The sequence below is a fragment of the Sycon ciliatum genome, chromosome 1 (genome assembly GCF_964019385.1).
Source record: "Sycon ciliatum chromosome 1, ocSycCili1.1, whole genome shotgun sequence".
Classification (NCBI taxonomy): Eukaryota; Metazoa; Porifera; class Calcarea; order Leucosolenida; family Sycettidae; genus Sycon; species Sycon ciliatum.
In genome coordinates, this window is record NC_088643.1 from 41736568 (window position 1) to 41796429 (window position 59862).

Below are 59862 nucleotides of genomic sequence, written 5' to 3' on the forward strand. Positions count from 1 at the left end.
GGCAGTTTCTCCTGTTGCAGGAGAGGTTGAGCAGCGATTGTGATGGGCTGGCTGAGAAAGCGTCGTGCCTTCTCGAAATACAGCGGCTTTGCCACTCGGCTGAACATGAAACGTCGCTACTCATGGATTATATTCTTGTTATGAAAGAGCTAGTAGAACCATGGTGAGTTGATGCTTGCGCTAGAAGTTATCATATATACTGCTTTTTATGGATGTCGACACATTTGGAATCAATTCATAAAAACATCTTGCCTTACCCACTACAGCTCCCTGATATTCTATATCAGGGAGTTGTAGTGGGGAAGGCAAGACGTTTAGAAGCAATGGACCAGCGCTGTCTGTGTTCTTTTCACCTCTCCAAACTTCATGTACATACTGAGAACCAATAATCCAAGTAGAGGTAATTTTAAGTCACATTGCTGGAATTTGAGCCACTGGGGACCATCTCGTGACCAGAGCACTGCCCTAGAGACTCTACTCCGCTGTGGACTTTAAAGTCCAGTGGAATGACCGGGGGGGGGGGGGGGGGGGGTCAGTTCTAGGTCTATCTACAGTCAACTTTGTGAATAATGATGAATGACCCTCGACCGGGCACGCAAAACGTACTGGTGTTCATAAATTGTTCATGTTTGTCAGAGTTGAAAGCAAACAGTCAAATGAGCATTGGGCCTGAAATCGGTGTCATTCTCCAGGCTTACTGTATCTGTGGTATTGGAATGATCCAGACACCATGGTCGTGCTGCTTGCCACTTGTACGGTAACCCCTTTTTAAGTTAGGTTCTTTTGGCTCGGTATTCCAGTCTCTCATGCACACTGTATAATGTGTTGGCCATAAGCGAGGGTCCCTAGTTCGAGTACTTGCAGTCACGGGCAGTCAATTTTTCTTCAGGCCCCCCTCCCATTTTCAACTCCCACAGACTTACCCGATGACGTATAATGTGTAATAATATCTTCAGGAAACTTCACTTCTCAACTCCAAACTCCAAAAACGGTCTCTTCACTGCGATTCAAATTCAAATTTACATTGAACACACTGAATTTTCGGGCCTGGCCCATCATCAGAGTAATGAATGACAAAATATCCAAAACATATCTTGTTCAAAACATCTTGTATGTACCAGGGAGTCGTAAAATACCGGTATTTTACGACTCCCTGGTATGTACAGTGCTTGGTCTGACTGTAGGTGTTGTATTGTACGGGGCTTGAAAGTGCTACGTCACAGCATAGCAACAATTTCAAAAATTCAAAAACTGGATCCACACGGATCCAGTTTTTGTATGGATCCATCCAAGCACATTTCAAGCGGTCTTACTCACAGCAAGGTGATATAGCCGGATATAGCCGGTGAAATTGACTGATTTGGCTAATGGGGGTGGGGTGACAGCTGGTGGCGAAGTACAAAATAAGTCACACCTGCATACGACATGAGTGGGTTGCTATGCACCCACATACTGAGGCAATAGCAAAGTCACACCTTAGTGGATCCAAAAGTAGAAATCTGATGTGAACTTACTACTCCCTGGCCGTTTTGGCGTCATCACTAACTTTCTAGCCCTATTGTCCTCTACATGTGAAACTTCAAGCCTGTTTGTGTCCGCAGGCGGATGTAGGTGTTATTCTACACATGTACTTCAAGTACATGTAATTCTGTCGCCACGACATGTAGCTGTGGGTAGACAATGTATCACTCTGTATTCGCATCTGTCCAATGAGATTAAATTGAAGCCCCCCCCCCCCCCCCCCCCTCCCAACCCAAACACACCTTACCCCTGAGACAAACACCACATACACTTACTTCATATTCTTCACCTAACACATTCACACCAATATGTTAGGTTTATCAGTCTCAGTGTCATTAGTTGTTGTCTTCCTACATGTAGTTCAATAAGAACCGATGCAATGAATATTTTGTCATTCATTACCCTGATGAAGGGCCAGGCCCAAAAATTTGGTGTAATGTAAATTTGAATTTGAATCGCAGTGAAGAGACTGTTTTTGGAATTTGGAATTGAGAAGTGAAGTTTCCTGAATGTGTAAATGGCTGCGTTGGAGTTTGCGGACAATTAGAAAAATGTAATAATATCATCAAGAGTATACGTAAGATAAGAGTCATGTGCTCTGGATAAGATGTCGTACACCGAGGGATAACCCCGCTGGTGCCAGGTGGCGGCCCACCGGCTTACTAATCCAGTAAGTCTATTCACGATTTCCCCAACTGCCTGTGTATAATGATTTGGGAACGGTTTTATTCACAACACCATGAAGTAAGAGTCAAAGGCTGCGTATATGAGTGATCACGGATGGAGACAGTCATGTGCAGATTTTATCATATAAATGTACATGTACATGTATAATCATAGTAATTATGCCTCTCATCATCATCATCAAATCACTCTACTCGACTCTAATCTTGGTCAAGTTGGGGCTTGGGCCCTTTTTGGGAATCAAGTGTAGATCTACATGGGCTACAGTACCTGACATGGAAACTGAAAAAAGGTTTTCGTGTACAGTCAACTTCGAGTATAACGACACTCGGTGGAGCATCAAAAAAGTCACGGTCCTTATTCGCGAAGTGTCGTTATACCCAACGTCTCGTCAAACATGTGTGTACTGCAGCTGGATGGGACTTTGCTCTGGGCATGGAAATTCTGTCGTTATATCCGCAGTTGTTATTAGCGAAGTCAACTGTACATGTCATCAAGAGTCCATAACCCCATGGACTCTTCATGACATGTACGTGCTCCTGCTCTAGTCTAGAATACAGTAAAACCTGGTGTTAGCGACCACCTGCTCTTAACCACCTTTTTTCCATGCATGGACAGTTCTACACAGACACTGTGGGACCTGGTTCTAAAGACCACCTGGCTTTAACGACCGCTTTTGCTTGCACCGTGAGGTGGTCGCTTAAACCAGGTTTTACTGTATCTTGCTTCGTTGTGGTGACGTCTCGGGCAGTCGCCATGGTCCCTTCAAGTAACAGTGCGACAATAGTGCATAAACAAAAGCTGAAAGTGTGCAGCCCCGGGGAAAAATGTCACACGGCGGAGTTTTTTGTTTAGGTCATGGTGACTCATTCAGCTTTGCTGCATCGAGCATGGTTCACATATCGGGTCATGATTTTACCGTATCGGTATCACCAAGGCAATGTCTGTTGCACATACATGTAATTCCTGCTTGTCGTAGAATCTACCAAAGGTGAAAAGCGCTCCTGATTTCTTTGCTATCACCTTAGTGATACGGCGATTTAGCACTGAACCTACGGGTTTTCTATGACTGATGATGACCTAAAGCGATAATATTATCATGACATTCTAGCAAACAAAACAGAAACTCGCCATTTATGGCCATGGCGATGCATCGCTCAGTGGGAGCAATTTTCTGGAGAAGTCGTGTTGTGCCAAAAGAGGTGCGGAGCTAGGTACACTCTCACTGAGGCTGCGTTTACACGACAACGATTGAAAACGATTTGCGTTTACACGACAACGAAGTAATACCTAAACGGAACGAAATCGTTGCGTTTACTACTATCGTTTACACGGCAACGCCCGAAAACGATATCTAAACGGAACGAAAGGGAAACGCACTTCAAAGTGTTTTGAAACGTTTTCAAAACGTTTTCAAAACATTTTCGTTCTCGTGTTAACAGTGAAAACGTTTGGAAACGGAGCGCGGTCATGGAAACCATTCCGCGTGGGACTATATTTCGTGGGAAATACCGGGCCGACCTTTGCGACCACCGCCACGTACCAACTCCAACTAACGTGTTACTTCCCGCCCTTGCGCCAAGCCAGCACGTGCTAACTCCAGCCTGATCGCCCGTTTTCCGTTTTCGTGTAAACGGTTCAAAACGATTTGCCATTCTCGTGTAAATGGTTTGAAAAGGATTCGAGGCCAGCCCGTTTTCGTTCCGTTTCGTCTCCGTGTAAACGCAGCCTGAGGCCTCATTTACACGACAACGATTGAAAACGTTTTTCAATCTTTTTCGAAACTTTTTGCTGTTTACACAAAAACGATACCGGTAAGCGTGTACACTGCAACACATTTTTCGGCACGCAATGGTCACGTGCAATAAGTTGAGAACGAAACGAAACGAAAACGATTGAAAAACACTTTGAAGGCTGTTTTCGTTTGAAACGTTTTTGAAACGTTTTTCAGCGTTGTCGTGTACTGTAAATATACAAAATTTCGGCGCTGCAAAATTTCGGCACTTCACGATTTTTGACATTTCGACGGCGATTTATTTTCGGCGTGGGGTAGAGGGCATGGTATAGTGCGACAGATGTTGTGAAGAATTTCATCGGCGTTTTAATTTAGGCGTTTTGGGTCGGTGCCAAATATAGCCGAAATTAAATAGCTGCCGAAAATTTGTATATTTACAGTAAACGCTCTCATCAAAATCTGTGGAAGCGTATTCTTTTGAAAACGTTTTTGACAAAAACGTTTTTCAATCGTCCTGTAAACCATGGTAAACGAGGCCTGAGTCTCAGTCATTCACTTGTACCAAAAGTTGTAGCGACTAGCGTTGACTGTGCAGAGTCTGCAGACTCATTATCATTACAGGTACATGTATGTACGTGCACAGGCATAGACTTTTTTTTTTTTTCACTGAGCCTCTTGTACGGGCAAAGAGGCAGAGGCATAGACTAGACAGTGTCAGTCTGCTGCGTCGTATGATGATGACTCGAATCCTGGTGCTAGTACCGGCATCACGTGTGTTCGGAGTCGGAGGTTCAGTGTAACCTTGATGTCACTACTAGTACTACCAAGAGTACATAACGTCATGTACTCTTGCTACTACTACAGTACTAGTACTAGTAGTAGACACTGCAAGCTCGAACTGGAAGCAAGTAGTACTACAGGACATTGTACTACTACACAATTGACGATTATACAAGGAACTCTGTTCTGATGTATAATCATAATTGCATGAAGAGGTGAAGCGAAATGTAACACTGTAGTGGCCCTACATTTTTACTGCATAAATAACCAGTTTTCAAAGCTTTTTTTTTTTTTTTCTTTTTTTCTTTCGTTCCTACACCATAACACGCATGCTCGGCCAGTCCTTCCTCGGCCTTGTTTGAACGTGTCAATGGCCAAGATAAAGCCCATGGGCACTCCCCGGTGCATAAGTAAATGGGATGGGCGGGAGGGACTACAGTGTTACATTTCGCTTCACCTCTTCATGCAATTATGATTATACATCAGAACAGAGTTCCTTGTATAATCGTCAATTGCACATCAGAGGCTCCGCTCCATGTAACACTGTAGATTTCAACGCTCAAATCAGAGGTGAAGCGAACACCACAAGACCGGGGAGAGGGACCAACACAGGCCATGAAAACCCCCAACCGGGCATGCAGCACACCACCAAATCAGTAAGGAACAGGGTAAATCGGTGCCACGGAAACTTGCCGCAGAAAGTGACAAAAGGCCTGTCCAGAACAAGGACACAGGCGTAATGGCAAAAGGAAGAATAAATGAGGAAAGCCGTGTACTATACACATGCACAGATAGAACGGCATTGAGAAAGCCAGGCACAGACAGCAATCGGATTACTGAGGTAGACACAAAGTCACAGACTCAGAACCTGGCCAGGCCAACATTGGTAGCGCTACGGCGCAAACACGGAGCGGCAGAACTGCTGATGTGCCGATGGGGAAGAGCCGCTGGTCTCACCCTCCCACGGCTTGAAATAGAAGCGCTGGAACACGGATGCGCAACTCCAGTCAGCACATTTCATGATGTCCACTGTCGACATACCTTTACGCTTCGCAGCAGACGTAGAAGCGGCACGAGTGGAATGGGCACCAAACAATGATGTATCCACACCAGCCTTGGACATAACCTGCTTGATCCAACGAGCAATCGTTGCAGAGGTGACAGGGTGGTGCGGACGCTTCGTGCTGAGGAACAGATGTGCAGAAGATGCCTGCCGCAGGTCGGCGGTCCGACGCAAGTACTCCCTGAAGCACTCCACAACACAGAGTGCAGGAGTCACAGGAAAGGCAGCAAAGGTGACAGGTCGGGCTGGTTCCGAACCAGGGCGATGCTGCTTAGGGGGTGTGAGATAGTCAAACACCACGCCCTCGGCAGAGAAACGATGAGAGTTGAGGCTTAGCCGGTGGAGGTCCGAAGAGCGCCGCGCAGCAGTCAAGGCCATCAGAATGGCCAACTTGCCAGACAAGACAGGGAGAGACAGGTCCGTGTTGGCAGGCAGTTTAGAGAGCCAAGAAGTGACAATACCCACATCCCAAGTATGTGAGTACCGCGGCTGCGGCGGACGCTCTAGGCAGATACCACGGAGCAAACGCACCACCAACGGGTGCTGGCCAATGGGTGCACCATCCAGCTCAGGCAGGGTAGCAGACATCGCTGACCGATAGACATTCAGGGTACTGTAGCTGCGGCCGTCCTCAAAGGAATCGGCCAGGAACTGGAGCACCATAGCTAAAGATGGGCGAACGGGATCCACTGACCGTTGACTGCACCAGCCCAGCCACTGCTCCCATGCCGATGCGTAAGCGGCATTGGTTGATGACCGCCAAGAGGAGGAGAGGAGTCGCACGACCTGTGGAGAAAGTCCTGCTGCATTGAAGCGCTGCTGGAGATAGGCCATGCGGCGAGGCGCAGGTGGCGGGATAGTACCAGTGGGTGTGGATGGCCCGAGGGTGAGAGTAGCAGGCAGTCGAATGTGGGCAGAAGCATGGGGAAATCGACCAACAGCTGCAGCAAAGTCGCGTACCATGGCTGCGTATCCCATACTGGTGCGACCAGTATCATCCGGCAAGTATGGAGTGAGGCCACACGATGAAGCACCCTGTCCAGTAGGCAGAATGGTGGGAAGGCATACACCGCGTCCTGATGAGGGAGACTCCAATTCTGAGAGAACGCATCTAGAGCGAGAGCCTCCGGATCCGGCCTCCAAGCATAGAAGGCGGGAAGTTGCGTGTTCAGTCGAGATGCGAACAGATCTAGCACCAAGGTCCAAGGAGCTGCCCTCTGAATCCTGCGAAACAGAGCAGGGTCCAGGCGCCAGTCGCCGGACTCGGAGAGGGAGCCCCGAGAAGGATGGTCCGCTGGGTTCTCCTCGCTCGGCACATATTCCGCCTGGAGGCGGATATCGTGTTGGACCGCCCATCTCCAGAGGTCGCAAGCGATCTGGGACAGGAGACGGGAATGCGTGCCGCCTAAGCGGTTGATGTAGCTGACGGCTGTCGTGTTGTCGATCAACAACTTGATGTGCAGAGGACGGTACGAGGCCCGGTGATGAAAGGCTTTCACCGCGAATGAGGCAGCGATCAATTCCAGAGCATTGATGTGGAGATTGGCCTCGGTAGGGGACCATTGACCCCCAGTACTCGTTGTGCCGCACACCGCTCCCCAGCCGAGCAGGGACGCATCGGAGAATATGGTGAGCTGAGCGGGAGGTTTGAGAATCGAGCGACCGTTCCAAGTTTCTAGATCTGCTGCCCACCACGTCAGCTCCGTCCTGGCTTCCGGCGTCAGGCGTACCGTGGCAAGGTAGCTCTGATGGCGACGAAGGGCTGCAATCTTCAACTGCTGAAGGTGGCGGAATTGCAGTGGAGCCAGAAACATGCCTGGGGAGCACGCAACCATCCTGCCCAGGAGTGAGGCCAATGCGCGGATGGACAGGTAGGGCTGGGACAGGGCTCGGTGGCACTCCTGCTGGAGTTTCCGCGCCTTGTCGATCGGCACAGACATCGTCATGGCCACAGAGTTCAACTGAAATCCTAGGAACTCGAGCTGTTGCGTAGGCTCGGGAATGGACTTCTTCCGATTGATTACGAAACCCAGAGATTCTAGGAGTTGAATGGCCTGCTGCGTCTGCAGCACGGCGGCCGGCCGTGACTCGGCAATCAGGAGAAGGTCGTCGAGATACAGGATGAGACGAATGCCCTGACGACGAAGAACACTGATCGGGACCTTCATCAGCTTCGTGAATACCCGGGGGGCGCTGGACAGGCCGAATGGTAGGCACTGAAACTCGTAGAGTTGGCCCTCCCAACTGAAGCGCAGGAGCCGGCGGTGTTGGGGATGGATCGGCACGGTGAAGTACGCGTCCTTGAGGTCTAGCTTTGTGAGCCAATTGCCCTCTCGGACGGATAGGGGAACAAGGTGGAGACCCTCCATCTGGAAGTGCTCGTACCGCACGTGCTCGTTCAGGTGGCGGAGGTCGATGACTGGACGTTCGGCGGTGGTACCCTTCTTGGGTACGGTGAATAACCGGCTCACGAACTGGCCGGGAGATGGGCTCACCGGTCGAATTGCACCCTTGGATAGGAGATCCTCTATCTCCTGGTGGACGATGGCGCATTTTTCGGGAGGGAACCACATCTCTGTCGGAGCGGACCGCTGGCAAGGAACGGTGTGGAGGTCTAAGCAGTACCCTGAGACGGTCTTCAACACCCACGCATCCTGCGTTAGGTCTCGCCAGGCTGCCGCAAAATGCTCCAATCGGCCCGCTACCTGGGGGGTAGGGGCTTCCGTGAGGCAGCCAGGCACGGGGGAGGTCGTCAACGACCTCGAGGGCGCCCGCGAAAGGGCTGGCCCCGGCCGTTTTTTGCTGGCTGGCGGAAATGCTCCTCAGGCCGGCGGGTGACATGACCCCGTCCTGCCCTGTCGTAAGGGCGGAACCGCCCTGGATCTGACCGGTACATGATACGACCAGAAAAACGGTCAGGACGGGCAGGCTGCGACCGGTCCTGTGCGGTCCCCGGGCGCCGCCCAGAAGGCCGTGGCTGGAATACGTCCATTTCCTGGCACTTCCGTTTATACTCCCGGGAAAATCCATCACCGAAGAGGAGATCACCGGAAGGACGCAAGCCCTGCAGCAGGCTCTTCGGGCATCTCTTTGGCAGCGCTGCCATGAGGCGCTGACGGCGTGTCTCCGACAATACATTCGAGGCGTCGCCCGTCATGACGATCGCCATCTGGACCAGCTCGGTCAGTTCGTGGACCGGCCGGCCCTGCTCAATAGCAGCCCAGAGCGCGGCCAGGGGACGGAAAACGTCCGTAACCTTTTGTTGGATGTTGGCCAGCATTCTATCCGCTCTCTTGGCATTGGCCAGGCCCTGGACATCCGACAAGAACGGGTCCACGCGTGGACATCGCGTTTCCTCCACGTCCGGTCGGGGACACAGTTTCCGCACCCGTCGACGCTCAGCGAAGGACAGGGAACCACGGCAGTGCTCCCGTAGGTACGAGGCCATGTGCGAGGGGGGAGACCATACAGAGTCGTCCACTAACCCCTTAGGATCGAAGCCCGCGCCGCTACCACGGCGATGCTCTTGGGCAGCCGAGTCGTCGGATGACGGACATGTGCCACTAGGACTGTCGGAGTCACTATCGTCAGATTCTGACGTACCAGAGCTAGAACTAGTGCCAGAACTATCTCGGTGCCTGGTGAAACGGTGCGACTCGCGCCGTCTGGGTGACCCATGGCCATGTCGTCCCCGGGCACTCAGGCGGGACTCGTGCGTAGCACCCGAGCGTGACCCTGACCGACGTCGCGACATCTGTCCGCAGATTGAGATCTAGATCTAGATCTACGTGTACGTGTAGCACCCGCCGATCTATGGCGAGTACGTGTACGTCGTTCACATGAAGCAGAACGATAACGAGGGGGAGATCGTGAGTGGGGTGGAGATCTGTCCCGTGAGCATGATCTAGATCTATCTGTACGTAAATCACGTGACCCAGATACGTCAGTGCCGTCACCCCTAATATGGCCCCGGCCGCCATTGCTGGAATGGCGGTCCGTGGAAAAACCGAGGCTTGCCGAACGACGTTCGGCCAATGAGACAAAACGAAAAGGCTCCCCGCCGTCTACCCGAGAGTCATCCTGGTTCCCTTCCCTGTTGGAAGAGTTCCGAGCCTCCTCCATTTCTTGACCGCCAGAGGCTGCGGTGGTGCCACGACCAGTTTCTAATCCGCCCGTGGGTGCGGAATTTGAGGAAATTTGTATACCGTTCCCCGAAACGGTGTCTCCTATTTGTTTTCCGCGGGAGTGGGCGGATGCCGCGATGGCAGATTGTACCTCTGGCTGCGCCAGGGTATGCAGCAAATCCAAAACAGCGTCCATCGTGGAGATATTTTGGAAAAACTCGAAGAGGCATGCAATGCAAACTACGCAGAAAATGCAGTAAAAACAAGGCCGAGGAAGGACTGGCCGAGCATGCGTGTTATGGTGTAGGAACGAAAGAAAAAAAGAAAAAAAAAAAAAAAGCTTTGAAAACTGGTTATTTATGCAGTAAAAATGTAGGGCCACTACAGTGTTACATGGAGCGGAGCCTCTGATGTGCAATTGTAGTATTAGCTTAGTAAAGACGGTAAAATAGTGAAGTACTACAAGATGATCAGCAGAAGCCAAGCCAGGCCCAAACTGGGCCAAAGCCAAAGGCAAAGGCACACTCGACCTGCATATCACCATGACATTGACATTGACACCATGAATCCGCATGATGACGAAAAAGTTGCGAGGAAGGACATAAAAAAAAAATAATTAATAACATTTTGATAGCCGCGTAGAATACAGTACAGTCGACAGTAGCCCAGTTTTTGATTTGGAGAGAGAAACCAAGTACTACAGTCTACACCGGTAAAGTTTCTTTTCAAGGATGTTGGAAGAGGACAAAGTAAGGGGTCTGTCCCTCGTGGACGTCGGTGTGGACTACACCAAGGTGGAGCCAGTCCAACACAAGCGAACGTTGGCTTTCATCAATCATTTTGCCATACATACCGTGCATTTCCTGAACCGTTTTTCCAGTTCTTGTGAGGAGAAACTGTCAGCGGTAGAGGAGAGAATACGGCGCATGGAGGTCACAGTGAATATTCTGGACACGAAGCTCAGTTCTATTGCAGGTCTGGAATCCGTTACAGGCGAGCAGTACCAACCGCCCGCTTGCCTTGTAGCGGCTGGTAGTGCAACAGGCGCTCAGGCTGGCACGAGCTCTGCGCCTTCAGCACCCTCCACGCCAGCAACCAGCGCTAACAGCAAAACGACAACAGATGGGTCTAGTAGTGTAGCGTCGGCTAGCAAAGCATCTGACACAGCGGCACGAGCACCAGCCAGTAGTAGTACTGCACCACAAGCTGCTCCAAGTCGAGACAGTGACAGTGATAGCGACTTTGATGATGACTCCTCAACTGCAACTGGTGCGACAGGCGCTGCTGTTTCGGCTACACCGATCAGCAAGGACCCGAGGTATATGAAGTATTTCAATTTGATCAAGATTGGAGTTCCTGTAGCTGCATTCCGTGCTAAGATGGTTGCAGAAGGCCTTAATCCTGATCTCATGGAAGATCCGGATGCGCCTGCTCCACCGGCTGGTGGGGCTGGGGGCGGTGGGGCACCGAAGGCTGTTGATAGCGACGATGATGACGAGGATGATGACGATGATGATGACGACGACGATGATGACGACGACGAGTATGATTGAACACTATTATTTTCCGTCAAGCGGTGAAAACTCCTATTCTATTGCGCTAAAGAAAGCAAGGCTGGTCCTTGCTAGCTTCTCCTACAGTAGTGGAATGCATCCTGCTAGGAGATGAGCTGCTCGTACATTCAAGCTGGTGGATCTTGGTCAGTACACTGTTATTTTGAATTTTCATTTATATGATACGAATAGTCAATCTCTGATAAAATGAATGGTTAGGTGTAGTACAAAGCGTGATTACGATACTTCTGCGGATGGTTGTCTGGTGTAAATAAAGCGGAACATTACATCCACACAACGGTCCCTTACACTATAGCCATGCTGACGCATCAGTTTCATTGACCAATGCCCTACATAGTGCGCTGCTGCCATGTTTGCCTCCGGCATGATTGTGGGAGTAAGAAGGATTGGGTTCCTACGCTACTACTAGGGTGTGCACAAATACGGTAGTGTTCAACAGTTGCCACGGTTACATGGGTAATCATGGTGCACTGTAATATACACATTTAATTTGATTACTATTGTTATTATTATGATGGTCAAGTAAAGCCAATTTAGTAACCGAACGTTTTCGTTTACTAGACAGGATTTGTGGCTCTTAGCAAGAACATGCACTGCCAATCGCCTTCTTAGGTTACTGAGCGCGACTTGCTCGGTAGTTCTTCGCATTTGCAGTGCATGGTCTTGCTAAATAGTTGGCTTTATTGGACTATGTAATTATTGTCAGAAAAAGGGAGAGGGTAAACCTTGAAAAACGACTATGTCACTATCCTAGCGAAGTTCAAGACCGTATGTCCCCGCAAGGAGCAACCGGCCCTAAGAACCGTCTGGCAGTATGCTAGAGCAGACTGGGGAAGGATGCGCGCACATCTTAGCCGCACTGACTGGCCAACTGTCCTATCAACTGACCCTGACGCTGCTTGTGAAGCCCTCACAGGAATTGTGCGTGATTCCATGTCTCAGTTTAGTCCCTCCAAGACAATTAAAGTAATGGCCACTGACCTGGTTTGGTGGACACCTGCCTGCCAGCAAGCTGTACACCTAAAGCAACAAGCCTGGAGAGTTTGGAGGCAAGACCCTGATAGCTTACAACAGAAAGGAACCTTCCTGGCATCTGTCACACATTGAGTGCATGTTCTGCAGCAGGCCCAACAGCAATTCAAGCAGCGAGCTTCTAGAAAGCTGTCATCTGGCTCCTTGCAAGACAAGCAATGGTGGACATATATTGCGCGAGCTGCTGGTGTTACCCGCCAAAGCGATATACCTGTTTTGGTTGACAGATCTGGACACGAGCATACCACTGAGAGGGGGAAAGCCGAGTGCTTTGCCCAATACTTTGCCCAAAGTGCAGCCTTGGCTCCAACAATTTCTCTGACCAGCTCCCTTCTATACAACTTCATGACTTGGCACATCAGATCACAGCCATCCACTTTCGTCCAGCCAATGTCCGTCGTCAACAACTAGCGGCGCTGAATCCGCACAAGGCCACTGGCCCCGACGGCATATCAGCTAGAGTCCTCAAGGAATGCCTCAGGAAGCTGGCAGAGCCTGCTGCTCGCTTGTTCTCTTGCTGCTTTAGAGCAGGGGTCCAGCCAGCTTCCTGGAAACTAGCCCACGTGTCCCCCACACACAATAAGTCCTCCAAGTCAATTGTCTAGAATTATCGAAGATTTCTTGCCGTTCGACTTCTACTTCCTGCTCCGACCGTCTTTGTTTGTATGTGCACGGTTCCTCCACCACTCACGGCGCTAGCGTGAGTGGGCCTGTCTTGGTGCTTGGCCAATGCTGAGACCCTATGGTCGGTCAAGCTGCCCCTGCCTCTCCCCCACTCCTGCCATTCCATATCTCATCGCTGCCTTGCTGCTTTGTGCCATCAAATGGTGTGTGTTTTTTTGTAAAAAAATATAATAAAAAATGCTACCACCGGGTACTACTACAGGTCTACTCTCCATATAACGTAATCTCTGGGATCACGCAAAAATCATGTTATATCGAGAGTTATGTTATGTAGAAAATACAAGATGTACCTCAAAATGAAGGGTATTACAAGGCAGGTATAACCGTGCAAACATATACGCACTGTACCACCGTCGACATCAGATACCATCAATGCCGCAGAATATATGCACAATAGGACTAAACTGGCTAGCTACGGCTACAGCTTGATCGTACCGCGCACGTGATTCTACGTTGTATCGAGAGTGCGCACGTCGGGGAGCGCGCCATAGGGTGCGTTATGCCGAGGTTTACGTTTTGTAGGACTAAACTGGCCTAAACTGCCTAGCTACAGCTACTGCTTGATCGTACCGTGCAGGTGAATTTACGTTGTATCGAGAGTGTGCACGTCGGGGACCGCGCCGTAGCGTGTGTTTTGTCGAGGTTTACGTTAAGTAGGATTATGTTGTGTAGAACAAAATTTGTATGGGAGTGATGCTGTTTCGGCGTGGGATTTGATTTTTTTACTTACTAGCGAGGTTTATGTACAAGTGAGAGTTGTTATATCGAGAGCAGACCTGTAGTATTAGGACGAGTGTAGATCTACGAGTGGTGCTCAAAATCACACCTCGGCCACCTACCTGGCCCAGGCAGTATAGACTACGTAGAGTCTACGACAATGCAGGCCAGCCCCCAAATCCGTTGCAACTTTTGGTGCAGTCGCGTATGATCTCCACGACTCGACCAAAAATCTACCGAGAACCCGTGATTATTTTTCTCCTTTTGGGCTGGATCTTTTTGATCGAGGAAAGCCCTCCACTAGTTTGAGGACCCTGAGGACAGTCACGTCATGAAGGATAGACTCGTGCTACCGTACAGTACGGTAGGTGTTGAGAGGTGCTCCATATCCACGTGGTTACTTCTATCTTGTCGTCCGTTCAACTTATATTTGCCTGTACTGTCATGTGCTGTCATGTGCTGACATGTAATGTGATGGTGTAATAATCTTGTAATTCGGATGTTGAGCCAATAATAAATGTAGAAAGGAAAGAAATATAGATACGAGTTGAGAGTAACTCTCCATCACTGCAACCAGATACTATATACAGTCAGAAAGTGCAACAACTAGGCACAAAACTGACAGAGAACTGAGACATTCGACGTCCTGACACCTAGCTTCAACACATCTCCGTAGCGCTAACCGACAGCCTTCCAACTTGGAAGGTTCAAGGTTATGGTAAGACCAAAGAGGGGAAGGCAAGCGCAACGAAAATGAGCACAAGCTACAGTCCCAACAGAACAAAGAATGTCGATTGTTACTGGACTATGATGAGACCAGTAAGATATTTGACAAAGCGGTCTAACTACAATTCGAAGCAGCAAAGCAGCACACCACCCAACTTGGGTGGGTCATAAATATCAAAGATAAGTAAAGAAGGGGAAGCTTCGTTTTCGCTTCCTTGCCATGGTAACCAACACGGCGCCCAGCAATTCTCATGAATTTTGTAATGCATGCGTGCTTTTAGAAGCTCGAGCGCTCGTACAGTGCTTTGTGCATTCAGAGTTTCGCTCAAAAGTGAAAATACAGGGCTTCTGCATGGGAAAGTACTGACCCCTGACATTTTTGGCTGCTTTTCGGACATAACCTTTTTCGGACCGGTTTTCGGAAGAGCCTTCAAAAATTGGACACTGTCCGAAAAATCGGCCGGTTTGGCAGCACTGCAGTTCACGGACCTGGCATGTGCATTGTGGAGAAGTTATTTTTCTCATGTGCATGCCGTAGCATTCACTTGTACACATGGGCATGACATGATGCTACCTTCTGCAGTCATAGACTGTACATCGGTAGGTATTTGGGCATTCGATATGTATCGGGCTAAAGCTTGACTTCAACAGAGTCAAAAGGACAAAGAGGTTTTTATTTCGGGTGTGTATTTGCGGACTTTCACGGTATTGTGTGAAAAGTCTGTGAATCCAGTGGGGTGTCTCAGCATCTGCCCACAAGCAAGTGGATCATGAAACAACACAAGTCTCGCTCACGCGCTGCCCAAGGGAGGGAGAGAGAGAGAGAGAGAGAGAGAGACCAACGGAGACCGAGAAGAGAGAGAGAGACCGAGGGAGACCGAGAAGAGAGAGAGAGAGAGAGAGAGATCGAGAAGAGAGACAGAGAGAGAGAGAGAGAGTTAGAGCTATATGAGCGATGAGTCCGGTCCTTAAAATGTTGGTGAACTAGTTGTGACGTGGACGACCGCGTGTTGTGATCCAGACAATAACATACCAACATACCATACCGTCATGATGTAAAGGCAATACGTTTCTCATGATTTGAAAGCATCTCTCATCGACATGTATCTCTGTTATTAGTACATTCTACATCATACATGTACCTCTGTCTCTGTCTCTCTGTGTGTCTCTCTCTGTCAGTCTCTGTGTCCCTTCCTCCCTCCCCCCCCCCCCCCTCTCTCTCTCCCTCCCTCCATCCCTCCCTCCCTCCATCCCTCCTCTCTCTCTCTCTCTCTCTCTCTCTCTCTCTCTCTCTCTCTCTCTCTCTCTCTCTCTCTCTCTCTCTCTCTCTCTCTCTCTCTCTCTCTCTCTCTCTCTCTCTCTCTCTCTCTCCTCTACCCCAAAGACTACAACTGGTGAAATTTTGATTTTAGCCTTAACTTCCCCTTTATTAGAGGAGGAAATAATATTAAACTCAGATGTTGAGCCAATAATAAAATTTAGATAAAGAAAAGGAACATAATAGGGCTTGAAAGTCAAAACGTCAAAACGGCCAGGGAGTAGTAAGTTGACATCAGATTTCTATTTTTGGATCCACTAAGGTGTGACTTTGCTATTGCCTAAGTATGTGGGTGCATAGCAACCCACTCATGTCGCATGCAGGTGTGACTTTTATTTCGCCACCAGTTGTAACCCCGCCCCCAGTAGCCAAATCAGTCAGTTTCACCATGCTGTGGGTAAGACCGCGTGAAATGTGCTTGGATCCATACAAAGACTGGATCCAAGTGGATCCAGTTTTTGAATTTTTGAAATTGTTGCTATGCTGTGACGTAGCACTTTCAAGCCCTATACTGTTCCTTGGTTACCATGGTTACGAGTTACATGTAAGAGTAACTGTGAAAATAATAATAATAATCCGGCAATCAATAAAATGAGTTCCCTTCGGGAACGCACACAATAATTTACTTTTTTTAATAGTAGTACATGTAGTATTTATTTAACATCGAACAACTCAACAGTGTTGACACACAAATTCAAAGAGCGCCGATGAGGCAAAAAGGAAAAAGAAAAGTTAAAAGATGAGGCTATATCGACAATGTGAAGACCCAGTAAAGGTAAAGAAAGATAATGAAGAACATACATGGAGTGTGACTTGCACCAAGGAAAAAGAAGTCAATACGGATATACAACGGTCACTCAAGGATATACAACGTTCACTACACATTGGTAACTCGGCCAAAAAGGAAGTTAAGAAAGCGGTTGACCTGCATTGGGTCCTTCGACAAGTTGTTGAATTTCGGCATGAAATGCTTAGTGTGTGAAGAACTGCGGAGTTCAGAGTGTAGTGCATTATTTAAAGAACAATGCAGCATGGTTAGAAAAGGAATTGACACCATCAGAAGTACGAAATCTGTTCACTGCAATGGATGGGGTGGTAAGGCATCCGACGAGGATATTATCACGGCGGCCGATTTGGATCCTCACCCAAGATAATTCCAGGAGGGGGTTTGTATAGTTCGTTTCTACAGAAGCACTCACTGTGTTCCTCACGTCTATGCATACACCTCCAACCTTTCAGGTTGCAGGTGGTTAGGCAGGAGCAGTTTGGTTTGCATGCTCTATCTCTTCGGAACAATGTCATGCAGTGTATTGATATCGCTGCGTTGGAGATACTGTTGTCGAGCCACGTTTCTGTACCTGCCAAGATGTCTAGTGTATGCTGCTCCATGACGGCATGAGCTCTTCAATAATATGTGTTTTATGCCTCAAACTACAAATATTAATATGTCCAATGCGAATTGCGAGTCCCTGTGGGTAGGAAGTGGGGGAGAAATTAACATTAACGGGTACTGGGTGAGACTGGTTGGAAGGGGAAAAGGGGCGAGCCTGCGGATTTAGAATGGGACATCTACTTGGAAGCTGGCTTCGTCACTTTGGGGCTGTCTGCAAACGCCACTTGCATACTGAGTGGCCGATGGCTTCGGGCCAGAAGGCATAATCAATAAAATTAAAAAAAGAAAGGACCATACCAGGGATGCCACACTTGGAGGGAGAAAAATCTGTCGTGGTGGTCCAGGGGTTTCCCCCGGCGGGGGTGCAGGGGGCAGGGCCACCGTGGTGATTTTTTTTAGAAAAATGGTTTGCTGTTGGGGCCCCAGAACACATTTTTAACTGTCCAGCACACGCACTACAACCATGTCAATTATGAATTAATGGTCAACTGGACTAAAACGCGCTCAAAATAAAATAATCGGTTGTCCCTCTTGGGGAACAAAATCGGTCGGTTTGTCGGACAGGCGATCAAAAATCTGACGATTTCCGAAAAATCGGAGCAAGTGGCAGCCCTGCCATACATTTACAAGTTATCCATTTTGTCCAAGCTTATAATCGTTAGTGTTGGACAACGTGTAAACTTGTGGTCCTCTCTTTTTTATAATTTTAATCCTTGGCTCTCCATCCGAGTTTAATCAATAAAACGATTAAAATCCATGGCGGGGGGGGGGGGGGGGGGGTCCTCTGGGAATTTTGACATAGATGTACATGACATTGTACTTCTCCTCAAAACGGGCCTGGGATTGCTTTTGTCCACGGTGACATTAGTTTCATGCACATTGTGCAAGTATCATAAAATCTATGCTACCAAGTGCATTCCACTCTTCCACTTCCCAAGTGCATTCCACTCCAGTGTACTTGTGGGGATCTCTGAATTCAAACAACGATTATTTGTTCATAACTGTTCACGTACAGCCTACAGTACGTTATCTCTATGCCTATGGGCTGCAGCGCGGAATGGGACATGTATATGTAAGCACAACATGCATTCATTGTGTCTCTTACGGCCTCGGAAACGACGGGACAAAACAATAACGCCACAAATAAGTGCAGTGTAAAGCGAGCTGAAGGGGTTTGTTTGAGAGACACCCCACATCTGAGGTGCCTGGGTAAAGGTCATTCATTTGAGGGAATAGACAATCCATTTTCCTAAATAATCAAAACAACACAAAACAATACAGAACAATACGGAACATTACAGAACAATATACTTTGTAGATTATTTGTGAGCGATCCGTCCTCGAAATGCTTTTTTATTTTTTAACGAAACCTCCAAAAGACTTACACATACACTGAGACAGTAACAGATGCGCACCGCTAGACAGCCTGGTTGGTAAGGTTGGAGCATGTATGTCATTGGCGGTGGAACTTGATCAGCCCTACTGCCAACGCTGAGCATCTGATCAGACCGGCATCATATTGAAGGGAGGGATATGCTGTCCTCGTCATAACCTTGCTTGGTTCCGTCATGCTCCAGCTCTCCTGAAAGTGGGTAAGCGGCGAATTCATTCTTTCGGACTATGATTCTTTGCTGCACGCATCCAGAGGTGGACAACAGAGAACATAAAGCGTGTTTTATAAGAGCTCAGTGGACAACAGAGAACATAAAGCGTGTTTTATAAGAGCTCAGATGATGAACCAAGGAATAAATTTGTAATGTGGAAATAACTTCAAAATGTGGCATTACATAAAGAGTAGTTTATAATGACTTTAGTTCGGATGCAGCATGCTAGCAAGATAGGCATGCCTATCACTGTCAGAGTCAGTGTGAATGGTCATGAAGAACTGTGTAAGAAAAGCTTGCATAGTGATACCAAGAGTAGATAAACAGGAGTGTGCAACTTCGGGATGGGTTGGCGTGCGGCGGAATTTTTTGTTGACGTAATCTTTCTACGACGCACGTGCTGCGAGTCTTTTGGAAAGTTTTGCCTCATGCACTTGGCCGGGCTTTACATTACAAGGTCGGTGCCTAGCACGTACTCTCACACCGTTCTGCGGCAAAATGCGCGTTTTTCTGAAAAGAAGGTGACGTCAACAAAAATTCCGCCGCCGGCAGGGGAATCTGCAGATTGTGCAAAAGAGATCTGGAGTTGCACACTCTTGTTTATCTAATACCGTAGAATCCTGCGGATAAGCCCACCCGCGTATAAGCCCATGCCCGCGCATAAGCCCAGGGTTTGTTCGAACATCGCAAAGCTTCATCGTACAAGCCTATGGGCTTATGTCATACCGAGAGTCCATAAATTATGGACTCTTGGCCATACCATGTACATGTACATGTACGTAGTCATGCACATTATAGTTATATTCGTACATTTCAGCACAATCATCGGTTGTTTTTGTTTGCACATTGGTTTTCAGCAATGTACTTCTCACTTCCTTGATACTTTTCAATAGCTTGGTGTCAGCGTACAAGCCCATGCCCGCGTATAAGCCCATGTTCTTGTATAAGCCCACCGAAATGTCCTTGTGAAACAGATAAGCCCATAAGCCCATGGGCTTATCCGCGGGATTCTACGGTATTGGTGATACTGCTTGCACGTATTTCACAGAATTTTTCCCTGGGGTCTAAACATTTACAGTAGTGCTATGATGCAAGTCCGACCTTTCAGTACTTTCCTGGGCCCACTTTCAGAGGGATGTGAATACACTTGGAACCACATGTATAGTCAACTTCGCTAATAACGACACAATTTCCATGCCCAGAGCAAAGTCCCATCAAACTGTAACACCTTCACTAGTTTGAGGAAAAGAGACAAACGGGAAAAGTCTGAAGAAAACATTTGACTGTCCACTGTAATATATAAATATTACAGTGAGACTTCGGGTATAAGGACACTATTCTGATGCCCCGCCGAGTGTCGTTATACGTGAAGTTGACTGTACACCCCTAGTGTCAATTACTTGATGCTTCAACCACAACTACCCGTAACCAACAACCTCACATCTGCAAAATTACTTCAGTCACAGAATAAGTACAGTAGCAGGACACCAGCATCATCACAAGCCGCACAACCCTGTTTATCCCAATCTCCACTATCTGGATGCTCAATTATTTGGAATGGCTGCTGCGGGTTGTGTATGGCGGTGTACAATCCGCATTGTTTAGACTAGCGAGGACTGTGTGAACTACAATGTATCCTGTACAGTGTGAAAAGACAGGATATGCACAAGCACACAAAGGCTGGGTTTTACTCTTTGAAACAGGCCCAATACTTGACAGATAATCCTTTACGAACCTCTACGGATTCTAACTCAGTCAAATCAAGCTGAAGTACAGCAATAGAAAATATCTAGGTCAGTGCACTGCTGCTGTCTAGCTCTGGATATACATGTACATAATTGTACAGTGTCCTGGCTATCATCTTCAATCTCAATTTCGGGGGGGGGGGGGGTGGAGAGGGGCAGTTGATGCAGTTACCCCATTACCCATTTTTGCATTTCCCTAAAATGTCTTGCCATGCAAATGCAACGTAAGGGGCTCTCCCAGCCGAGCGAACGCTTTATGAACCCCCTCTTCGCGAATATCAACTGCATTTTTTGTTGAATGGCCTGAAAGAAGCCCGTAAAAATCGACAAATTAGTACGGGCGCCACTTCACAGGGGGGGGGGGGAGGCTCAATCAGAGTAGGGGGGGGGGGGGGGGGGGGCGCTGCCCCCTACCTCCTTTGGATAGAACCCTGTAACAATATAATGAAACAAAATGTACGTATCATCTTCGTCTAACTGAAGACCATCACCAGAAACTTAGAGATGTCGCATACAGATGCATGTACAGAATGACTGCACACATTAGCGTATTCATTGCGATTCTTAATGTACTTAGCAGTAGGGAGCGACAGATGGTTTAAGAATGAAGTTAAGATGGCATATCTCGACGCAGTTCATACAACCAGTCAGGAAGATGCTTCTCATACCGTGTCGAACGTTTTCGTTTCCTGCTTTTCAAGGATTGTATGCGGGAATGGCTCAAAATCTGGATGTCGTGGATAAATTTTTACTACCTCCTCCTAAGTGTTGTTATCTCTTTATTTTTCACCATAGAAGTTGTAGTCCTGTTCCTTTTTGAGCTTCAAGCACAGTGCTGCTAAAAGAAATCCGATTGGGTGAATCGGTTTGAGCCCCGCGCCAGTTTGAGCCCCGCACCAGTTTGAGCCCCGCACCAGTTTGAGCCCCGCACCAGTTTGAGCCCCGCACCAGTTCGCATCCCAGTATTCGCAGGTCTATGGCTGTACAGCGCCCGGCCAGGCATTCACTCACTTGATCGGATTTTCATTTGAGGAGAGCGGTACTTCTTCTTGAAATGCACAGTGTGTACTAGATGCACATTTACCATGTGTCTTGCTCCGCGGTTACTTTATATGTTTGTACATCAGGTTCAATGATTCTTACCGCCCTATCCAGCCGGTTTATTGCCATAGGAATATCTCCTTTGTCTGCCCATGAGAGAGCTCTTTTAAGGGCCTTAGCTGATGTGATGCGGTTATAGTGATCGTTAACTTGCAGGTTGGGTTGGAGACCAGCTTGAAGTTGCTTGACTCTGCGTACTTCCAGGGACGCTTCCTTCATCTCCAGCATACTTGTGATGACATTGAAGCAGGTCAGCTTAGCCTTGAGAATAGTAAACTCATCAAGCTCATTGGGTACATCAGGCTGATCCAAGCAGAACACACAGTCGCGGCATTCTTCTGACTGGATATCTGCCAGTGGCAATGTAATAGCAACACCACTACCACTTGATTGGGTACTTCGGCCCGCATAAGCTGCGATTATGTTACAATTGTTCTCAGCCGAGACTTCCAGGGATATATAACGCACAACTGTGCTAAGCAATCCACCCAAGCAGTCGGCAAATGACTCTGGAATCTTCTCCGAAGAGTCAATGTAGTAGTACATTCCATTACCAGCCTTACTCACTGCTTGCAACAACTCGGCATTGTTATCAGCACCAAAGCTAAAGGTGTAAATACTTGCAGCCACAATGTCACTAAGTTCAGTAGAATTAGCTATTGTAGAGGCTACTACAGGTGTTGTTGCTGGTGCCGACGCTACCTGTGGAGATGGTTGTAGTGGTGGATTTAATGCTGCTGGTGATAGAGTTGGCAGTTGTGATGGGCAGTGTTGTGGTGATGGTGGAGATGGAAGTGGTACTGTCGGTTCTGGTGATGGTGGAGATGGAGGTGGTACTGTCTGTTCTGGTGTTGGAGCCGTGAAAATGTTATGAGCACGGTAGTTGCCAGAAGGATACAAGCCACGGCGGCCTCGCTGTGTTAAGCAAGACATTATTCCTTGCTCTGAGATGTAGCCCGCATCGACCTCACCATCCGTCATCAGAAGAATAGACGACACAGATTTCTTCTTCTTTTCGGCATTTGTCTCTCCACTGGAATTTTCTTTCTGCAGATTTTCAATTATGGCCAACCCTTCCACAAGTCCTCCACATATATTTGTGCCTATTTTTGTATGCAAGAGCTCAATGAGAGAGGTTGCTTCGGCTTTCCCGCTCGCATCCATCCTCCAGAGTGAACCAGTTGATGTCACTTCCTCGTCGTAAACCACGATCCCCAGCTTGTCGTGTTCATTCACTATCAACATAACACATGAAGAGAAAGTCACATTAGATGAAGTCACACAGGAATTGAAGGTAGTCTCTGAATGATCAGGGCTGAGGCTGAAAAGTTTAAGCATACAATTTTAGGGGATACACATGTATAATAATTACTTCGAAATATAGCCTTCAAGGAGTTTCTGTCATAGCAGACCGGTGCACCAGCCCACAGAGGCATGCAGTATGTCATCGTGTACATACTGTTTTCTCTACCATTTTGTCTCAGTTTCCATTGACCGTGGTGGATTGTACCAAGTATTAGGTTCAACTGCTATGTTTGTGTGGAGACGAGCAACGCACAAGATACTGTGCATCATTCCAGGAGTTCTACTACTACTACTAGTACTACAGTCGTTGCCAAAAAATGCCGGCTAATGCCGATATCATGGATATAGTGGTATTTATTTATTTATGAAGTTGATTGTCGCAACTTCTAAGTTTTTAACTATTTATTAACTTTTTTATTCCAAGCAATACATGGCTGGGGTAGCCAATGACCAGGCCTTACGGGGTGTGTAGGATTTCACTTGCCACGGCTGCACTTGGTCTGGGACGCGTCACAAACACAGTATGTAGATCTACTATAATTGTAGTATAATGTCATGTAACAGTATGTTGACATAAATAATTATAAAAAATATGTATCTAATATTGACTGAGTACGAGGTCAATATAGGAAATAAAAGCCGAGTAAAAGACCGAGGCGAAGCCGAGGTCTTTTACGAGGTTTTAATTTAATTTTTAATTTCCTATACTGACCAAGTACGAAGTCAATATTAGATTTATCACGACAAACAGTCCGTATTTCAAATTCCAAAACGATAACCTCGTGAATCCCGGTTTTATGATTGCACAACCGTTGCACCACCACCTACTCATGCAGTGACAATGCTGCACTAGGCACTGTTCAACTGCGCGACTAGTCCTAAGCAGTCAATATAGCCCTAAGGAGTGAAATATGCAGGAATATTTGACTGCTTAGGTATGGCAAAAATCTATGTGAGTCAATACTAAGGGGCCGTCCGTAAATATCGATGTTTTTTTAGAGACGATATTGGTGCTTCCCTCCCTTGACCCCCCCCCCTCCCCCCAGAAGACGCACATGTACATCTAGATCATGGAATCAATATTTTTGGATGCTCATTTTTTTCCTTTTTTTGGCAATAATATGAACCCTGGCTGCTCTCTTGGGCCGCTTTCCATTTGCCAACCTCAGGAACGAACTCGCGGACACCGGCTTCATTGTCCTTTAGACTACTCCATTTTGCCTGCGCTTGTCGAACAACATCGGCACGGACTGCGCCATCACCATAACGTTCCACGAACGCATCAATGAACTCTTCGTATGAAGAGGGATTCGACTTTTTGTAAATTCCTGTATCGACTACACAACCCCCAAACAACGTCAACTGTTTCGTTTTCCGTTTCTTGGGCGGTGGTGAAGACGACATTTTCACAGCTAACCTGTCACTTTGCCATGGCCATGCGGTTCACAACTTCCTCAACTTCTCTCTCGACAATGGAATTCCGAACTTTTCCGTTTGAGAAATTTTTTTCCTTGAAATTAATCCTTGCTGGTTTTTTTCATCTAAATGTCCCGCTATTATCTGCAGAGGTGATTTCTTCCCTCGTCGATTTCTTTCCTGCTTTTATACCTCGATATTTAGGTACTTGTTTCCCTTCTTCCCATGCTTCATCTTCCACTCTCCTCTCCCCCATTTCCCCATTTTTCTTGCGATATTTATGTGGGAGACTTCCGTGATAAGCATCCATTTGCTTTTGGAGAATCCTTTTAAATAAATACAATACAATACAATACAAAGAACAAACTTCAGGCACGGCCAGTCAAAATTCACATTTTACATGAAAAGATGAGGGCGCTGGCGCGCTAGCGCTACCCGTGCAGTACAACTCATCGTACAAAAAGCGTTCAAAGTGCAACTCATCGTGTACTGGTGTAGCCAAAGCGGCTACGCTCGGGCTTGAATTTTTTAAAATCCTTGTTCAGACAGTGAAGACTGTAAACTCTTGTGGAGTTCGTCCGTGTTTGTTCGCACTGCCTCTACGTCTTGAAAAAGGTCTCCTGCAGGCATCGTTCGGCCGAATTTCCACAATCAATAGCTCATTCTTTTGCTCTTGGAATTCGCCATGGGCGAACAGCTTCCAATTTTTGATTTTGTTCTTGTGTCGCGAGTTTTAGCTCCGCGAACGGAAGCTGGTTTCACATTTCTTGTATAGCCATTTAGACGTCCGCGTGCAGGGATCGGTGAAACTTCAGATATTTACATCGATATTTTTCTGATGCTCGAAAAGACGCACATGGCTCAAACCCCCTCCCCCCCAGACGCACCAATATCGTCTCTAAAAAAACATCGATATTTACGGACGGCCCCTGTTATGTTATGACGTAATGCCGTACAACTTTAGCTCTACTGTGTATGCACGCACGCATATCTTTGAAGGTCTTCTCTGTCGTTTACAGATTGAATCTTGTCAGTTTTTCTACTTCGTATATTCTAACCAATAAACTACTTGTCTCTTGTCTACCGAACCTAACATGGCGCAGTGAACAGGATGAACCTAACATGGCGCAGTGAACTACTAGTAACCTGAGTACGGAATACTTGACAGCCTGTAGTTGTCCGTGAATTCTGTAGCCTTTTATCTTCAAACGATCGATCGTGTAGCAGAAGTGTCTTGTAGTTGTAGAATTTGTAGAATTGTCGTGATGGCGGAACCTGGAATTTCCCCAATCAGTGCTGAAATCGTATCCCTGCTCGCCTTGATGCAGCAGCAGATGAAAGCGGCTGAGGCACGCGAGACTCGCCTCACCACACTGGTCGAAAACGCAACGCGCGACAACCAGGCACCACCCAGCACTTCGACATCCTGCAGTCAGAAGCCGATTTCTGTCGAGCGACCGGTGTTGCTCAGCACTGCAACCATGGCCGATTTCACGGCATGGGAGGAGGCTTGGAGAGATTATGCTGTGTGCCAGCACCTCGCCAGCCAAAGTCGTGAGACTCGGGTGTCCGCTCTTCGCCAGGCGTTCGATGCCGACATTCGTCGTTTCATGCGCGAAGATGTGATTGTCATCTCCCACAGTGCCGATGCTCCGGAGATCATCATAGCAGTAAAAGCGTACATCCGACGCCAACGGAACCCCCTCCTAGATCGAATTGCGTTTTACGATAGAAAGCAGCAGCGCAATGAGTCATTTGACTCCTTCTTTACTGCAATGAGGGAGCTGTTTGCACAGTGCGATTTCCCTGATATGGAGCTGTGCAGTACGTGTACACCTCAGCTACGCAGTACTTGTCCCCAGAGCCTCCGCAAGGTGACGGACGACATGATGCGAGACCGCATCGTAGTTGGCATAGCCAACGACGACACGCGCCATAAGCTCCTGGCAGCTCCGTCCCTCACCTTGGAAACCGCGGCCAAGATCTGCAGGGCTGAAGAAGCCGCACAGCAGACCGGTGACGGCATGGTACCGGCATCCGTGAATGCCGCAACAAGGTCATCGTATCAACACAGCAAATCCGCTTTGGTTAGTAAGCCGAAATCTGCTGCAGCTGACAAGCCGGCGAAGTGCTCGCAGTGCGGACGATCCCAGCACACGAAGTCAATGTGTCCTGCCAAGGGCAAAGAGTGCCGTAAGTGTAAGGGCAGGGATCACTTCGCGGCAATGTGCCGCAAGACCATCGCATGCCTCACCATTCACGCAGTGCAGGCTGGTGACAAAGTGATGCTGTCAACACGTCTTGACGACAACGACCGGTCGTGCACGTTAGAGTGGTTGCCAGATACTGGCTCGGATGTTGATGCTATTGGTGCTAGTCATCTCCGCAGACTTGGTGGCAGTGTAGCTGATCTGGAACCTGACCCCGACCAGGTTGTCGCTGTGAACGGTCAGCCATTGACCAGCTTGGGAACTGTTCCCGCCAGGGTTGTCGCTCGTGATGTCACGCACACCACTCGTCTACATGTGTATGACGAACTCAGTAGCGCATTGCTGTCGCGCTCCTCGCTCAAGGCGTTAGGTTTCTTGCCGCCTAACTGGCCACAGATCGCTTCAGTGACACAAGGGACATCCCGTTCTGCAGAGCACAGCAACCCTACACCAGACCAGCGTGTACGTATCCGCCAGGACCTCCTCGACGAGTTCGCTGACGTATTTGCAGAGGACACGCTCCGACCCATGGACGGTCAGCCGATGCACATCCAACTCGCGCCTGACGCCCAGCCGTTCAAGTTGAACAATGCCCGTTGGTTACCTTACGCCTATCGTGACCAGGTGAAACTCCAGCTGGACAAGATGGTCGCAGATGGCATCATCGCACCGGTCTCAGAGCCAACGGAGTGGTGTCACCCCATCGTCATAGCCGAAAAGAAAGGCACTGCAGAAGTCCGGATGACGGTGGATTTCACTAAGCTTAACAAGCAAGTCGCCCGGCCCGCGCATCCCATGCGCGCACCTCGCGATGTTGTTTCTAACCTTGGTAATGCCCAGTATTTTACCAAGCTGGATGCTCGCCACGGCTACTGGCAGGTCCCCTTGGACGAGGAGTCCAGAAGCTTGACCACATTTATCACACAGTGGGGCAGATATCAGTACCTGCGGAACCCACAAGGTCTGATTTCTGCTGGCGACGAATTCAACCAGCGGACCGATGCAGCATTCGCTGGTATTGAGCAATTCTCCAAGGTCGTGGATGACTGCCTGGTCTTCACTGATTCCTTTGAGCAGCACCTGGAACGAACTCGTGAAGTTCTTCAACGCGCTCGTCGGTATGGTATCACCCTGTCAGCCAAGAAGTTTGCTTTCGCCGAGACCGAGATCAATTTCTGCGGCTACGTGATAAACAAGTCCGGCTGGAAGACAGACCAGGAAAAGACCCGCGCTATCACCGACTTCGAGATCCCTGCCAATCGCACTGACTTGCGATCATTCATGGGTCTCGTCAACCAGTGCAGTGATTTCAGCTCAACCATCGCCGAACACGCAGCGCCTCTCCGCGGTCTGCTGAAAGCCAAGAATGAGTTTCTCTGGCTACCCGAGCACACAGTCGCTATGGACGCTGTGAAGCAAGCACTTGTTGACCCACCGTTATTGGCCTTCTTCGACCCGTCAGCACAGACACGTCTCGAGTGTGACGCAGCTAGGACCAAGGGTCTCGGATTTGGCCTCTGGCAGTACCAGAATAATTCGTGGCGCCTCATTCAGTGCGGCAGCAGATTCATCACCGACACTGAATCCCGGTACGCAATGATCGAACTGGAGATGTTGGGTGTCGCCTGGGCCATCCGAAAATGCCACACCTATCTTGCTGGCATGTCGTTTCATGTAGTTGTTGACCATCAGCCCCTTGTTCCAATATTGAACACATACACACTGGACCAGGTTGAGAATCCTCGGCTCCAACGTCTGATGACCAAGGTACAACTCTATCAATTCGACGTCTCGTGGCGCAAGGGTTCTGAGCATGCCTTTGCTGACGCCTTGTCGCGTGCTCCAGTGCAGAACCCGGTTGCCGATGATCTCCTGGGAGAAGCCGACTCGCTATCTGGACAAGCCATCCGTGCATGCCTTCAGCAGGATGACTCCGGATCAGCACTATTTGGTCTTCCGTTCCACGAGCTCCGCGATGCCGCTCAGTCTGACGTTGATTACGTGCAGTTAGTCTCATATATTCGTGACGGCTTCCCTTCTGCCAGACGTCACATGCCACCTGCTCTCGCTCCGTATTGGAATGGCCGTGAGCACCTCACCCTGGATAACGGCATTGTCCTCCGTGGCTCTCGTCTTGTTGTGCCCCAGTCTCTACAACGCCGTGTACTGACTGACCTGCATTCGTCTCACCAGGGCCTGGAACGTACCAAGCGTCGTGCGCGTCAAGTGGTTTACTGGCCGAGGATGAGTGATGACATCACAGCCCTGATCCGTGCCTGCCCTGTCTGTCGTGAGCTCCAACGTTCGCAGCAGAAGGAGCCATTGATGCGCGAGCCACAGCCGACATTTCCATTCGAGTATGCCAGCGCAGATCTCTTCTCCTGTCAAGGCTGGCAGTTCCTGGTATATTCTGACCGTCTGTCCGGCTGGCCGTGTGTAGCTCGAATTGGCCGTACCGCTACCTCCCATGACATCATTTGTCACTTCCGCCGTTGGTTCGCAGATGTTGGCGTACCGCGCAAGATATTCACTGATGGAGGCCCGCAGTTTGCCGCTTCCCGTGTACGTGAGTTCTGTGAGCGTTGGGGTGTGGAACAGTGCTTTTCCACCCCACACTACCCTCAATCCAATGGCCACGCGGAATCAGCAGTGAAAGCAGTGAAACTGCTCATTGAGAAGACGACCCGGAATGGAGATCTGGATGTAGACTCCTTCCAACGCGGACTGTTGGAGTGGCGCAATACTCCCCGCCCTAATGGCAGCAGCCCCGCCCAAGTGTTGTTCGGTCAGTTCCTCCAGTCGTTTGTGTTCGCCCACCGTGCCAGCTTTGATCGACACTGGATTGCGTCTGCTGAAGCTGTGGACTCTGTAGATCCGAAAACACATTATGACAAATCGGCACGCTCTCTCCATTCTCTACGGATTGGCACCCATGTTGATGTTCAGCACCACCAGACCAAGCTGTGGTCCATGCGTGGCGTCATTGTAGCAATTGGCAGTTGGCGCGACTACTTCGTCAAGATGCCCAGTGGCCGTGTCCTCTGGCGTAATCGCCGCTTTCTCCGTCCGTATGTTCCCCCGTGTGTTGACTCCGCTAGTCATACCCCTTCCCCAACTTCATCAGTACGTGTACCTACTGACGCCGCTACCCAGCCTGTTCGTCGTAGCACTCGTATTCGCAAGACACCTGATCGTCTCACCATTACATCTACGTCTGGACAGTCATATGTGTGACAATGTTTGTCTGTAGCATTTGGTCTCATCTTGACATCATGCCTATGTCATTTCATCTCGTCTGTTATGACTTTATTTATTTATTTTTGTTGAGACAAAACCAGGTTTTATCTCAGAAGGGGCGTGAGAGTATAATAATTATGTTACTGTGTTTGTTATTTTGTGTCCGGTTGACACCCATGGAATTTTATCTTCGAAGGGGCGTGTTATGTTATGACGTAATGCCGTACAACTTTAGCTCTACTGTGTATGCACGCACGCATATCTTTGAAGGTCTTCTCTGTCGTTTACAGATTGAATCTTGTCAGTTTTTCTACTTCGTATATTCTAACCAATAAACTACTTGTCTCTTGTCTACCGAACCTAACAGCCCCTAAGGGAGTGATAACGACTATTATCACTCCCTAGCCCTTAGTATTGACTCCCATAGATTTTTGTCATACCTAAGCAGTCAAATATTCCTGCATATTTCACTCCTTAGCGGGCTTACTAGTAGGGCTATTGACAGCTTATATTCGACTTTTTTTTAGGGAATAAACCCGTGCTTTGGCTATCCCTTTCCCAAAGATACTCGCCACTTTCTTCGGAACATTTGGTTGTTTTGGAAGAAATCGCAAATTTCACAACTTTCTTCGTTTTCACGAACTAATTCGCAACTTTGAGCAGAGAAGCGCCGTGGAGGAGACCATTGAAATGTCGATGATGCTCCCCTTCAACAAGAAGCGCTGAAACATTGCATCAAATCATCATGACAAGTGTACTTCTCAAAGAACATGTGCATGATGTACATGTGCATCGTACATTTGTTGGTTGACAGTATGTTACAAGGCGGAGGAGCACTGTGTTCGGGAACAGGGGCTTTACTACAACCATCCACGGTTGGCAGAGCCCCGGCCTTGCTATCATTTGAACAGGCGTGCTGTCAACCAACAACATTTTTTCAACAAAACAAGGTTTAGGCCGAGTAAAAAAAATTACTAGATGATCGTCCTTTTTTTTGGAAAAATCGGGGAGGGCGGGAGGATTTTATTTTTATTTTTTTACTTTTTACCCTCTCATGCACACAGTGTACACAACAACATCAAGGTTTTTTTTCTCTTTTTTTCTTTTTTTTTCTTTTTTTCTTTTTCTTTCTTCAGCAGATCGATACTGACGTTGTGATATACTAGTAGTATGTGGTCCATATAGTAAAACTCACGATTTAAAAAATAAAATATTTCTTGGGGCGCTGACAAAAACTGGGGCGGACGGGGACGATCATCTAGCTTTTTTTTTTACTTGGCCTTATCCATGTACTAGTATATACATGTACTTGCATACTGTGGCAGCACTGAGCAATGACGCTATGAAGTATGATAATTATGGCATTAGTGCACAAGAACTCGCTCATTTTTGAGTTGCGATATCAGCAACTTTTGAGCTTTTTCTGAAAATATGGATGCGATTTCAGCAGCTTTCACTTGTTTTGGCACGGTTGCGAAAAGCATAAGACATACAAGTAGTTGCAAAATATGTTGGCATCTTTGGGAAAGAGCTAGCTTTGGCTAGTCGTGATAAATCTAACTTTGACTTCGTATTAGGTCAGTATGAAATAAAAACCTTGTAAAAGACCTCGGCTTCACCTCGGTCCTTTACTCGGCTTTTACTTCCTATATTGACCCGCGTACTCAGTCAACATGGTCAACGACGGGTTACGTATTACAGAATCCACTCACATTGTCGGATGACGAAGTGCATAGTTTCCTTCACCATGTCAAGTTTATCTCGCCTCCCCATGCCAGTACTTATATCAATCACGGCGACTAACTCCAGCGGTGCCCGAAACGTCCCACTGATTTTGTTGTCTTCATCCTCCTGGCACCGAGGCGCTTGAACGCTGACCACCACCCAAGTTTTCTCCTCGCCAGAGTACTGATGATACCATGGATACTGTCTGAATTCTGACTCGCAGACCAATCCGATTTCATTGGATGCCCGCCCAGCTGAGACGGTTGCCGTGGACGTCATTCTGTCAACAATACGAGGACTTGCGTTGCAGTAAGCTCGACGACGTAGAATGTAGCAAAACACAAACTGACTACTATTTTATTAGTACGAGAGAGTAGAATGAACTGATATTATTAGTCACTGCTACTTGTACTACTGGTTTCGCGCCCCCTTGTTGGACTGCTTGTGAGACTTACCACCTCTCCCCCGCCGCTAGGCGCTGCCTCTGTCACCATGCTATCTCAGGCGCTAGATGCGTTGGTGGCCTGGCACAAGCCAAACAAATTTTAAAAATATTTTTTGATTGGTGTATTACTCAACACCACCAACACAGTTCCCAAACTTTGCTAGTGCAGGACAATATTGGAAAACAGAAATAACAGCTAACGCCGCAAGTATGAGAATTCTTGAGATCATAGCCTGGTGAAATGTAGAGTGTTTTGAACTGGGCGGTATTGTAGAGAAGGAAAAATCATTACTATATTCAATAAAATTATAAAGGCCTTTGGCTTTGCCAACCTACGGGGCTGACAGCAGAAACTTCCGTGCGTGTGTATTTGTAAAAGTGGACCGCAAAGAGTGGACTCATGACACTCAAGTCTCAACTTTTGCGTTCTGTCCTCCTATGCAGCCTTTTGTCTTCTTCTAGCACCTCACACTTCACAGTTAGTTAGTCACACCAGATAGGACGGACAGAGCCTTAGGCTGTGTTTACATGAGAAATTTCAACCCGGCCGGGTCGAGTTCAGCCCGGGTTGAAAGTCTGTACGATAGACAAAAGAGGTGAGCGTTTACATGAAGACAGTTGACCCGGGTCAAATACTGATATGCCGCCAAAAGTCCACTTCTACAGTCCTCTATGGTCACGTGAATCCGTTCGCGCGAAATTTGCATGTGCAGTGCTGTTCAAACCTGGCGCGAGATACGCACAGAAGTACGTTTGTACGATTTTCTTGACCCGGGTTGGTTTCAACCCTCCCCTTGGGGGGAGGGTTGAAATCAACCCGGGGCGAAATTTCAACCCGGGTCAAGCGCAATGCGTCATGTAAACGCGCCATTCACTTTGTGCACATGGGGGGTTGAAATCTGACCCGGGTCGAACTCAACCCGGGTTGAAACGCCTCATGTAAACACAGCCTTACACTAAACAGATGAAGGGGGGGGGGGGGCTCCTTGCTGCGCCACCGGGTACTACAACCGTTTAGAACGAGGTCTGTCTCGTTGTCCAGGAAACGACCAATCAGCGACATTCCCGCCAAGGGCCTTATCAGAGTTTAAAGCCCGCTCAATCGTTATTTTACTACTCTTGATGACGCGTCGAGGGCCTTGGATTAGTTTAAAGCCCGCTGAATAATACTCTAAACTGGTGCGTACAACTCCCTGTATGCATTAATAGTACGGTGCAGATAATGAACTCTGCATAACGTGTACGGTGTACTACTAAAAGCTACGCAATTCAGAAGTGTGTACGGCTTTTGCCTCCCGTATTCTTTCATCTGTACGAATTTTCTTTGTCAACAGCTTGCGGAAACCTATAAAAAGCGAGGATCAAAGTCATTAGAGCTATCGACAAGGGGCTCTCAAAGCCCCTAAATAGCTCCACAAGCTACATACATGTATATGAATAAGAATGAAGCTCGCAATAAGAGCCCAGCATTTCATTTGCTTCCATTCTACTTTTAGTAGTCGTAAGTGGTGCTGAGTTACCATAACTTACCAGAAGAAAATATTCTTTCATACCACACCAAGTCTCTCTGCACACAAACCACAAAACTACCCCATATATTGGTACACAAGCATAATGGAAGTGAGATAATACATGTAACCTCGTTCTAAAATAGTTAGTGCATGGCAGGGAGGGTCTTATGGCTTGTTTGTGCCCTTCAGGTTAGCCCTCGGGCCTACGGCCCTCAGGCTAACCTTTCGGGCACTAACAAGCCATAAGGCCCTCCCTGCCATGCACTAACCTATAAATATGGTCCAGCGGATGATGCCTGCATTTTATTCGGCAATGGCCTATGGGACTATCCGAGCATCAGAGCATTATGGAGCATTAGAAAGGACAAAACGAGCATTTTGTGCGATTTGAGAGGCATTTGGACTTCCATAGTGGATAATATCGGGAAATCCCAGCTTTTTGGCAACAATCGGCTACACTCATGAGGTAGGAACGGATTTCACGCGGGCTGGATTCTGCGCTACTGCCCTCGTACTCGTGCAGGAACCTGTACATACTGGCTCATTTCTCGCCTGCTCTCACTTAGGCTTCAGACTCATTTCAGAGACACAGTAGATCAACGGTAGTTACGATAATGTGCATTCCCTTTTCCGTGCACTGGAATGATGTAGGATACATGCAGCAGGCTACTGGCACTGTGTAAAGTTGTGGTTAACAGCAGGAAGGGGTGTGCGAGTTTGCCGTCGCAGCATTTCTGCTATTTCTGCTCCTTTTTTGGTCGTTTTTTGAACAAGAACTCTCCAATTTTGAGTTGCGATGTTAGCAACTTTTGAGCTTTTCAGAAAATATGGATGCGATTTCAGCAACTTGCACTTGTTTTGGCACGGTTGTGAAAAGCATAAGTTGCGAAAAATAATGGCATCTTTGGAAAGGCTAGCAAATGCAAGGAGGAAACTGTTTTGTCGAAAACATAGAGAGTCATGGGGGCGAAGTGAATATCGAAAAGCGGAAGAGAAGTTTCTCGTTGTGCCTCAGGCTCTGAAGATAGCGTGACTAGGCTAGTAGCGATACTGAAGTAGACGCCGATCCTTTGATAAATTTGGACCAGGCTGAAAGAGCAGCTACAAGTAGAAAGAGATGCATGTTGTTCCGACGAACTGCCTTGCGGAGTCCAGCCGAACCAGCTCGAAAAGAAGTAGAATTTCTCATGGATTCAGCACCAAGTTGTTATGAGCACTCCGCAGCAGCGCGTATCTGAGTTTCCTAATGAAACACGTACAGTTGGATGTGGACTGGCGCCACTGTGCTCGCAAGTTGGGCCAAGACAGCAGTAGCAGTGACTGAGTCAAGTGCTATCAACAAAGAAGAGTATTCTTGTGTCAATGTTCAATGTTGCAACACCACTAGGAGAAGAAGATTATGAAAGTAAAGGAAGTAGAGCATCAAAATATTCTGGCCACATTTTTTTCACGCTCACCGCAAATGGAAGGGATCTGGATCCAAGACCAGCCTAATATCTGCTGTTTCAGATAAAAAGATTATTCACAGAACCAATGCAGTCACGGCCCGGGGGGGGGGGGGGGGGGGGGGGGAGGGTCGGACAGCGTGTCTGCAGGCAGGACAACCAGTTGCCATGATAAACCTCATCCCAATGATCCCTAACATAGTTTACACTTGTCACTCCATGGATAATGTCGGGATTGTATATGTATACGCTATTCAGCCATAGCCCTGCGTCAAAGCTGCAATGGAGAGGAACCACTGGCGAATGTCTTATAGTGCCACAAGTTCTGGTGGAGTAGTGTAATGGGTAGCCGAGTGGTAGGCGCGGTGTAATCAACAAGAGTTATCTTTTATTCTATTTCTTTCAGGTACACACCTGAGATATAATTATTAGTGAAAGAAGAAGCGGCAAGTAAATAACTTTCTCTCCGGTGCTCACCTAGAGGCTGATTTCTTCTTCTTCGAGTTAGCTTTCGTTGCTATCTAATCTAATCTAATTAAAACAGAAAAACGCAGCTGCTTTTATGCAGCAGACGCCGTACGCTTATATGCGGAGATACACTAAAATTAATATACATAAGGTCTTTCCGTATTAGTTCCGTACTGCTTCCGTATTGGTCGGGCAGGGATACTACACCCTCCCTTCCTACAGATAATCACGCCCTCGTGATTTTCAAAAAATTAGCGAAGAGTTACGAACACAGCGCCAACCGGAAGATGGCAAATTATATCGGAAATGATAACGTTTAGAGTAGACAGAAGAAATGAACTGATAACAAATCATAAAGTAGAAGCACACCAGGTTCACACGACCTCACGGGGTCAAAAGGGGAAATAACTGTTCTCCAAATAGGACCTGAAAATCCACAGCACTCTTGCTGCACAACGCTGGCACAACCCGCCAGGAACATCGCAGTTCAAAAACCGAACTGAATACACTATAACTATAAGGGGCGTTGTCACACACATTGTCCCACGTTAGCTGGGTAAACCGTGGCTCACCATGATCAGACGCCTACCAAACTAAACTGGATTCACACACTCGCATAAAGGAAGACTGAAAAGAACAGGGAGACTGAAGGAAGAAAGGAAAGAAAATGCCATACCTAGAATCAGCGTTAGTAACCACGGCGGCGGCTGAAGCTACGGCGGAGGGCAAGCCAGGTTTTATCTTCATCTTGGTTGAGCCGGTCACTCAGAGCGGCTAGCTCGGCGTCAGACAAATGACCTCCCTCCTCGTCCTGAATCGTGGTCTTCACATTGTCGATAGCATCGCTTTGCGCGACGTAAAGAGTGATGGTCTAGCCAGGAAGAGTGTTGATGAAAATCTGCATCCCACCACGGAGGTGAAGTACCAAAATAATGAAGAGTGGACTCCTGCTTCCGACTGCGTGCCGGCGAAAATCAAACGCTGTTGGTCTTGGGGAATACCCTCCTTGTCTTGGGCAGCAGCCTGCCTGTTGTCGTCCTTATCAGCTTCGCCATCACCACCGGTAGTATACATGTAGGTAGCGGGTTGCTTGGAATCGCCATCGAAGTCTCCAGTGTGTGCCGTGCGGAGAGAAGGGTGATCCACGCTAGCACCCTGACTGTGCTGCAGGATAATAAGCAGGGCCAGGCCCAGGAAGGTAAGACACATGATTCTCATCTTGATTCGTCGCACGAAGCTGCAGCGGGTTGAGCCATGGCCTGGGGGTCTGGGGTCGAATCACGTTGTTTTATTTAAAACTACACCGCTGCCACCAATGTAATGGGTAGCCGAGTGGTAGGCGCGGTGTAATCAACAAGAGTTATCTTTTATTCTATTTCTTTCAGGTACACACCTGAGATATAATTATTAGTGAAAGAAGAAGCGGCAAATAAATAACTTTCTCTCCGGTGCTCACCTAGAGGCTGATTTCTTCTTCTTCGAGTTAGCTTTCGTTGCTATCTAATCTAATCTAATTAAAACAGAAAAACGCAGCTGCTTTTATACAGCAGACGCCGTACGCTTATATGCGGAGATACACTAAAATTAATATACATAAGGTCTTTCCGTATTAGTTCCGTACTGCTTCCGTATTGGTCGGGCAGGGATACTACAGTAGTTGATGAGCTTGGGATGATATTCTTCAATTTTTTGACTTTCACCTTTCCATCCTTTCTATCAACATAATCCTTTGTTGTTGCTGAGTCGTTCTCTGTTGACTGTCGGAGGTTGACGATGTGATTCAATCCCATGTTAAGATTTCCTACCATCTGATTGAGTCCATTAGTCCAGAGAGTCTGTCTCTGTGATGTGTTTAGATGTTCCGATGTCACCACAGATGTTCCTGTTGATGGTTGCTTCACATTCACAATTTCCATTCCACCCATGTCAAGATTTCCTTTCATTTTCAGTATACCATTGACCATCAGCTCTCTCAGTGAAGTACTCAATTTTCCTATTTCACTTCTGACCACCCCGTTGGTGCCGCACAAGTGGAACTCACTCCATCATAACCAAGATGACAAATTCTATGATAGTTCATGTCAATATGACCATTCACATCTCCACCAGTTTTATCCAGCTTTTCTTCACCGATGACAAATAACTTCCTCTTTTTAGCATGGGAATCAAGATTCATCGAATTAGCTTCCAAGGCTGTTCCAAATTTAGAACTCATCTTCCTCATCTCTCTCTATATTTTTTCTTGAGAGCGTTGGAACAATAAAAAAGATTCTTTTTTTTTAGGTATAAACCATGGAAATGATTAACTTTGATGAGCACAAGGAGAAACCAACAAAGCACTACTACTTGCTTCCTGATTGTCACTACATGATGATTGGACAAACGGGCTGTGGTAAGACAAACACCCTATGTAGTATGCTTCTACAAGTACAATCATGGTTGAAGTGTGATAAGGTCATTCTTTATACAATAAACTCCCAACAACCAAAATACCAACTTCTCGATAGGTTCTTCAATGGAATATCTCCTGGTAATATTGTCATTGAACAACCAGACAAGGTATGTCCAGTGGAGGATCTCGATGATCAGGAAAATAAGGTGATAATTTTTGATGACATCAAGATTGAAAAAAAGAACATGACAAAGGTGATGGAATACTTCAGCCTTTCTCGGAACAAGAAATGTAACTGTATGTATCTTTGTCAATCATATTATGATGTACGGAAATATATCCGGAGAAATACCAAGTGCTTCCTGCTGTATAAGGGCAACAGAGATGTCCAATGTCTAGCACATGACCACTCCAAAAATCTCTAGGAAACCGAGTTTGCGCAGGCCTATGAAATGGCAACAGGGAAACCACATTCATTTTTCATGCTTGATAAAACAGCAACATATCAACCAGAGATGTACCGATGTGAATTCGATAGGTTCTTGGAGAATTGAGAAGAAAAACAAGTCGGGTCAACGGACAGATACTATTGACTTCATACAGTCGGGCGGGCCAGTCCAGAGTCGGCAGCTGGCTAGAATCGGTCGGCATGCGCCAGAAGCACTGTGGGACAGGGGGAGGGGAAGGTTGCGTCCCAACTGACCTGGAGTGGTCATGCCTGTCGGCGGGCCTTGCTTGCAATCAAAGCTGGACGGCAGGCACCCATCGACCTCCACATTACTTGCACTAGCACGCCTCTCGCCCAGACCAGTACGGCTCGCTACCTCGGAGTCACTCTGGACGAAAATCTTCGCTGGTCACCGCAAGTCACCTCTACCGTCCGACGCACGGCTATGAAGCTGCGGATCCTCCGCCAGATCCGGCACTGCCTAACAGTGCGGCAGGCGACGCTGTATTACTCTGCCCTTGTCATACCGGACATTCTATGCGTCGAATGCGTTTCTCCCAGGACTGTCCGCTGACCAGCGGAACACAGTAGCCAAACTAGATAAACGTTGCGTCCGTTGCGTGGCCGATGAGCACCCATTGGCCCACACTCTTCCCCTGTGCACCAGGCTCGGTGTCTGCCCAGTGCTGGAACGAGGGGAATGCAAGCTCGACTCCTGACATTTCGAATCAGTTCTGGAATCTTCAGGGAGCTGTTGCCGTCCCGAATTGTATTGCAAGGCCCGCCGACAGGCATGACCACTCCAGGTCAGTTGGGACGCGACCTTCCCCTCCCCCTGGCCCACAGTGCTTATGGCGCATGCCGACCGCTTCTAGCCAGCTGCCGACTCTGGAATGGCCTGCCCGACTGTATGAAGTCCATAGTATCTGTCCGTGAATTCAAGCGCATGTTACGCGTATTTTACTTCGGTTAAATGTAATGGCTTTCGTAACCTGCTGATGAAGCTCGATAGAATCATGCTACGATAACCCGAGTTGAAAATTTGAGATCCCTTTTTCTGCCCTGTCTGCCCTCATTGCTACTTCAATCTTCGTATTTTCGTATTTTTATTTCTTTTTCTCTTTATTTCTGACTCTTCTTACTGGTTGTCATCGCTTTCATAATATTGGGCAGAACTTCCCGTTTGACATGCGATGTAAAATAAATAAACAACAACAACAACAACTCGCGAACTAGCCAATTCTACGGCTTACCGAAGGACCACAAGCCAGGTCTTCCGCTGAGCCCGGTGGTTTCATCTTGTGGGTCGTCCACAGAAAATGTTTCGCTATTGTTGGAGCGTATCCTGAATCAACTGCTGAAATTTGTTCCTGTACATTTGTCGAGTACGGGTGAGTGTATTGATGTTCTACGTGAGGCAGAGCTAGGTGATCTTCCCGGAGATTGTATCATTGCTTCGTTAGATGTTGTCTCCCTGTATTCGAATATTCCCGTGGGTGGTGGTATCGATGCCGTGATGGAGTTGTTGGCGTCACACCACGCTGAAGTCGATATGTTCTGTTTGTGCTTGTTGGATGTTCGAGAGCTCCTTTTGTATGTACTTCACTCCAATCATTTCGAGTTTAATCGTGTTGGGTATAGGCAGCGGAAGGGATTAGCGATGGGCAACCATTTAGCACCCCCGATGGCGATCATATTCATGTCCAGGTTGGAGTCAGAGGAATTGTCGGTTTTCCCATGGAAACCACGTCTGTATCGACGGTACATTGACGACTGTGTAGTGGTATGGTGTCATGGTATCGTCAGGTTAATGGAGTTCGTTCAGTTCATGAGCAGCAGGCATCCGGACATCAAGTTCACCGTTGAGCACACACAGCAGGACGACACACACACCATCAGCTCCCTGGACTTGTCCTTATCTGTTTGTCGCTCAGGAGCAATTCAGACGCGCCCACAGGAACTCCTCAACGAATGCCAGGAAAAGTGAGAGGAGAGAAGAAAATAGAAAAGCTGCTAGCCGACAACAACTACCCACAGCACACCATCAGCACAGCCAAACACACCCAAAAAGAAGAACAACAACAACAACCCACGCAGACCACGCCGACAGCGCACACCCACAGCCATACTCAACGTGCCATTCGTGAATGACCATTTGGCTCGTGATGTTCGCCGTACTGTACGTTCGTTCAGTAAAGACGTGCGTGTAGTATTCCAGTCTGGTCGTTCGCTAAAGGATATGTTGGTGTCGTCATCGTTGTCCCGCCCTGAATGCCCAAGAGAAGTGTACCAGAAGAAGAAGAAACAACGAGGAAGGCCTGTTGAGTGTCGTGCCTGTGATGCCAGTATACACGTTGGTAAATGTGTGTCCCAGGATGTCATTTACTCAATGTTATGCTCAGTGTGTACGGAAGATTATGTTGGTGAGACGGAAAGAACTGTTCGTAAGCGATTTGAAGAGCATTGTAGAGAGGCAAGGGCACAGGCACTGGACACACCATGGCGAGAGCATTTTGCACATCACCACCCACATCACACCTACGTTGCAGCACCCTTCACCAACCTTGTCAATAGTCGTATCCGTGAAGCTATGTTTGTTCGTGATAGGCGTCCGTCTGTGAGCAGGGACTGTGGCTGGAGACTTCTGGACAAGGTGGACACCTCTGTCGTGAGGGTGGTGGCTGAAGCGGCTATCCGGTCCTGAGGCAGTTGTGTTCGGTGTCGAAGGCAGTTGTGTTCGGTGTCGAAGGCAGTTGTGTTCCGTGTCGAAGGCCGGTTTTTGACATGACTGTGCTAAGTACATCGTAGTTGTACATTTGGAATTACAATTGTTATTATTTACATTAGACTGTATTTACAGCCATGTTATGACATTAGACTGTATTAACGGCCATGTTTCTCCTTTCTTCCTGTTGTAAATCACTGTCCGGCGTGTATTTACCGCCATATTGCCAGGTGCGTGTTTACCACCATAATTATGAATAAAATACTCAGGTTCTGGACAAGTTGTGAAACTGTCACTTGTATGATTGTGCGTGTTGCATTGAACAATGTTTGGTCTGACTGTGCGTGTTGCCATTGAACAGTGTTTGGTGTTACTGTGGGTCTCAGCGTGGGTGTTGCATTGAACAGTGTTTGGTCTGACAGTGGCCACTGGGTGTTACATTGAACAGTGTTTGGTCTGACTGTGCGTGTTGCATTGAACAGTGTTTGGTCTCAGCGTGGGTGTTGCATTGTCCCCTACATGTGCAACCCTGCTTTTGTCAGTGCTTGGTCTGCAGGCTGCATGTACATGTAGGTGTTATTCTACACATGTAACGTTACATGTACAATCATGTACATTGTAATTCTGTTGGCAGTGTTGCCATGACTTGTCAGTGTTGCCATGACTTGTCAGTGTTGCCATGCTTTGTCAGTGTTGCCATGACTTGTCGTAATAGTAGGTAGGCAATGTATCACTCTGTCTTCACATCTGTCCACTGAGTTGTATCCCTCTGTCTTCACATCTGTCCACTGAGTTTTAATTGAAGCCCCCCCCCCCCCACACACACACAAACACACCTTACCGCTGAGACATACACCACCGGTGCACCCACACTTACCTCCTTCCTATTCTTCACCTAATTATAATACATTCACACCAATATGTTAACTTTCTCAGTGACATAATCATTAGTTGTTGTCTTCATACATGTACATGTAGTTCAATATGTACCTAGGCAATGGATATTTGTCATTCATTTTACCCTGATGATGAGCCAGGCCCGACAATTTGGTGTAATGTGATCTTAATTTGGTGTAGTGTGATCTTAATTTGGTGTAATGTGATCTTAATTTGGTGTAATGTGATCTTAATTTGGCGTAGTGTTATCTTAATTTGGTGTAATGTGATCTTAATTTGGTGTAATGTGATCTTAATTTGGTGTAATGTGATCTTAATTTGGTGTAATGTGATCTTAATTTGGTGTAATGTGATCTTAATTTGGTGTAATGTGATCTTAATTTGGTGTCGTGGTCCATTGTAAGGTAACACCTAGCTGCAGTGCTGAGGATTAGTGACAGGGTATTTGATGACCTGCATGGGAAAGAACACGCTTGATTGAGCCGAAGCTGGATGTTGACCGTGTGGGTCATGTTGGTTTCGAGATCCTGTCCTGAGGGCAGCCGGGGGATGTGTGGTGTTCAGCTTGGCCAGGTGTTGTTGCATTCACTGTAACATCTCGTACTGTTCGGTATGTTTTTCTGTGCGACTACCAGTAGCATTGCTGTGCTTTGTTTCTTTTCTCAGACGTAGATACCATGGATACCTAGATACCATGGATACCTAGATATGCATACACTTATAATAGAAAGAAAGAAAATGAAGTCGATGAGGAGACAATTAAAAAAACCCCGAGAGAGTCGCAATCAATGAAATAATATGCGCAGTCATGATACACAATCATGCAGCCGTGACTCGGTGATGTACTCAAACTGCATGATGACCATCACAAGAAGATGTTCTGAGAGGCAACAACAGTCAACATGTTTCATGCATGATTTGTGTAGATGCATGCTAGTGTAGGATGACTTCACATTATTACATTATTGACTCAAGTTGCGATAAAAAAATCAAGAGTAGGAAATCTATACTCAAGTACAAGCATTGATACTAGCACCTTCGCAATGTATATGCCGAACTTGTGCGATTAGTGCCCCGTGGTTCTATTGTTGTCAATGTACAACACAGCTGGGGCACTATTCAGCTTGACTCAATTTTGGCTAGTACATTTACGCCACCCAGCATGAAAACAAAGAATGCAAATAATATTGGAGCCAAAAATGTTTTGTAAACTATCACGACTCCACAGAAAGGGCAACAAGAACTGCAATTTTGATCCTGAAAGCACCAGTGTAATAACATGGACAAGAATATTAACAAAAGAATACCAAACTTGCACATGCGCTTGGTTATAAGCCCCGGTGGGGCACTCTTCAAGCGAGGGATTTATCGAAAAAAATGGAAAACGCTGTTTCGTTTCGTGGTGCTCCTTGCTCCTTGCTCTCCCCTCCCCTCACTACTACATGTACCATAATACTGTCTACACGGCACTTGTACTTCCCATGCTCACAATATGTACTGGTACATGTACATGTACATGCACAATACTCACTGTCTTTCACTGTCTTTCACAGCCCCAATGGTGGATGTCCGGGAATATCGCGGTGAATTTTGACAAAGATGTACTGTAAATATACAAATTTTCGGCGGCTATTTAATTTCGGCTATATTCGGCACCGACCCAAAACGCCTAAATTAAAACGCCGATGAAATTTTTCACAGCATCTGTCGCAATACCATGCCCTCTACCCCACGCCGAAAATAAATCGCCGCCGAAATGTCAAAAATCGTGAAGTGCCGAAATTTTGCAGCGCCGAAATTTTGTATATTTACAGTACATGACATTGTACTTCTCCACAAAACGGGCCTGGGATTGCTTTTATCCACGGTGACATGAGTTTCATGTACATTGTGCAAGTATCATGAAACCAATGCTACCAAGGCAAGTGCATTCCACTCTTCCACTTCCCAAGTGCATTCCACTCCAGTGTACTGGTGTGGATCTCAGAATTCAAACGACGATTATTTGTTCATGACTGTTCACATATAGCCTACAGTACGTTATCTCTATGCCTATGGGCTGCAGCGCGGAATGGGACATGTACATGTACAATGTGTAAGCACAATATGCATTCATTATGTCTCTTACGGCCTCGGAGATGACGGGACAAAACGAATAACGCCACAAATAAGTGCATTGTAAAGCAAGCTGAAGGGGTTTGTTCAAGAGATATCCCCACATCTGAGGTGCCTGGGTAAAGGTCATTTTCCTTTGAGGGTATAGGCAATCCATGTTCCTAAATGATCAAAACAACACAAAACAATAAAAAAACAATACAGAACAATACACTTCGTAGATTATTTGTGAACGATCCGTCCTCGAAATGCATTTTTATTTTTTAACGAAACCTCCAAAAGACTTACACATACACTGAGACAGTAACAGATGCGCAGCGCTAGACAGCTTGGTTAGTAAGGTTGGAGCATGTATGTCATTGGCGGTGGAACTACTTGATCAGCCCTACAGCCAACGCTGAGCATCTGATCATACCGGCATCATCGTGGAGAGACGGATAGGCTTTCCTTTTCAGCTTTCCTTTTCCTGACCTTTCTTGGTTTCGACAGCTCTCCTGAGAGTGGGTAAATGGCGAGTGGATTCTTTCTGATTATGTCTCTTTTCTGCATGCGTCCAGAGGTGAACAACAGAGAACATAAAGAGTATTGAGAACACAGATCACGGGTGAGCTAAGGAATTATTTTGTAATCTGGAAATAATTTCCACATAACATAAAGAGTAGATTACCGGAGGGTGTACCCAGTGTGCTGACAGTGCTCAACACCGCGGAGGCAGAGCGTAATACAGAACAGAACAACAAGGACAATCAAGGATTGTTTGCTGCGACTTGAAGTTTCATGCTCAGGCAACAACTGTTGCCTGATAATTGCGAGAGCATGAAACTTCAAGTCGCAGCAAACAAGCCTTGATTGTCCTTGTTGTACTGTTCTGTAAAGAGTAGTTTATAATGACTCATTATTTTGTTCGGATGCAGCAAGATAGGCATGCCTATCACTGTCGGAGTCAGTGTGAATGATCATGAAGAACTGCATAAGAAAAGCTTGCATAGTGATACTGCTTCAAGCACGTATTTCACAGAATTTTCCCCTGGGGTCTAAAAATTTACAGTACTGCTATGACGCAAGTCCAACTTTTCAGTACTTTCCGGGGCACACTTTCAGAGGGATGTGAATACACTGGAACTTGATGTACGGTCAACTTCGCTAATAGAGAGGTTAAGATTCACGTTATTTCTGACGTGACGCGAAAGTTCAGCTCGCGTTATTTGGCTCGCATGTCGAAAAACAACGCGAGTGACCTGCAGCTCGCGTCGAAATTTGGAGTTTTACGCCAAATTTGACGTCAAATTGCGCGATATGTCGGAAATAACGTGCATCTTAACCTCTCTAACAACGACTGCGGATATAACGACAATTCGCGAATAACGACAAAATGCCCATGCCCAGAGCAAAGTCCCATCTCTTGTAATACATATAATGTGACTTCGGGTATAAGGACACTTCGCGAATAAGGATACTTTGCTGATGCCCCGCCGAGTGTCGTTATAAGTGAAGTTGACTGTACACCCCTAGTGTCAATTACTTGATGCTTCAACCATAACTACAGTACCCGTAACCAACAACCTCACATCTGCAAAATTATTTCAGTCACAGAATAAGTACAGTAGCAGGACACCAGCATCATCACAAGCCGCACAACCCTGTTTATCCCAATCTCCACTATCTGGATGCTCAATTATTTGGAATGGCTGCTGCGGGTCATGTATGGCGGTGTACAATCCGCATTGTTTAGACTAGCGAGGACTGTGTGAACTACAATGTATGCCGTACAGTGTGAAAAGACAGGATATGCACAAGCACACAAAGGCTGGGTTTTACTCTTTAAAATCCGCCCCATACTTGACAGATAATCCTTTACGAACCTCTACAGATTCTAACTCAGTCAAATCAAGCTGAAGTACAGCAATAGAAAATATCTAGGTCAGTGCACTGCTGCTGTCTAGCTCTGGATATACATGTACATGTACATGATTGTACAGTGTCCTGGCTATCATCTTCAATCTCATTCTTTCCTCTTGCAGAGATCTTTCCAGGATGCCAAACATGTTAATTGATGAGCAAGTAGAACCGATGTTAAATTCCAAAGAACATGAGATAGTTGCATCCGTGCGGATCTGTAGCTCATTCAGTTGCTCATTCAGTGGGGATGTTTCCTTTCTCCATCTTCCTTCCCCTATTCCCTTATTCATTATTTTCTCACTATTGCCCTAGTTTTGCAGTCCAACTCATGGGATAGGTTTGATTAGCTTGTCACCTTTGAAGGCGTGAATACAGGAGAGGATGTAGACAGCGTTCTAGCCCGGTGAAATTAGTAGAGGAGAGGTGGGGGATGGGGGTGGGGGGTGGAGAGGGGCCAGGGGATGCAGTGGCAGTTACCCCATTACCAATTTTTACATTTCCCTAAAATGTCTTGCCACGCAAATGCAATGTAAGGGGCTCTCCCAGACAAGTGAACCCTTTATGATCCCTCTTTTAGCGAATATCAACTGCATTTTTCGTTGAATGGCCTGAAAAAAAAACCAGAAAATCGACAAATTAGTACGGGGCGCCACTTTTTCACAGGGGGGGGGGGCTCAATCAGAGTAGGGGGGGGGGGGGGGGCGCTGCCCCCTACCTCTTTGGATAGAACCCTGTAATAATAAAATGAAACAAAATGTACGTATCATCTTCGTCTACCATTCGGTGATGTAGTCTAACTGAAGACTATCGCCAGAAATTAAGAGAAATCAAAAAGTTCTAGTGATGTCGTATACAGATGCATGTACACACGATAGCGTATTCTTTGCGATTCTTAATGTACTTAACAGTAGGGAGCGACGGATGGTTTAAGAATGAAGTTAAGATGGCATATCTCGACGCAGTTCACACAACCAGTCAGGAAGATGCTTCTCATACCGTGTCGAACGTTTTCGTTTCCTGCTTTTCAAGGATTGTATGCGGGAATGGCTCGAAATCTGGATGTCGTGGATAAATGTCTACCTCCTTCTAAGTGTTGTTATCTCTTTATCTTTACGCCATAGAAGTTGTAGTCCTGTTCCTTTTTGACCTTCAAGCACAGTGTTGCTAAAAGAAAAACGATTGGGTGAATCAATTTGAGCCCCGCACCAGATTGATCCCCACACCAGTTTGAACCCAGCACCAGTTCGCATCCCAGTATTCGCAGGTCTATGGCTGTCATTGAGGAGAGCGGTACTTCTTCTTGAAATGCACAGCGTGCACTAGATGCATTTTTAACATGTGTCTCGCTCCACGGTTTGTTTTAAATATAGTACATCAGGTTCAATGATTCTTACCGCGCTAGTCAGCTGGCGTCTTGCCATAGAATAATCTCCTTCGTCTGCCCATACAAATGCTCTTTCAAGGGCCTTAGCTGATGTGATGCGGCTATAGTGACGGTTAACTCGCAGGTTGGGTGAAAGATCAGCTGAAAGTTGCTTGACTCTGCGTACTTCCAGCGAGGCTTTCTTCATCTCACGCATACTTGTCATGACATTGAAGCAGGTCAGCTTAGCCTTAAGAATAGCAAACTCATCAAGCTCTTTGGGTACATCAGGCTGATCCAAGCAGAACACACAGTCGCGGCATTCTTCTGACTGGATATCTGCCAGAGGCAATGTAATAGCAACACCACTACCACTTGATTGGGTACTTCGGCCCGCATAGGCTTCGATTATGTTACAATTGTTCTCAGCCGAGACTTCCAGGGATATATTACGCACAACTGTGCTAAGCAGTCCACCCAAGCAGTCGGCAAAGGACTCTGGAATCTTCTCGGATGAGTCAATGTGGTAGTACATTCCATTACCAGCCTTACTCACTGCTTGCAACAACTCGGCATTGTGATCGGGACCAAAGCCAAATGTGTAAATACTGGCAGCCACAATGTCACTTAGTTCAGTAGAATCAGCTATTGTAGAGGTTACTACAGGTGTTGTTGCTGGTGCCGATACTGGCTGTGGGGATGCTTGTGGTAGTGATGGTGGAGGTGGTACTGTCGGTTCTTGTGCTCGAGCCGTGATGTTGTTGTGAGCACGATAGTTTCCTGAAGGATACAAGCCATGTCGGCCTCGTTGTGTTAAGCAAGCAATTATTTCTTCCTCTGAGGTCAAGCCCTGATTGGCTTCACCACCCGTCATCAAAAGGATAGACGACACAGATTTCTTCTCCTTTTCGGCATTTGCATCTCCACTGGAATTCTCTTTCTGCAGATCTTCAATTATGGCCAGCCCTTCCACAAGTCCTCCACATAGATTTGTTCCTCCTTCTGTATGCAAGAGCTCAATGATAGAGGTCGCTTGAGCTTTTCCGCTCGCATCCATCCTCCAAAGTGTACCAAATGATGTCACTCCGGTGTCGTAAACCACGATCCCCAGCTTGTCGTGTTCATTCACTATCAACATAATACATGAAGAGAAAGTCACATTAGGTGAAGTCACACAGGAATTGAAGGAGGTCTCTGAATGATCAGGGTTGAGGCTGAAAAGTGAAAGCATACAATTTTAGGGGATCTATAATAATTACTTCGAAATATGGCCTTCAAGGAGTTTCTGTCATAGTACACCGGTGCACCAGCCCACAGAGGCATGCAGTATGTCATCGTGTACATACTGTTTTCTCTACCATTCTGTCTCAGTTTCCATTGACCGTGGTGGATTGTACCAAGTCTTAGGTTCAACTGTTATGTTCGTGTGGAGACGAGCAACGCACAGGATTCTGTGCATCATTCCAGGAGTACCACTACTACAGTCATTGGCAAATAATGCCGGCCAATGCCGATACCATGGATATAGTGGTATTCATTTATTTTACTTATTTTAATTACAAGTAAAAAAAAGAGGACCAAAAGTTTACAACTTAAGTTATCCGTTTTGTCCAACACTAACGGTTATAAGAAGAATACTGTTGAGTCAAAAATGTGCAACAATTAGCACAAAACTGACTGATGAGATCATGACATCACCTTCACCCTGTTGTTGACTTGTTCAGCTGAATTATATTTTTCCACACGTATAGCGTGAGTTCTCAATCTATGCTTTTGCTCTATAAGTTGCTGTATTTGACATTTTTCCATTATTCCTTATATGTATATGATTTTACTTAGTCAAGTGGTGTGCTTCACTGTCCGAAGAGTGCTCAATGCCCATGTAGGGCAGAGCCTTGTACACAAGAGAGAGTTTGGAAGCTTTGTCACAACTCCGAGTTTCACGTATCTCTACGATCATCACTACGCCTGATGATCGTAGAGATACGTGAAACTCGGAGTTCTGACAAAGCTTCCAAACTCTCTCTTGTCGTCAGGCGAAATAGCACGTCATCGTACATTTGAGATCAGCGGGAAGAAGATGACGACGTCCACTAATTTAGTATCTGTGCACACGAATCTGCTGTGTGTGTGACTCTGTGTGCCAGCTATGATATCATCTTCTGTGGTTCCATGCCTAGCATGTACGTCTGAATCATCCTGCAAAGTTTGAATGACGTAGGTTGAGCGATCGCTCCGCGAAATATACTTTTTGAAATTCTCTTCATAGTATATCTTCCACCATTGAAATTTCGAATTTCTTCAAAAAAAGTGCTGAGAGGGGTGGCTTGCAACCTCGATATGGCTTGTTCCAGGCATGCTTTGAAGCCAGCTTCTGTTGAAGTAGTGGCGGGGATCTGCCCTGCAACTGCTACAACAAAAAATGATTCAATCTCAGAAAGGGTGAGACCGCGAATCTCGGTTGAATATTGAGTATTTCAAGCCTTTTCACGACGAAGATGGAGTTCTTTTTGGAGATGGACGTCGCGGCAAAGGACATGGTGTCCGACGTCTGGCGTCTGGTGAAGCCACGGATCATTTGTCCAGTCAGGTCGGCATCCTAACCGTCGGTAAGCTTGTGTTTGGATCCCGTTCTGCTCGATGTGGTAGATCACAAACAATTTGATATCGCACAAATTGATCTCAGCATCGTGCGTACGGTATTTTATATTCAGAAAATCCCAAAGTGTCTCTGTGTGGCCGTCCTATGCCACGAGAAACTCCAATCAGGCTCCTATGTCCTCTGCTTTCATGATTGAATGTCCACTTCGTTTGAACAACGAACACAACAATCGAGGACGGCTTTGCAATGAAAAATACAGCTATACTGGAGCTGAAAAAAAGAAGAAAAAAACGTGCTCAGGATGAGACTCGAGTACACGCATACTCTCCCAGCAGGTGAAACGCAAATTTTTGTGAAAAATGCGTGACGCCGACTGACCAGTAATTTCGCCTGACGGTATGATTTTACTTATTTTTTTCAAGCAATACATGGCTGGGGTAGCCAATGACCACTTTGCGTGGCGATTGCAGGGTTCTTATAGCCACCGGTACGCATTCACCGGCGCTGCTGCATCGCGCAATGTTGGTATTCTTGCAAATAAGTTATTTTTATTTTTAGTCTTTTCGAGCACAGCACTGATCAGTCTGATCTGCAGTCAAGCACTGCACTGAGTGTATGCAGGGAGACCAGGCAGCAGCAGCACATAGTCCACTCAACTACAGTACTGTTGCTTGCCGAAGATCTGGGGGGTCAGCTTCCTAGCCTAGACCGTTCTTATTTCCATGACTGTATTCCAGTCTATGCACAGTTCAGTAACCACGCATACGTTGGTATGCTGTGCTTGACGAAATTCTAGCCTGGTCGTTCGTTCTTCGGCGCCCGACAGTACTGTACCGGTTGTGTATAGTGGCTAGTATGCCAGCTGTGGTAGTGCATGCAGGCTGCAGCCCATGATGGACTGTACAGCTAGCATAGCCACCAGACCAGACAGTCCCCTTGGAATTCTGCGACAAATTCCGCGATTTCCGTGTGTTCCGCGAATCTAGCATTTTCCGTGGAAAACGTCCAATTTTCTTCATTTTGCCTCAACGAGGGAAGCATGGATGCCGTGAATGGTATTTTCGTTCTTTGACCACTTTGCGATGGGTAAGATCTACCCACCTCCCACCGTTTAGGAGCTGCATCTGCTCCTTGATCCAAGAGTGTGGTGGCTAGGGCCCAGCGGATAATGCTCCGAAAATGTTTGTATAATGCTAATCATAATGCTCCAAAAACTACCTTGTAATGCTGATTATAATGCTTCAACAAGGGCTATAATGCTCTTGGTTTGGAACAAGAATGGAAGAAAGACTGCACATTGTCAAACTTCCAGGAAAAGATGCATTTAGTCGATCGCCCTCTTAAGCTGCTACAATATCTCTCACGAGCTCTACCACTTCTTAGCCTTATAAGACATGATCGCGTCTCCATTGCAACTTTGACGCAGGGCTGTGGCTGAATAGTGGGTGTATCAAATCTTTTCCCTTGCTTATCCATGTGGTGAGAGGTGAAACCATTATTGATGGTGATCATTTGGATGTTAGAAGCTTACCATGGGAAGTGGTATTTCTGCCTGCAGACAAGCTGTTACTGCTTCCACTCTGTGAAAAATGTCTTCATCTGAAACAGCTCACGTGAGGCCAGTTCCTGAGAGACGATCTCAGATCGAGATCCCTCCCATTTGCGGATATCCGGAAAATACGTGATCAGAAGTTATTTTGCCGCTCTACATCCTCTGCTGTCTTCTTCTCCTGAGGTTGCGTGGAGACAAATGGTTGGCCGCAATACTCTTTTCTAATAGCACTTGACTGTAGGCCTTGCATTACAATCGTCCACGACGAACTGTGCATGCTTCACCAGGAGAATAAGACAAGCGCCGCTGAGCACTCAAATCGACTTGGTACTGCGTCCATGAGAAGTTCTAATTCTTTTCGAGCCTGCTGAGCTGGATTCGGCAAAGGCAGTTATTTGGAACAAGCTCTTTCTGTTTATAGCCGCTCCTTCATCCAGGTCCAAATTTATCAATGGATCAGTGTGTACTTCAGTATCACTAGAGATGCTGTGACCAGAGCCTCAGTATGGCATAACAGGAAACTCCTCTTTGTCTGTTTGATATTCACTTCGCGTACGTCTAGTCTCCTTCACGGCTCTCCATGATTTCTAGAAAATAATTCGTTGTAAATCATCGTTCCTGATTTTGTGTAGCAGCCTCAGTTGCAACGTTGGGCATGCTACATCACTGTACATTTACCCGACTACATAATTTCTAGCTAGGCCACCCAGAATTAATTCGTTGTTTCGGGTCACCCGACCGACCGTCTTTTTTCACCCGACCGCAATTTTTTTTTATAGTGCATGCAAATGTACATGTACATGACTAGACTATGTACTAACATGACTGTACACACGCGCATAGCTAGCAGTCCAGACATCGACCTCAGAAGCAGCCAAATAAAATAACAGGATGAAGCGCTTGGTGACGATGTGGTCTTCCGATCCGCAATCGGTCCTGAAACAGCATCAGCTCCGCCACCGCGTCGCTCTTTGACCGTAGACGTTTTCAAGGTGAGAGCTGCTCCTCAGACTCGTTTGCCAGCGAGGCCAAGGTCTGGTCCTAGAGGGGACCTGGGTCTGATGGGACAATGACTGCGCTGGATCGTCTACAGTCATGATTTGATCGACTGGCTTGATGGACAAAGGCTATTCGATATGCACAATTGTACAATCATGTACATGTATGCACATATACATGGCAGTAAGCAAAATAAAAAATAAAATAAAATAAAAAGTTAACCTGACCCACCGACCCTGGTACGGACGAGTGAAGTGACCCGAAACAACGAATTAATTCTAGGTGGCCCTACATAAAGACTTTATGTAGCAATGGCATTACAATGTCATGTATGTAGTCAGGTAAATGTAGAATTAGTGCTAAATGTGTTACGCGTCTACAAATCACAAAGTCATGTGCCGGTGCAATACCATGTGCGTTGCACCTCATGAGTCATGGCTTCAGCCGATTGTGGCCAAAAACCTGAGATTTCCCTACACTATCCACTATGAAATTCGTTATGCCGCTCAAACCTCACTTCTTGTTCCTTTCTAATGCTCCATAATGCTCTGATGCTGGGATTACCCCTTTCCCAAAGGTGCTCGCCCTTTTTGGCCCTTTTTGGAAAAGCCCGTTTCTTTCTGCCCTTTATTGCGTTTTTTGGTGAATATCGCCCTTTTTGAGCCTTTTGAGCTGAAAAAGTGCCAAAATCTGTTTGCTCATGCATGCCGTCACAGTTTCCGAGTGCTCGATGGCCTTGGTACGCCGCTTTTTTGGGGGCAACAAGTTGGTGAAGCTTGTACCCGGTGTAAAAAGTGGGTTTTTTTGAACTTTACTTCCTGTTAACATGTTTTGCCTTTCGTAGACCCATAAATGGAAGAGTGCGTATTCATTTCTCAGCTTGGGTTCATATCTGAACATGTATCATGGTTATGCTTCACTGAAAAAGAGCACTTTTTGCCTGTTTTCACTTTTTTAGCATATTTTGAGGGATGCGAAAAGCACTAAGTGCGAATTAACCCTTTGAGACCCCAACGATCGAATTCGATCGTTTGGTATACGGTGACACTAAAATAGTTATATCTCTGGTGTTCCTTCACCGAATTTCATGAACAAAGTATCTACGTTTCGAGAAGACTCTTGCCTATCACGTCGAAGTTATCCGAAGTCTCTAGGAGTTACTATGCCGCCGTGGTGAGACTCGAAGTCGGAGCCAAACTGAAAAATGCACTCAGATAGAAAAATTCAAATTTTCACGCTGCACTTGGCAGGTGATTTCCCTGGAATGGTACGTCATACTCAAGCATGCTGCACACCAACATTTTGCGCTTGAAACGAGCTTTCCGCTGTAGTTTGTTTGAAGTCGATGCGATGAAGGAGAATGGAATGGCGGCTGTTTGAACTTTGCTGAAGCTGTTCGCGCACGGCTGCTGTTTTGGGCGGCATTATAGGCCACGCAGAGCAGAGGCTGTGCAGGTAGCTGGATTGAGTGTGGTGCCAGTCTCTTCGTCTTGGAAATGCCTTTCCAACGGTGGTTAGTTTGTAAAAATCGGTGAATGTTTCATAGAGATACGAGTGAAAGTGCATGATATTTGAAGGTGCGTAAATTGTCGCACTTTCAGTGGGGTCCGTCAAAGGGTTAAAAGAGCACCTTTGGGAAAGGGCTAGCTGGGATAGCCTCATAATGCCGAATATAATGCCGGCATTATCCGCTGGACCCTAGTGGTGGCGTTCCTGCGGATGCGGAAAACTGGGCCTTTGGCCGAGTCTCACGCGAGCCCTTGAATTTATATATGTTGGACTCAGTGGAGCGTCCAGCCCCTATATGATGTTCAACCCCTATATAGAGTCCATAACGACAGAACAGCAGACCAATGGAAACGAGTAAAAGCTTCCTTACCTCAGTCATTATCCTGCCGGCATGTACTAGTAATTGGACAGCCTTTTTGACACGGTGGTACAGGCAGCTCTTGTCCAGTCAAACAGGGTATCCTTGTGGCGTCGAACGAAAGAGAGTGTCAGTGGATCTGACTCGTCAGATTGGAACTGTGCTGAACTTTTCTCGTTCTCCGCTTTCTGCTTTCATCCCGCGCCCTGATGAAACCGTTCAAACGTCTTACTGTCAGCAACTGCACAGCAGAACTGGCAGCCATGGCCAGTCAAACAGGAGATCCTTGTGGCGTCCAACGAAAGAGAGTGTCAGTGTACCTGACTCGTCAGATTTGAACTGTGCTGAATTTTCTCGTTCTCCAATTTCTGCTTTCATCTCGCGCACTGATGAAAAAACGTCTTCGAGCTTCAGAGAACCACAAGACGCTTTCCAGATTTGATTTTGAACGTCTCCTTTTCCTCCTTGGTTACCTCGAGAGAGATTACTGTCAGCAACTGCACAGCAGAACTAGTACTGGCAGCCATGGCTGCAGTGAAGAAAGGAATGCGCTGCAACGAGCTAGGCAAGCAAAACTGAAAAGGTGTTTGTTCTTTTTTTACTACACACAGGATGGTGTGACTGGATAAACTGGACTCCTAGATCCTGGACCGTGAATAGGGGACTTGTAGAAAAAGTGTACTCCTTATACATGTTATAGGGGATTGCGCGGCTGGATGGAGCTGATCAAAAATGAGTGGACTCCTGGACGCTGTAGTGGATTTTGGACCAATGGACTCTATATAGGGCGCTGGACATCATATAGTGCATGGACTTTATACTGAGTCCATTTTATTTTTTGCCTCAATTTTCAGTGAATCCGTGAGCCCACGCCATGGCCCACTCTGTACAGACATTCATGCATGGTGTGTTCTGTGCGCTTAGCTACATGTACGTGTACTTGGTGCACGCGAAGCCCATGGCTGGGAACTAGCCCTTTTCCCAAAGATGCCATCATTTTTCGCAACTTATGCAACAAGTGCTAGTTGCTGAAATCGCATCCATATTTTCAGAAAAAGCTCGAAAGTTGCTAATATCGCAACTTAAAACTGGAGAGTTCTTGTGCAAAAACCACCAAAAAAAGGAGTAGAAATGCGCATTAGTAGAAATGCAGCGACAGCAAACTCGCACACCCCTTCCTGCTGTGAACCACCACTTTACACAGTGCCAGTAGCCTGTTGCATATATCCTACATCATTCCAATGTGCGGAAAAGGGAATGCACATTATCGTAACTACCGTTGACCTACTGCATGTTTCTGTGAAATGAGTCTGAAGGCAGGCGAGAAATGAGCGAGTATGCATTTGTCCGACATGTAGTCCGTGACTTTGACCTTTTGACCCCATGCCATAGGGCCAAGGTTCCAGAAAAGTTGCGAAATAGTTGGTGAAAATGATGAAAGTTGCGAAAGTTGCGATTTCTTCCTAAATAACGAAAAGTTGCGATAAAAGTGGCGAGCATCTTTGGGGAAGGGCTACTGGGAACTTCCGTCCCCAGTCCCGAAATTTGACATCCCACTGTCCTTCACGCTTCGAAATTCCTCACTAATCCTCTGTTCACGTTTTGTGGTCCATGACTATCGTTGCAAGATACTGCAGTGTCCGCAAATATACTACCGGTATATCTGGCCCACACAGTCGCGCTTGCCTTCCCCTCTTTGGTCTTTCCATAACCTTGAACCTTCCAAGTTGGAAGGCTGTCGGTTAGCGCTACGGAGATGTGTTGAAGCTAGGTGTCAGGACGTCTAATGTCTCAGTAGTCAGTTTTGTGCCTAAATTATTGCACTTTCTGACTGTATATAGTATCCAGTTACAGTGATGGAGATTTACTCTTAACTCGTATCCATATGTCCTTTTCCTTTCTACATTTATTTATGGCTCAACATCCGAGTGTCAAATTATTATTATTATTTTGACTAGTTTGAGGGAACTTTGAAGACACAAACGAGAAAAGTCTGAAGAAAAAATTGACTGTCACCATTATTTATACAAAAGGGAAAGACCAAGGAACTACAAGTTACGCTATACTTTCTCTTCTGTATAAATTAAACCTTGGCTCTCCATCTGAGTCCATTCCTGTCGCCATTATTATTACATATATATTTGAGGATTTCCCAAAGACATAGTCTAAATTGAAGGGAGTTCCATATTGGCAACGACTGTAGTACTACACTACTTGTACATGTACATGTACATTTGTAGCACTTGAAGTCTGGACATAATCTGACAGTGGGAATACTTAACATGTTTTAGTGTTTAGAGGTCGATTGGCTAACAGTATTGCAAGTGCACGCCTGGAGGCGGGGGTCGGATTTCACTTGCCATGGCTGCACTTGGTGTGGGACGTGTCACAAACAAAGTAGATCTACTACAATTGTACAAGTAGTATAATGTAATAATAGTATGTTGACATAAATCATTATAAAAAATATCTACTATTATCACTCCCTTAGTATTGACTACCATAGATGTTTGTCATTCCTAAGCAGTCAAATATTCCTGCATATTTCACTCCTTAGCGGGCTTACTAGTAGGGCTATTGACAGCTTACATGTACATTCGACTCCTTTTTAGCCCTTTCCCAAAGATGCCATACTTTTTCGCAACTTATGCTTTTCGCAACCGTGGCAAAACAAATGCTAGTTGCTGAAATCGCATCCATATTTTCAGATAAAGCTCAAAAGTTGCTAATATCGCAACTAAAAATTGGAGAGTTCTTGTGCAAAACCACCAAAAAAGGAGCAGAAGCAGCGGAAGCACAGCGACAGCAAACTCGTACACCCCTTCCTGCTGTGAACCACCACTTTACACAGCGCCAGTGGCCTGTTGCCTGTATCCTACATCATTCCAATGCGCGGAAAAGGGAATGCATATTATCGTAACTACCGTTGATCTACCGTGTCTCTGAAATGAGTCTGAAGGCAGGCGAGATATGACCGAGTATGCATTTGTCTGACATGTTATTATTATTATTATTATTATTATTAATTCAACATCTCCTGGTCGTCAGAAGACTGCCAATATAAATGAGAAGTCGGGTGGTATGTAGTCGGTGACTTGACATTTTGACCCCATGCCATGGGGCCAAGGTTGCGGAAAAGTTGCGAAATAGTTCGCGAAAATGAAGAAAGTTGCGAAAGTTGCGATTTCTTCCTAAACAACGAAAAGTTGCAAAAAAAGTGGCGAGCATCTTTGGGAAAGGGCTACTCCTTTTTAGGGAATGAACACGTGCTTTGCCTAGTCGTGATAAATCTAACTTTGACTTTGTACTAGGTCAGTATGAAGTAAAACCTCGCAAAAGACCTCAGCTTCACCTCGGTCCTACTCCGCAGACGGGCTTTTACTTCATATATTGACCCGTGTACTCAGTCAATGCATTTCAGAATACATGTACACTCTCGGCTCCGGCGGATTATGCTCGCGAAATCATGGAATTATGCTTTCTTGGATTCTCGCATTATGCTCGCAAAATCCTCATATTATGCTTTGGCATGCGGGGATACATATTCACTTTGTTGTACTTATGGAGCCTCAAAGTTCGGAAACTTGATTGTGCGTTTTCGTACTTGCAAGTGGCCATAACTTAAGTCCAACACAATGTTACACGAGTATCTCCATAGTCCATACCAAGGTGGCCATGCATACTAGAGATCAACATGGAAAAGAGAAAACAGTCAATACTCTTCTATTCATTTGTTGACTTCTTTTGTACTTCAAGTAAAAAGACTTTTTCATTGGGAAATAAGTTTGAGTTACCTTTGAAAATTATGTTCAGCTGTCTTCCCAATCGTCATACTTGTCCAGCCGATGTCACCCTCACCCTGCGAATAACCACCTCATCTCTCCAGTAGCTCCACCTCTCCTTCAGTCATGACCGAGCATCAACTATGCCTCAACTTTCTATGTTTTTATATTAGAGCAATATCCATAGGCTGCACAGTCATGGCTGCTAAAATCCAGAGCTCATGACTTCGTAACATGCATGTACGTACATGTATATGTATATGTATATGTACATGTATATGTATATGTACAGTCACGCACGCGGAGTTTTGCGGACTACCCGTCCCTACTATGATCTCATCCGCCCCAGGATACCTGATAAAGCCAGGCTGATTCACTCGCATCTTCTGCTACAGATACTGTATCAGTGTGAGAAAGAACTAATTACTTTGAAAAAGACGAGTTCGAGCATACAATAATGCTTCCTACCCTGCTTTTCATTGAAAACACTATCTGCATGACCTCCAAACCCTTTACCATGTAGACCACCAGCACTGATCAGGTGCGTTCATTGTACACAATTGTGTAGCGTACATACTAGAACTGTGGTACAACCATGTAGTTATGCTCCTACCTGTGAAAGGATGCCAAATTATGCTCCAAATTTTCAAGCACCAAATTATGTCAATAATTATGCCGGCATAATCCGCCGGTGCCTAGTACACTCACATTGACGGATGACGAAGAGCATAGTTTCCTGCATCATGGCAAGTTTACCGCGCCTCCCCATGCTGTTACTTCTATCAATCACGGCGACCAACTCCAGTGGTGCCCGACCCGTCTCACTGACTTTGCTGTCTTCATCCTCCTGGTACCGAGGCGCTTGAACGCTGACCACCACCCAAGTTTTCTCGTCGCCAGCGTACTGATGATACCATGGATACTGTCTGTATTCTGACTCGCAGACCAATCCGATTTCCTTGGGTGCCAGCCCACCTGAGACGGTTGCCGTAGACGTCATTCTGTCAACAACACGAGAACTTGCGTTGCAGTAAGCTCGACGACGTAGAATGTAGCAAAACACGAACTGCCTACTATTTTATTAGTACTAGAGGGTGGAATATACTATTATTATTAGTCACTGCTACTAGTACTACTGTTTCGCGCCCCCTTGTTGGACTGCTTGTGAGACTTACCACCTCTCCCCCGCCGCTAGGTGCTGCCTCTGTCGCCATGCTATCTCAGGTGCTAGATGCGTTGGTGGCCTGACACAAGCCAAGGTTGGTGTTTTTCTCAACACCACCAACACATTTCGCAAACTTTTCTAGTGCAGGACAATACTGGAACAGAAATTAACAGCTAACGCGCTGAGAATTCTTGAGATCATGGCCTCGTGAAATGTAGAGTGTTTTAAAATGGGCGGTATTGTAGAGGAGGAAACAATCATCACTATTATTCCATAAATAAAGGCTTTGGGCTTTGCCGAGCTACGGGGCTGACAGAAGAAACTTCCGTGCGTGTGTATTTGTAAAAGTGGACCGCAAAGAGTGGACTCATGACACTCAAGTCTCAACTTTTGCGTTCTGTCCTATGCAGCCTTTTGTCTTCTTTTGGCACCTCACAGTTAGTCACACCAGATAGGACGGACGGAGCCCTACACTAAACAGATGAAGGCGGGG

The 59862-nt window shown here is 46.7% G+C and overlaps 6 protein-coding genes across 6 annotated transcripts in view; 2 read left to right on the plus strand and 4 right to left on the minus strand.

The window, feature by feature from the left end:
- LOC135826524 (mitofusin-2-like) overlaps positions 1–466 on the plus strand; it is a 6703-nt gene extending 6237 nt beyond the window's left edge. The window contains exon 3 of the mRNA XM_065339135.1: positions 1–466. This exon is cut by the window's left edge and continues 1207 nt beyond it. Coding sequence (XP_065195207.1) covers positions 1–167 — 167 coding nt within the window. The 3' untranslated portion in view covers positions 168–466.
- Positions 467–5612: 5146 nt separating this feature from the next.
- On the minus strand, positions 5613–6446 carry LOC135826625 (uncharacterized). Its single transcript, XM_065339231.1, has one exon. It carries the CDS (start codon positions 6444–6446, stop codon positions 5613–5615), a length of 834 nt encoding a protein of 277 aa, XP_065195303.1.
- A 2-nt stretch (positions 6447–6448) lies between these two features.
- Positions 6449–8356, minus strand: LOC135804633 (uncharacterized). The gene has a single exon (XM_065318551.1). It carries the CDS (start codon positions 8354–8356, stop codon positions 6449–6451), a length of 1908 nt encoding a protein of 635 aa, XP_065174623.1.
- A 2191-nt stretch (positions 8357–10547) lies between these two features.
- LOC135826635 (WASH complex subunit 3-like) lies at positions 10548–12026 on the plus strand. Its single transcript, XM_065339239.1, has one exon. The coding sequence runs from the start codon at positions 10639–10641 to the stop codon at positions 11458–11460; it is 822 nt and encodes a 273-aa protein (XP_065195311.1). The 5' UTR covers positions 10548–10638; the 3' UTR covers positions 11461–12026.
- A 6263-nt stretch (positions 12027–18289) lies between these two features.
- Positions 18290–32058, minus strand: LOC135826655 (uncharacterized). The gene is made up of 3 exons (XM_065339259.1): positions 31682–32058; positions 21844–23036; positions 18290–18982 (listed from the first exon to the last, which is right to left on the minus strand). Exons 1-3 carry the CDS (start codon positions 31971–31973, stop codon positions 18866–18868), a joined length of 1602 nt encoding a protein of 533 aa, XP_065195331.1. The 5' UTR covers positions 31974–32058; the 3' UTR covers positions 18290–18865.
- Positions 32059–43994: 11936 nt separating this feature from the next.
- LOC135826641 (uncharacterized) lies at positions 43995–59280 on the minus strand. The gene is made up of 3 exons (XM_065339247.1): positions 58913–59280; positions 47434–48530; positions 43995–44683 (listed from the first exon to the last, which is right to left on the minus strand). The coding sequence occupies exons 1-3, from the start codon at positions 59202–59204 to the stop codon at positions 44561–44563; spliced, it is 1512 nt and encodes a 503-aa protein (XP_065195319.1). The 5' UTR covers positions 59205–59280; the 3' UTR covers positions 43995–44560.
- Between the last annotated feature and the right edge of the window lie 582 nt (positions 59281–59862).

Coding starts and splice junctions, on each gene's coding strand:
- LOC135826625 (XM_065339231.1), bottom strand. CDS start 6,446: ATGGTGCTCCAGTTCCTGGCCGATTCCTTTGAGGACGGCCGCAGCTAC.
- LOC135804633 (XM_065318551.1), bottom strand. CDS start 8,356: ATGTGGTTCCCTCCCGAAAAATGCGCCATCGTCCACCAGGAGATAGAG.
- LOC135826635 (XM_065339239.1), top strand. CDS start 10,639: ATGTTGGAAGAGGACAAAGTAAGGGGTCTGTCCCTCGTGGACGTCGGT.
- LOC135826655 (XM_065339259.1), bottom strand. CDS start 31,973: ATGACGTCCACGGCAACCGTCTCAGCTGGGCGGGCATCCAATGAAATC. Junction 23,037..31,681: donor GCACTTCGTCATCCGACAAT/GTGAGTGGATTC, acceptor TTATGTTGATAG/TGAATGAACACGACAAGCTG. Junction 18,983..21,843: donor TAAACCGGCTGGATAGGGCG/GTAAGAATCATT, acceptor GGATGCGTGCAG/CAAAGAATCATAGTCCGAAA.
- LOC135826641 (XM_065339247.1), bottom strand. CDS start 59,204: ATGACGTCTACGGCAACCGTCTCAGGTGGGCTGGCACCCAAGGAAATC. Junction 48,531..58,912: donor GCTCTTCGTCATCCGTCAAT/GTGAGTGTACTA, acceptor TTATGTTGATAG/TGAATGAACACGACAAGCTG. Junction 44,684..47,433: donor GACGCCAGCTGACTAGCGCG/GTAAGAATCATT, acceptor GGACGCATGCAG/AAAAGAGACATAATCAGAAA.